Source organism: Notothenia rossii (assembly GCF_949606895.1).
Source record: "Notothenia rossii genome assembly, chromosome: 1".
Lineage (NCBI taxonomy): Eukaryota > Metazoa > Chordata > Actinopteri > Perciformes > Nototheniidae > Notothenia > Notothenia rossii.
Genome location: NC_136912.1, coordinates 4567691 through 4639779, shown reverse-complemented (window position 1 = coordinate 4639779; position 72089 = coordinate 4567691). Strand labels below are relative to the sequence as shown.

Here is a 72089-nt window from a genome sequence, read left to right as displayed (position 1 = left end):
TGTGTTTCAGACGGTCTTCTAACAATGGTTATACGTCCTACATGAGCTATTTGTAGCAGATCTTTTCCCAATTTCTTGCACATCTTCTAACTTCAAGCTCAAGGAGTAAAAACTAAACTGTGTGAACTCGTCTCCTTCCTCCCTGTCCGTCAGGTTCATCTACATGTTGGGGAAGGACACCTGGGTGGAGCGCTGGCCGACGCCTGCCGAGTGCACCAGCCGTCCTGAACTGCAAGCTAAATGCAAGAGCCTCCATGATACTGCAGAGGAACTGTCTGTCAACGCCTGCAGGCTGTAGAGCTGTGTGAGAGGCAGCTGCGTACCTTTAACTGTACACATGAAGATGCAAAGATCATTTTAGGGCTAAAGCCTGTATCATAAAAGTAAAGACTAAATAGGACTAGCTGCCACAAATGAATAAAACATCACCAAACAGCTTCATTATTAAAGCTTTTATTCAGTGGTTTATTTTACAAAATAAATGAGTATGCCTAACATAACAAGAACCAAAATAAAACGTACTGTTGACAAAGGTTTTATAAGTACAACATGATATAGCAAAACACATTGGTCTGTATACTCTTTATTTCAAATTGAAATGGTCTCATGTTTTACAAGTTAATAAGTTAGTTAAATTGTTATATTTTTTGGTCAAATGGAAAGTAAAAACTATTGTGGTGTCTCTAATTCCCTCTGAATAATGACATGTAGAGTCGTATCTATCTACTCCGTGCTTAAACGCCAATCCAGAGATCAACAAATAAAAGGTTTCAAAAGTGTGTCCTTGATCTGTACATTTCATTAAATAGGCCATTTAATATAAATTATGTTTACAATAAAAGGCACTACATAAGCTACATAGTCATTAGAGCCAATGCTCAAACACAACAACAAGCTAAAGTCATATGTTTGTCTCAGAAATAAACATATCTCATTCATAATGAATCTCTTGTAAAGCTTTTAAGCACATTAAGCACCAGCACCTCTTTTAATCTGCTCTAATTGTTTGGCTGGCAGGCTCTTTTGTAATTGGTCAACTGCTTAGAGATGTCCCGCCCCTTAGCATATCATGTACAATGTGTTGAAGCGCTAGCCGATCGAAGAGTGTTCCATAGGGATGTCACTATTTTCTGGAATTATTTACATGCACACAAACCATAGATCACACTACAGTGAAGGGAAAACCCAATAGGGTCCCTTTAATAAAAATGATTGGCTGTAGATTCCTACTGTGTCCTGGTTTTGTTGAGTGTGCTGTACAATGCAGTTGAGTCCTCTGTGGCAGACATCTGACTTCTGTTTTTCAAAGAGAAACATTTATTCAGGAGTTTTGTAGATTAGATATTGTACAAATGGCCAAACAGTGGTTGTAAAACAAATACAATCACATCAGGCAAATGCAACATTGAACATGTGTTGATTTTATTCCAAGTAATTTCAACGTTAAACTCAGGGTAATGTTCCTGTTACGGCCCGTCCACACTACAGCTTCAAAAAAAGCTTGGAGCTGGGCGTGGAGTTTGGGGATTTTATTCGAGCACCGCGACCATCAACCAATCACATGAATGTCCCGCCCCCGGCATACAAAGCAAAAAACCCTGGGGATTTTATGCGAGCAATATATATATATATATATATATATATATATATATAAACTCTCCAAACAGGTGAAAACCTACCAGTTTCACCCACTGTCTCTGCCACCTCCCTCCATGCCTGGTTCCTCCGGTTTGTATCCCGGTAAATAGTTCTGGCCGTAAAGAACCGGGTGATTAGCTACCGTAATTTTTCGTTTGGAGTATGAGGAAATGACCTGCGGTCTGGCGCTCCCAGCTTGCACGCGGTTTGATTGGCTAGCGCTTGAACTGTCAGATTTGCATAAACGGGATTTGATTGGCTGACGCCGGTTGCGGAGACGACGTAGACGGACCGCTATGCTACCCACAATTCAGTTCGGCGAAAAGCGAGGCAACGTGACGTCACCCCATTCAAACGCGTTGGAAACCGTTTTTGAAGCTGTCGAAGCTGTAGTGTGGACGGGCCGTTAGAGTATCTACTCACCTCGGGGCAGCGCTGTTAAATTGGACCTCAGTGTACACAACACTATCCTCGATGTTGGAGGAGAGAGGATCTGCCTGGTTTTTGGAGAATTGGACATTGCCATAGAGAAGCTCCTCCTGAGGACTCTGAAGGGCAGATATTGCATAGACAAGATTACCTAAAGGTGTTTGGGTCTGTGTTGCGAGGGAATATGTGAAGGTTAAGAATACCCAATGTTCCCTCAAACAATCTTGAACTTTACTTGAAGCTCTGTCTTGGAGTGGCAGTAGCTCAGTGTGTAGGCCTGGGAACGGAACAATTGCTGATCCAAATCCCGATTGGAGCAAAACAACTTTTAATGCATCTTTTAAGACATAAAGAGCTTTTGCGTAGCCCAGCAATAAGATAAGATAAGATAAGACTTTATTTATCCCGAAGGAAATTGTTGTGCCAGAGCCACAACAATACAACAAACACAGCAGCATAACAGCAAAACTGTACACTAAAAGTGCAGTAAAAAGAGCAATCAAACATCTACAGGAAACATAATTAATGCAGATATTACCAGTAGTCAGTAGTGCAAAAAAATATATATATATCTGAACTGAACTGTTGAAACCTTTTTTGCTTTTGTTGATTATTATTCCTTCTCACCTGTTTGCTGTTGTCCGGTGGCTCTCCGGGCTCAGATGACGGCTTGGCAGCTTTCTTCTTCCTGGTTAGAAGCATAACACATTGAAGTTTTCGCAATGTGCTAAACTCATTAATGAAGACAATATTTTTCATGGATCTTGGTAGAGATGTCCCGATCCGATCACGTGATCGGGGATCGGAGCCGATCACGTGATTTTCAAAAGATCGGAATCGGGAGAAAAAAAATCGGGGATCGGGATTTAAAAAAAAAAATTTAAATACTTTTTTTTAAATTTTGTATTCAATGTTACAAAACAAAAATGACCATGTTCAAGTCTTAAAGTAATCCTGAGGCCTTAGTTTTGGTTTCAAATTACAGAACATCATGTATGTGTTGCTTCTTTGGGGCTTGTTTTCATAGACCTGGTTGCTTATTTCTCTCAAATCTGGCAACAGAGTGGGCAGGGCGCAGTGTCTAATTGTAGCAGTAAGCTAACGAGTACTGAAAGCTTTATTTTGTTTTGATTCAATGCTGAAAGAAAGAAGCTATATCCATGTTGGATAGAATATCAAATTTAAATAAGAAAAAATAACCTTAACGGACAACTTGAATGCTTTTTTTTCTCTAAATGCATTGCATAAAGATCGGATCGGGAAAAATCGGTATCGGCAAATTGTCAAACTCAAATGATCGGAATCGGATCGGGAGCAAAAAAAGGTGATCGGGACATCCCTAGATCTTGGGCATTATCCTTTCCTAATAACACCATGCAGTCAAATATCCAAGATAATTGCTGACTTCTGGAAAGCAATACATTATACAAACACACAAGTTTGAACTATTTCACGCTGTTCCTGACTGGGGCACCTGTTATCATAAAAGAAACTAGGACTCATTTTTACTTTTCAAGACCAAACTCCTTTCTGTTTTCACATTCCCACACATTTAACCCTCCATCTTGCGGTATTACATTACATTTCACTTGTTTGATGCTTTTATCCAAAGCGACTTACATACTCTCAATACTGTGGAAAATCCCCACGACATGTTGACTGTAGTGGGAGTTGACCCTAACTAATCTTTAGGAGGATATGACGATCACATTTCTGAAAATTCAGTCCGATAGTGAGTTTGAAGAAGAGGAAGAGATTGAGATGAGAGATAACTTTACAGTGTTGTCCCAATTTACATATTTTATTGCCCAATATTATAAAAAATATCCAGCCTATCGTGTTTCACTCAACATTACCTTAATGAAAGTGGACTGCTTACCTAGTCAATAAAAAGATAGAGAGGAGGATGACTGCCAGGACAACAGCAGTGGTGATTCCAGCAGCTCTAGATGTACATGCTCCTATGATAAGACGAAAAAACCCAAAAAGCCTTTATTAAAGCTTTTATGAATATAATATGAAAGAAAAACCTAGATCTTACCATTCAATACATTTTCAAAAAATATTGATCATGATCAGAAACAGAGCTCAGAAAAACCTTTTTTGTTTGTGTATTTTCAATACATTCAAAAGATTCAAAACAGACCTGACGTGCGTGTGAATTATTTTGAAATGATAAATAAAAAATCATATTAAATGTGTCAGTCAAAGTTGCAGTCGGACACAATATACAAAACAAGTGAAGAGGTTAGTTGGCTTTCCAAGTTTACTCCAACAAGACCCAGACAAAGTTAATTGTCAGTATCCTGTTCTTATAATTTTGTTTCCTGTTTTATTTTGAAATGTATTCTCTCCTTCTGTTTTGTCTTAGTGTTTGCTCGCCTGTGTAATTGTCTGTCCCGCCCTGATTCTTTCCAGGTATGTGATCTTCTTGCTACTCTTGTGTTTTTTTCCTGCAATCTCTAGCTTTGTCTTGTCAGTGTGATTAGTCCTGTGTATAGGCATTGTATTTTCCTTGGACCTTGAAATACCTTTGCTTATCTTAGAGTAGATGTGGTCCGCGCATTGGCACGTGAAATGTCCGGGCATTAGAAGGTGTTTTACGGTCTTTGCCGCATATTAGTTTGGTGCGTGTGAAGTGAATGAAACCTACCTGTTCCAACACTCAGATGAAAGGTGGAGTTACTACGTCCTAACTTGTTCTGGGCTCCACAGGAATAACTCCCACTGTGTTCAGCTCTGAAGTCAGTGATGTTGAAGATCTGTCCTGAAGCTTTTGGAGAGTCTTCATCCTCCTTGTACCAGGTGTAGTTAGCTGCTGGGTTAGCATCACTGCTACAGGTCAGAGTCACTGAACTGCCCTCCTCTATCTCAGCAGAGGGACTCACTGACACAGAGGGGAGCTTTGGAGCATCTGGAGGACGATATTAGGAGATCGTTCATTTGTTTGTTATTAATAACAAACAAATGTCCCAGACTCTATCTCCACAATGGCACAAAGCAACCAACAAATCCCTACTTATAAATAAAGTGTTAGCATCAGAGAATTGCTGTTGTTTATTACTCACACAGAACATCTACAAATAGAGACGTAGAGTTGATCTCTCCATATTGATTCCTAGACTTGCAGTAGTAGATCCCGCTTTCCTCAGAGCTGATGGAGGTGACATGATAACTTCCTTCTGCTCCCTGAAACAGTGTTTGGTTCTCCTTGTACCAGGTGTAGTTAGCTGCTGGGTTAGCATCACTGCTACAGGTCAGAGTCACTGAACTGCCCTCCTCTATCTCAGCAGAGGGACTCGCTGACACAGAGGGAGGCTTTGTACCATCTAGAGGAGATTAGTTTGCACGATTAATGAACAGATTGCACCCAGCTCATCAGGAAAACATCTCCATAAAGGTTCTCAAAATGAGCAGAATGTGAAATGGAAGTAAGTATGAGAACCCAGAAAGACCCTTTTCAAGTGATTAAAACATGACAATTACAAACTGTATTTCCTCACATTTCACATCAACAGAGATCATTTCAGATGTCCGTTTCCCCAGCTCGTTCTCAGCTGTACAGTTATACTCTCCGGAGTCAGAAACCTGGATGGAGTTGAAGACAAGCTTTCGTTCTTTAGTGAGTGGATGACGTTTCTGATTTCCATCGTTCTTGTACCAGGTGTAGTTAGCTGCTGGGTTAGCATCACTGCTACAGGTCAGAGTCACTGAACTGCCCCCCATGATTTCATCAGAAGGACTCACTGACACAACGGGAATATTTAGAGCATCTAGAGCAAAAATCAACAATTCTGTGAGGCAAATGTCAGGTGCAATGTGCGTAGAAGTTGATGTTAATTACACCGTGGAGCGAACTCACATAGCAAAGGAGAGCTGTAATTCTCGTGTCCTTTCAAAGCACAAGAGATGATGTCTCCAGGATAAAACTGGTCTTTATATAAAGGTCTGTCCTCTTTGATGATTTTATCGTTGTTCTTGAACCAGACGTAGGAAACACCAGCTGGACTGCAGCCGCTGTGACACTTCAGCTCTGCATAGGTGTAAGACTGGTGGACTGTTGATGTGATCACCTGCACCTGCAGAGCTGGATATATGTTTAACATTAAACATCAAATGTGATAACCTTTAAGGTTGTAAGTGACAAACTTTCAGACATCAGAAATAACAAATATAAATCTAGTCTTATGATATATACCACAAACAGAACTGGTTATGAAGGTTAGCTAGGAGAATCATTCAAACGGTTGTTATGGTTTAATATAAACTTTAGTTGTAAGCATTTCTTTATACTACTTTGCCAAGTGTTCACATTAAATCTTGAGGAGCTCTGGTATGAGCCAATCATGAGAACTTTTGTTTTGCAAACATTCTTTATTTTACAAATGTTATAATAAGTAAATGAACAAGCTTGTGACTATTTCACTGTAGATAGCATGCTTTAAGTATATTTAGATGTTAATACATTGAATAGCTATTTGCTAACCAAATAGCTATGCTAATAGCTTTCTTACTTTTATTCAAGAAACAAATGGATGTTACCTGTAACAGAAATTTTTACAATGTGGTGTTACTATTTTGTCTTAAATACTGTACATAACTGGATTATTCTTCCTCTGATTAATTGAGATAATTTTCCTAATAATCTACAGTGAGCTCTTATTTCAAATACACACTTAGCCAAAGCATTGTTATTAAAGCCTGGTAACCCAAAGGCTATCTTTATGTTCAATTGCATATTTACACAACATTTGTTGACATTTAACACTAGAACCGCCAACGGATACATTTTACCCGCAGCTCTTTTTTGACTGTATGTAACTTTTTTTCAATAAAATATTAAAGTCTCCCAGTTCGTGACTTTTCCTGAAAGTGTGTTATGTAGCACCCTCTGTTGTTAAACATTGTCAATATGAAGTCAGATTGAAAAAATGGCCACATTTCTTTCCCTTTATGCCTATATCTGCCAGCAGGTAATTTAACAATAAAAAGAAAATATATATATATATTAAAAATAGTAAAATAAAATGTACCTCATAGAAAATGCAGCGTAAACATGACGTGTTGCTATAGCAACGCCTTTTGTCTACCGCGGTTCCTTATATATATATATTTATAGAGAGAGAGAGAGAGAGAGAGAGAGATAGATGGATAGATATATAGATAGAAAGATAGATATATATTTTGAGAGAGAGCAGTGGCGAGCTGTCAGGGCCCTCTAGGCCAGTGGTTCCCAACCTTTTTTCCAAAGAGCCCCCCCAAATGACTCCTGTTGGAAGTTGCGCCCCCTCCACACACACACACACACACAAGGGGGGGGGGGTTAATTAAAGTTTAAAAGTCTGCTATAGCTATAGCAACTCCAACAATTGGCCTAGCAACAGCTTAGCAACCCCATAGTTTTGTTATGAAAATGTATCTATATATATTTATACACATTCTCGCGAGATCTATCAGGGGTCGTTGTAAGTTAAAGTGCAAACTGTTACTTGGCCAATGTTGTTATAATTCTCAGTATGTGTACACAGATCGAAAATGGAAAGATTTCTCACAAGTCAGCGTAAACGACCGCGATCTCCAACGGAGCCGGTCCAACCCTGTGTGTGTGTGTGTGTGTGTGTGTGTGTGTGTGTGTGTGTGTGTGTGTGTGTGTGTGTGTGTGTGTGTGTGTGTGTGTGTGTGTGTGTGTGTGTGTGTGTGTGTGTGTGTGTGTGTGTGTGTGTGTGTGTGTGTGTGTGTGTGTGTGTGTGTGTGTGTGTGTGTGTGTGTGTGTTTCTGTCTGTCTGTCTGTCTGTCTGTCTGTCTGTCTGTCGTGTGGTGATGAGGTTAAATGCCACAGCATGCCAGTTGAAACAGTGAACGATCGCTATTGTGTGCTTACGCTCAGGGTGTAATGGTATTATACAAAAATATTGTAGGAGCACAGAAACAGTGTTCAAATTCTGCTTTTACAAACTTATTTTGGTTGTGCTTACCTTGCAAAGTAATGTTATAAGTGTCAAAGGAATGTTTTAATGTAAATATCAATGATAATATTGTAGCGTGTCCAAGTTAATAGTTATTTCAGTTATCAGATGATGTGCACAGTTTAATACTTTTGTAAAGTTATTTAGAAAATGTTGTTGGCGGGAGTTAGCGAGAGGCCCCCTCTTCCAGGTGTACGTGTGCGTTTTCCGGTGTGTGTGTGTGTGGAGGGAGTACGAGACGGTAGGAGTTGTGTTCGAGTGTGGGGAAAAGTCATAATGAGTGTTATACTAATGATTGGTTCTGTAAGGCGTGGCTGTGGCCGTCAATACCAGAAAATAAAGAGAACATTTTTGACATTGAAGGCTCGTGATCTGTGATCTTGAATAGCGGTGAACGCTACAATATGAACAGGCTCGTGCTTGGCCCACTGGTATTGTTTGTTTATTTATTTTGAAAATCAATGTCCATGATCTTGGATGACTGAGCTCGCGTTGAGGACGTAATGCAGGTGTGCAGGTTGTCACTACCCGATCTGCCGACATTGCCCTATCTGCAGTGCGCATGTGCGAGATGGTCCGCCATATTGGAGAACTCTGTACGGCAACCCAAGTAGGACACTTGACACAGTGGCTTTTGGCAAAGCAAAAAAAGAAAACTCGAGAGAGATGAGTTATTGTTATTACAACGTGACTTCACTGTTATTTAACAACTCTTTTTATTGGGTTATTTGGGTTAAGTACATTGTCAGAATAAGTTAGAAATGGATTTAACTTCTGTTAGACAGCTATATGCCATACATTTTTGCATACATTCACAGTAAATATTTATTCAGTATGATAGCTGTCTAACAGAAGTTAAATCAATTTCTCACTTATTCTGACAATGTACTTAACCCCAAATAAAAGAACCCAATACAAAGAGTTAATAATAGTGAAGTCACTGTGTCAAGTGTCCTACTTGGGTTGCCGTACGGAGTTGTCCAATATGGCGGACCATCTCGCACATGTGCACTGCAAATAGGGCAGGGCGGCAGATCGGGCAGTGACACAGGTTACGTGCCAGTTGAATACAGATGGACACTTGGAATGAGAGAAGTAGTCTGCGTCGTCTGTTTATGTAGACAATTATATGTCCAGAGAACAGAACATTACATATATATCAATAGATAGTTATAGATAGATAGAGAGAGACAGAGAGATTTGTACCTAAACAAAACACAAGTCTAAGTAACACCAAGCGTTTAAATCAGCACTGGTAGCGATATTTTATACTTCATGCTATCTGCACAAACGATACCATATGAAAAGCTGAGAGTCCACATATTCTATTGGTAGGCTATAAGTTTCATCCCTGTGTGATCAAAACTCACTGTTCTACATGATAAATAAAAGAACATTGTACCTTGAAAATCAATAGCAGGTAGATTTAACCTGTTGGCGGTTTTAGGTATACAGCGACTTCTGGCGGTTCTAGTGTTAAAACCATGGTAAAAGGCAATAGCTATAAAACCCTACAACCAAATTCTTAAGAAAGTGGTACAAAAGTTGTAGTTATTTTAATGAAGCTTCTGCTGTGAACATCAGTGTGTTGATCAGTACCTGTAACAGTCAGACTTGTTCCAGGTAAATCACTCCCCCATTCAAAGCTTGATATTTTGAATTTGAAGCGATACTGGGCTGAATCTGAGTCTCCCAGGTCAGAGATCCTCAGAGTGGAGTGTCCTCTCTCTGTTTTAAGGATCTGAACACGACCGGCATACTGGGAGTCTTCACTAAGGTCCTCAGGTTGAGAGGGATTCTGTCCCTGATGACTACGCTCAGGTCTGAACCAGAACTTAGAATTAACATATACTTTATAACTGTTGTACGTGCAGGAAATGTCCACTGAGGATCCTTTGGGGGCACAGATGCTTCTCTCAGTGTAAATTACTCTGTTACAGGTTTGATCTCTGACACCTGAAAAACAAAACAATTAAAAATGTTCTTCGTGAATTTGTTTTGGCAAAAAAAACGTTCGTTTAGGGCACATTCAAACAATGGCAAACAGAACTGTGTGCACAATTTTTTTAAATAAACATGCTGTAATCACTGTAAAGCCGACTGAGGTGATTTTGAGATTGTTGATATTGGGTTATATACTGTACAAATATTTGGTTGGTTGTTTCAGAATAAAGTAACATTTAAATGTGTCATAAAAAGTATGTCACATAGAAGTCAATCAAATCATGTTACAATATTCCATAGAAAACCTCATAAAAAGTCACAGTACAGTTTGCCATAAAAAACGATTCTCCTGAACTTTCTCCTGAGTCTCAGCTATTTCTGATGAACAGCTACTACTGAATTAAAAGCTTTGAAGGTAAAGTGCAATAACCTACAAGCTCCACCAGAGGGCCAGAGGGAAACACTCACACACTGGAAGCGAGGGGAAATCCTCATGTCCTCGCACAGCGCAGGAGTAGCTGGATGCAAAACCATAGTAGACTGAACATGAAGAGAATGGTTTATTTGCCATTTTCAGCCCATTCGCATACCAGATGTAGGAAGAACCATGTGGTAGGCGACAACTGGTGTAACACTGGAGCTTAGACAATTCATATGAATTCACCTGCACCTTCACCTTCAGATCAGGATCTTGAGGATACAAAAAGTGTTTGTTATTTATCAAATACCCAAATCAAGGTTACAAAGTCTAAAATCAGACAAACCTTAATGAATAGAGAGTTGTAAATGACAATCTACATTATAACAGCTACCTTCCACATTAACTACTGGTATGCTGTATATAACATCAGTGAGTGTTGATCAGTACCTGTGACAGTCAGAGTTGTTCCAGGTAAATCACTCCCCCATTCAAAGCTTGGTGTTTTGAATTTGAAGAGATACTGAGCTGAATCTGAGTCTCTCAGGTCAGGGATCCTCAGAGTGGAGTGTCCTCTCTCTGTCTCAAGGATCTGAACACGACCTGCATACTGGGAGTCTTCACGAAGGTCCTCAGGTTGAGAGGGATTCTGCCACTGATGACTACGCTCAGGACTGAACCAGAATCCATCAATGATAGATTCATAACTGCTGTACATGCAGGAAATGTCCACTGATGATCCTTTGAAGGCACAGATGCTCCTGTCAGTGTGAATCACTCTGTTGCAGTTTTGACCTTCAACACCTGAAAGATAAAATATTTGTTAAACTGAGCTGATACAACTCACTCTCTCACAGCTGTAATACAGAGCAGGTTGTTGAGTTACTTAAAGCAGAAGTGATCCTGGAGAGCGAGGGGCCAAAAATAAAAACCTAATATAAAAAGGGGAAGTGGGTTTATTGATATTCAAAGTACTTGCAATCATTGTGCAATGGCGTTCTGTTAGTGAAAGACTTTGGAGTAAACTCACACTGTGAAGGAGACGGGAAATCCTCATGTCCTTTAAGAGCGCAGGAAAAGCTGTCAGCTGAATATAAATTGACTAAAAAAGAAGAAGAGGTTTCTGCCCGAACTTTCTGTCCGTTCTTGTACCAGATGTAGGAAGGACCATGAGGTAAAAGACATCTGCTGTGACACTGAAGCTCTGCTTTGGAAATACTCTGGTGGATCATTGTTGCCATGACCTTGACCAGTAGATCTGGATCTGAGAAGGAAACAAAAAGTTAAATAATGATGATTTATATTCATATAAATACCCCAAAGCATTCACAGCATCTACAATGGGTGTTTGTTTCACCCCATGGTTCATTAGATAGTATCTATTGAATACAATAGAGACATTATCAACCAAAAACATACACACACACACACACACACACACACACACACACACACACACACACACACACACACACACACACACACACACACACACACACACACACACACACACACACACACACACACACACACACACACACACACACACACACACACACACACACACACACACACACAGCAGGATTAGGTTGGAAAACTTATATTGCAGGAAATATCACACCAAGTTATTTATCAAACATTCACAGCACAGTACACATTTCACATTTATATACAAACAAGTTACCTGTGACAGACAAAGTGACTCCAGGTGAACCACTATATTTTCCTCCAGCTTGGTTTGTTTCGATCATGAACCTGTACTCAGCTGAGTCGCTCTCTGTCAGGTTTCTGATTCTCAGAGTGCATCTGTTGTATTCACAGAGATCTTCTACACGACCTGCATACTCTGAGACTGTGAACAGATCTACAGGTTCACCATCTTTCTTCTGAGTGAACCAGAAGGTTTTCTGTAGTGTGTTTTCATGGCCATATATTCTGGGTGGGTATGTGTAGCTGCATCTTATTTCCACTGTTGATCCTTTCACTGCACAGATCTCAGTAGAAGAGTAAGTCACTCCCCAGCCACGTTGACCCTGAACCCCTGAAACACAGAGCACATCAGAAACTAATTCAATGCTTAGTTAATATCAGTAAATTAGACAAAGTGGATCAAATTACTGATGTGATTTTGGGCAATGGAAACATAGACAAGCTTAAAATGACCCAACTATCAGCAGCCATTATCAACAACACTTCCTGATAATGCGTCTTTCTAACTATGCCTAAACTAGAATATAGAATACAAGTTTGTATTATATTTGATCCGTTTTGGGTACATGGGAATTTAATTGAATTGATGTATTTAAAACAAGGGACAGTGTACATTAATCAACATATTAAAAACATGTACTGTAAAAGTACTCAAATTAGCCAAAAGGCTAGTTTTCATCGATAGTCCCTTTGCCAGATGGTGATAGACATCCTAAAAGCAATAATAAAAATACCACAACATTGTTATACCATTGTACATATGTACAATATATGACATCACTGAATACAGATAAGAGCAAGTCATGATAATATATATAACATTTACAATACACACTCATACACACACCTACACCCACACATCAGTGCTGACACTGTTGGTTTTCAATGCGCCACTTTTTGAATAGTCAACAAACTGTATAAAACGTGCATTTTGTGTCAAACCATTTATAGAAACACATAAAGAGCATACCAACATATAGAGACACACTGTCAAAGGACCTGAAATGATATACAAGTACAACAGCCGATTGAAAATAAAATAAACAACTATCTATGTATAATATATATCTCTTTGAAGTGCTTTGAATAAGTATGGTAAAGGTTGTAAAATGTTAATGTGGATATACATTACCTGGCATACAGAGAAGGAAGACAAAAAATCCACTCGCTGTTAAAATCATAGCGGCTCCTCTCGTCTCCGTGTGGCTATGAAATAAAGAAGATTGACAAGAAAAAAGTTCTACATAAACTTAAAGGAAGTTCTCTTGAGCCTTAACGTCCTTCTTTGAGCTTGAGAGTGAAAAGGAGACTGAAAGCAGGTTCAAAATACCCCTTCCTTCCTCTTTACATTATTTAAATACACAGCTTGTTTGCAAAAGGGGTGTTGTGGCCAAACAAAACCTTTCTAAAGACCACCTCTCTTAGTTCTCATGTCTTCCTTTTGAGTAAAAGAAAACTAAACCAATGGTCTGTCAGGTCATCTCAGCAGTGAACAAACTAACTATACTACTATCATTCACAAAGAGACAAGGCAAAGTTTGCAATATTACTTTTCCCATTAAAGAAACTGCATCAACATCACGACACAAAAGATGCATTCTTTTATAATGTCTGCCATAAGTCAATTAGAAAATCTAAAGTAGAAAAGTCCATGAGTCAAAATAATTAAACAGTCTGCACCACAAACTGCAGCTTAACTGAACTACATGTCCCACAATGAGAAGCAGGACTGTGGCTGTGGGTGCAGTTTTGTTTGTCATCCCGTACCCCCATACATGTTTTTCTTTACTGTAATGATATCATAAAAGAAAAGACTAAATAAGACAGCTTCCACAAATTAATAAAACACCAAACAGCTTCATTATTATAGCTTGTATTCAATGGTTTATTTAACAAAACAAATGAGCGCGCCTAACATAACAAGAGCTAAAATATAAAGTATTGTTGACAAAGGTTTTATAAGTACATCATTATATAGCAAAACACATTGGTCTGTATACTCTTCATTTCAAATTGAAAGGTTGTCTCATGTTTTACAAGCTAATAAGTTAATAAGTTAATAAGTTAGTTAAATTGTTATCCTTTTTGGTAAAATGGAAAGTAAAAACTATTTGGGTGTCTCTTATTCCCTCTGAATAATGACATGGAGGGTCGTATCAATCTACTCCGCGCTTCAACACCAATCCAGAGAACAAATAAAAGGTTTAAGAAGTGTGTCCTTGCTTCTGTACATTTAATTAGGCCATTTAATATACATACATTATGTTTACAATAAAAGGCATTAAATAAGCTACATAGTCATTAGAGCCAATGCTCAAACACCACAACAAGCTAAAGTCACATATCTTCTCAGAAAGAAGCCAATAGGAGCCAAGTGTTCCATAAGGATGTCACTATGTTAAGGAAGTAAACAAAGGAGGACAATGGAGAAACTCCCTCTGGAGGGAACATAGGGATGTTAGCCTTTGCAGACCATTTACATGCACACAAACCTATAGAACACACTACAGTGAAGGGAAAACCCAATAGGGTCCCTTTAATACAAATGATTGGCAGTAGATTCCTACTGTGTCCTGGTTTTGTTGATTGTGCTGTACAATGCAGTTGAGTCCTCCGTGGCAGACATCTGACTTCTGTTTTTCAAAGAGAAACATTTATTTAGAAGTTTTGCAGATTATATATTGAACAAATGGCCAAACAGTGGTTGCAAAACACGTAAAATCACATCAGGCAAATGCAAAAGTGAGCAGGTGTTGATTTTATTCCAAGTAATGTCAACGTTAAACTCAGGGTAATGTTCCTGTGAGAGTATCTACTCACCTCGGGGCAGCGCTGTTAAATTTGACCTCAGCGTACACAACACTATCCTCGATGTTGGAGGAGAGAGGATCTGCCTGGTTTTTGGAGAACTGGACATTGGCATAGAGAAGCTCCTCCTGAGGACTCTGAAGGGCAGATATTGCATAGACAAGATTACCTTAAATGGGTAAGGGTCTGTGTTGCAAGGGTATATGTGAAGGTTAACCTGTTAAGTCTGGAGCCTTTCTTTCAGGCCTCAGGTTCGTAAATAACATGCCCAGAACAAATGACTATATCTGTCACACTCCTAAATTCACATAACGGTTGTATTTTTGTAGGTTTGGGTGTTTTTGCTGTTTTCCATGTCATGTTTTCCTCTGGGTTATTGTCTGGTCCTTTTCCCTGTGTTTTTCCTCCTGTCGTTAGTCTCCCTGGTGTGTCTAGTTATCTGATTGTGTTCATCTGTTGCCCTTGTGTTTCTCCTCCCCTGCCCGGCTGTTTCTTGTGATTACCCCTCCCTGTATTTAGTCTTGTCTCTTCCTGTGTTCAGGGTTGGTGCTTCTTTTGTATGTTACCCAGTTCACCGAAGAGTGTTTTGTTTGTCCAAGTTTATTTAAAGTCCTTGAAATAAAGGTATTGTCAAGTGTTATCTGCGTTTGGGTCCTACCTGCTTCACTCTGCGTAACAGAAAGCACCAACCAAGAAATGGACCCAGCGGATTTTCATGAGTTTGAGTTGGATCTGTTCGATCTAGACTTTTCTCTACAATGTTATCATGCGGATTATCAAGTGGAAAGGAACTTCTTCTAGAAAGGACAAAGAGGCTATTCTCAAGAAGGCACGAATGGAGGTGGCCGAAATGCCTTGGTTGAGGAGTTCGTTGCCGGAGTGGTTACAGCTTTTCACAAGTTGTCCTGAGGACTGGTCCGACGCTTCTGACCCTTTCCTCGGATCCGACTACGGTCCTGTTGGAGGTCCACGGAGTCTCCAAAGAGCCTCTAAGAGACGCAGGGCCAGGATTCCAGCCCGTGCTCCAACAGTCATGATCCCGGTGTGGGATTCCCGGCCTGCTAGCCCCAGGCATGCTAGCTCCCTGTCTCCCAATTCCCAACCTGGCACCATACGCCTCGGTGGGTTCCGTCTGAAGTCAACCCATCCTTCTGCCCCAGTTCCTGCTCCTGTCCAGGAGTCGTATGCTGGAACTTGTCTGGCTTATGGAGGTCCACGGAGTCTTCAGGTGGCTGCTAAGAGAAGGAGTCGAAAGGCCAAGCTAGCAGCCCGAGCCCCAAGAGCCATGGCTCCAGCCCCAGTACAGGCCCCAGCAGCCATGGCTCCATGCTCCAGTATCGGCCCACACAGCCATGGTTTCGTGCTCCAGTACCATCCCACACAGCCATGGTCCCGTGTTCCGGGTCCGTGCCCAGCAGCCATGATTCTGGCTACGGAACCGGCCCACACAGCCATGGTTCCGGCCCCAGTTCCGGCCCCAGCAGCCATGGTTCTGGCTCCAGTACCGGCCCCAGTACCCATGGTCCCGACTCCAGTTTCGGCTCCAGGACTGGCTTACCGGCCAACGCCAGCTCCCCGAGTCCTGTCGGAGTACCGGCCAATGCCAGCTCCCCGAGTCCTGTCAGCATACCGGCCGACTCCAGCTCCTCGTCTCCAGTTGGCTGTTATGCCGACGCCAGCTCCCCGAGTCCTGTCGGCGTACCGGCCGACTCCAGCACCTCGTCTCCTGTTGGCTCTCCAGCCGACTCCAGCCCCTCGTGTTCTGTTGGCAAACCAACCGTCTCAAGTCTCCTCTCCAATTCCCTCTCAAGTTTCCTCTCAAGCTACCTCTCTAGTCCCCTCTCGAGTCCCCTCTCGAGTCGCCTTTCAAGACACTTCTCAAGTATCCTCTCAAGACACTTCTCAAGTATCCTCTCGAGTTCCCTCTCAAGTCCCCTCTCAAATCCCCTCTCGAGTCCCCTCTCGAGTCGCCTTTCAAGACACTTCTCAAGTATCCTCTCAAGACACTTCTCAAGTATCCTCTCGAGTTCCCTCTCAAGTCCCCTCTCAAATCCCCTCTCCTGTCTCCTCTCAAGTTCCTACCTGAGTCCCCTCTCAAGTATCCTCTCGAGTTCCCTCTCGAGTCTCCTCTCAAGTCCCCTCTCAAGTCTCCTCTCGAGTTCCCTCTCAAGTATCCTCTCGAGTTCCCTCTCGAGTCTCCTCTCGAGTTCCCTCTCGAGTCCCCTCTCGATTCGATTCTCCTCTCGAGTCCCCTCTCGATTCTCCTCTCGAGTCCCCTCTCGAGTCTCCTCTCGAATTCCCTCTCGAGCCCTCTCTCGAGTTCCCTCTCGAGTTCCCTCTCGAGTCTTTTTTTGAGTCCCCTCTCAAGTCTCCTCTCGAGTCCCCTCTCGAGTCTCTTCTCGAGTCCCCTCTCAAGTCTCCTCTCAAGTCTCCTCTCAAGTTCTTACCTGAGTCCCCTCTCAAGTCACCTCTCAAGTCTCCTCTCGAGTTCCCTCTCAAGTATCCTCCCATGTTCCCTCTCAAGTCCCCTCTCAAGTCTCCTCTCAAGTTCCTACCCGAGTCCCCTCTCAAGTCACCTCTCAAGTCTCCTCTCGAGTTCCCTCTCAAGTATCCTTTCGAGTTCCCTCTCAAGTCTCCTTTCGAGTTCCCTCTCGAGTCTCCTCTCGAGTCCCTTCTCAAGTCGCCTCTCAAGTCTCCATTCAAGTTCCCTCTCAAGTCATCTCTCAAGTCAACTCTCAAGTTCCTTCTCAAGTCTCCTCTCGAGTTCCCTCTCAAGCCCTCTCTCGAGTTCCCTCTCGAGTTCCCTCTCGAGTCCATTCTCAAGTCACCTCTCGAGTTCCCTCTCAAGCCCTCTCTCAAGTCCCCTCTCAAGTCTCCGTTCAAGTTCCCTCTAAAGATCCCACTCAAGTCCACTCTCAATTCACCTCTCGAGTTCCCTCTCAAGCCCTCTCTCAAGTCCCCTCTCAAGTCTCCGTTCAAGTTCCCTCAAATATCCCTCTCAAGTCAACTCTCAAGTCAACTCTCAAGTCACCTCTCAAGTCACCTCTCAAGTCATCTCTCGAGTTCCCTCTCAAGCCCTATCTCTCGAGTCTCCTCTCGAGTCCCTTCTCAAGACTCCTCTCGAGTCTCCGTTCAAGTTCCCTCTCGAGATCCCTCTCAAGTCACCTCTCAAGTCAACTCTCAAATTTCCTCTGGAGTTCCCTCTCAAGCCCTCTCTCGAGTTCTCACTCAAGTCCCTACTCAAGTGCCGTTGGAGGTTCCGCTGGGGGTTCTGCCAACCCCATGTCCTGTGCCGTTGGAGGTTCCGCTGGGGGTCCTGCCAACCCTATGTCCTGTGCCGTTGGAGGTCCTGCAGACTACTCTTCTGCCGGGGGTCCTGCCAACCCCATGTCTTGTCCCGTTGGAGGTCCCGCAGACTGCTCTTCTGCCGGGGGTCCTGCCAACCCCATGTCCTGTGGCGTTGGAGGTCCAGCAGACACTCTTCTGCCGGGGGGCCTGCCAACCCCATGTCCTGTGACGTTGGAGGTCCCACAGACTACTCTTCTGCCGGGGGTCCTGCCAACCCTATGTCCCGTGCCGTTGGAGGTTCCGCCGACTGCTCTCCTGCCGGTCCTGTGTCCTCTTCCGTGGCGGATCTTGCCGACACCGGCTCCTGCCTGGCCTCCGGAACTCTGTCTTGCCCCCGGGCCATCCGCCCGAGACCCCCTCCTTGAACTCTGCCTTGCCCCCGGGCCGTCCGCCCGAGACCCCCTCCTCGAACTCTGCCTTGCCCCCGAGCCGTCCGCCCGAGACCCCCTCCTCGAACTCTGCCTTGCCCCCGGGCCGTCCGCCCGAGTTCCCCACCTTGGTCTCTGCCTTGCTCCCGGGCCGTCCGCCCGAGACCCGTCCTCCAGACCCCTTCCACCCACCCTGCTGGACTTTGTTTTTTGGGACGTCTGGGATCCGTCCCTTGAGGGGGGGGTTATGTCACACTCCTAAGTTCATGTCATGGTTGTAGCTTTGTAGGTTTGGGTGTTTTTGCTGTTTTCCATGTCATGTTTTCCTCCTGGTTTATTGTCTGGTCCTTCTCCCTGTGTTTTTCCTCCTGTCGTTAGTTTCCCTGGTGTGTCTAGTTATCTGATTGTGTTCATCTGTGGCCCTTGTGTTTCTCCTCCCCTGCCCGGCTGTTTCTCGTCTTGTGATTACCCCTCCCTGTATTTAGTCTTGTCTCTTCCTGTGTTCAGGGTTGGTGCTTCTTTTGTATGTGAACCAGTTCACCGAAGGGTGTTTTGTTTGTCCAAGTTTATTTAAAGTCCTTGAACTAAAGGTATCGTCAAGTGTAATCTACGTTTGGGCCCTACCTACTTCACTCTGCGTAACAATATCTTCACTTCTAAAAGGGGTAAATTAATACTTTTTTTTCTCAAAGCAATGATACACCTGTGAGTTGGCTTTAGAACTGTCAGAATCAATATAGGTGTTTTTATTTTAAAGTAAATTCAGATTGAACATAGTAAACAATTTAAATTATATTTTCCATCTAAAAGAAAAACCCATTACTTATAGTGAAAACCACCCTTGAATGATGGGATTATAGACTAAAAGCTTTAGGAATCCAAACTATATCATATAATAACCCTGTATCAAGATTGATGCAACAAAAGTGACATTTGACCTTTTTAGAGGTCAAATGTGGGTGTATTTTTCATATGTCTGGAACCCATTGGTCGACTGATTGACACCACTTTTTAACCGTTAGAGCCAATAGAATCAAGGAGGGGCTCCTAAATCAACCTAAACATTAACAATGAGGAGTGAGAGTGATGTGCACGCAGTTTTCCCAAAACTGAAAGCTCCGTTACACTCTATATGAAAAATAGGTTTATTGCCATAAATGTTATGATGGATTATCAGTAATCATTTCAAAGTGACACAGACAAATTGGATTAACCTTCAGCAGCATAAGAATATGCCTTTTACTGACCTTGAACACAACTTCTGATCAGAAAACAGCTTTTTTTCGCTAAACCTCACCAAATGAAACTTGTTTTGCATCAATCTTGATACAGGGTACTTATATGTTATAGTGTGGATTCCTAAAGCTTTTAGTCTACCATCCCATCATTCAAGGGTGGTTTTCACTATAAGTAATGTTTTTTAAACTATCACTTTTATTTTTTTACTATGTTCAATCTGAATTTACTTTAAGATAAAAAAATTCTATATTGATTCTGACTTTTCTACATCCAACTCACGGTTTTATCATTGCTTTGAGAAAAAAGATCATTAATTTACCCCTTTTTAGAAGTGAAGATATAATCATTTGTTCTGGGAATGTCATTTTCGAGCCTGAGGCCTGAAAAACAGGCTCCGGGCTTAAATGGTTAAGAATACCCAAAGGGTTTGGATCTGTGTTGCGAGGGAATATGTGAAGGTTAAGAATCCCCAATGTTCCCCAAAACAATCTTGAACTTTACTTGAAGCTCTGTCTTCGAGCGGCAGTAGCTCAGTGTGTAGGCCTGGGAAAGGAACAATTGCTGATTCAAGTCCTGATTGGACCAAAAAAAAAATGTAGACTCGTGCCAGTTTACCCTCTGGGACTCTTTTACTTTTAATGCATCTTTTAAGACATAAAGAGCTTTTGTGTATTCCAGCCATAATATAAAATAAGAGAAGACTTTATATATCAAACATCTACAGGAAACATAGAGGGTCACAAGTAATGGAAATATTACCAGTAATCAGTAGTGCAAAAAAAATTATAAAAAATAACTGAACTGTTGAAACCTTATTTGCTTTTGTTGATTATTATTCTTTCTCACCTGTTTGCTGTGTGGCTCTCCAGGCTCAGATGATCGCTTGACAGCTTTCTTCTTCCTGGTTAAAATAATTCAACAATAACGTTTTAGCAATGTGCTAAACTGATTAATGAAAACAATATTTTTTATGTTACTTTTATTGGTCATTAGCCGCTTTCATACCAAGTATTTTGCCGTACTTAGTTCCCAGCACTTAGTTCCCCCATGTAACTAAGAGCAGATCGCGTTCACACCGGAATAAGTTCCCTGAGGGAAGATTACGCAAATGAAGCCGCTGACGTCACTTATTCTTCTTCTGCTTTGGGTTTACTGGCAGGCCGCAAACAACTTCACGGCGTATACTGCCACCTGAAGTCCCCGGCCGGAAGTCCCCGGAGTTGGGGACTTCCGAGTAAATCGCCAGAACGCCGACACCTCCTCATCTCCACCGCTCCCATGTTTTTTTTTGTGTTGCCATAAGTTAGTCTCTCTGCGTTGGAGCGCGGGGCTAATGCTAATGCTAATGCCAGCAAATACAATGGCGGCTTCACAAAACTTTTCATAGTTTTACGGGGTGTGGTTTGCAATTCACCCACCCAATCAGAAATTTGAATTTTTTTCTGGCCAGGAAAGTCCCTGCTCTCTAGCAGGGACTGAAAACGGGGTAAAAGTTCTCATGAACTAAGTTCTCTTTTTGGTGTGAACGCAAAAATCCCAGGAACTATCGGAACTAATGTTTAGATCGCGGAAAAGGTAGGACCCAAAAGCAGACTACAAAAAGAGATAAAAAGGTGTAGAAAACGAAAGCAAGCTTTATTTTAAAAGTTGATGGCAAATAACATGGCATAAAACACAACGGTAGCACAAGGAAGATACATTACCAAAAACCTGACCGTGACTGACATGGAGGGAGACAGGAAAGACAAACAATGGACCGACACAGGGAAAGACAAGACTAAATACAGAGAGGGGAAATCACGGGACGAGAAACAGCAGGGTAAGGGAGGCAGAAACAAAAGGGCAACAGGTGAACACAATGAGACAATCAGACACAGGAGGAAAAAAAGAGACAGGAAGAACAGAACATCAAAACAAAACCCATTACCAGACAGACAACACTAAAACCGTGACATAACACCAAGATCGTGACTGAACCCCCTCCTCTAGGAACGGATGTCAGGGAGCCGGGCACAAGGACGGACCGGGTTCGTGGCCGACTGGACCACTGGCGGAATAGGAACCAGTGTTGTCCGGGCAGGAACCCTGGACGGGACATGGGCTGGTGTCAGTGGGACCCCGGACGGAGCAAGAGCTGGTGTTGGCGGAACCCCCAACAGGACAGGATATGGTGTTGGCAGGACCCTCAGCGGAACCCCCAACGACACAGGACATGGAGTTGGCAGGACCCTCAGCGGAACCCCCAACAACACAGGACATGGAGTTGGCAGGACCCTCAGCGGAACCCCCAACGACACAGGACATGGAGTTGGCAGGACCCTCAGCGGAACCCCCAACAACACAGGACATGGAATTGGCAGGACCCTCAGCGGAACCCCCAACGGCACAGGACATGGAGTTGGCAGGACCCCCAATGAAACAGGTGTCGGCTGGACCCCCAACGGCACAGGACATGGAGTTGGCAGGACCCCCGACAAAACAGGTGTCGGCTGGACCCCTAACGGCACAGGATATAGAGTTGGCAGGACCCCCGACAAAACAGGTGTCGGCGGGACCCCCAACAGGACAGGACATAGGGTTGGGACTTGGGAAGGGACTAGAGAAGGGAAATGAGAAGGGATTTGAGAAGGAACTTGGAAAGGGACTTGAGTAAGGACTTGAGAGGGAACTGGAGAAGGGACTCGAGAAGAGACTCGAGAGGTAACTCGAGAAGAGACTCGAGAGGGGACTTGAGAAGGTACTTGAGAGGGGACTCAAGAGGAGACTCAAGAGGGGACTCAAGAAGGGACTTAAGACAGGACTCGAGAGTGAACTTGAGAGGGGGCTCGAGAGGGAACTTGAGAGGTGACTTGAGAGGGCACTCAAGAAGAGACTCGAGAGGGGACCTGAGAAGGAACTTGATAGGAGACTCGAGAGGAGACTTGAGAGGGAACTTGAGAAAGAACTCGAGAGGAGACTTGAGAGGGGACTCGAGAGGGGACTTGAGACTTGAGTTGGCGGCACCGTCAAGTCGACGGAACCCCCGATGAAGAAGGAGCTTGAGTCGGCCTGTACGCCGACAGGACACAGGGGGCTGGCGTCGGCCGGAGAGCCGACAGGACACGGGGGGCTAGCGTCGGCCGGAGCGTCGGCCGGAGAGCCGACAGGACACGGGGGGCTAGCGTCGGCCGGAGAGCCGACAGGACACGGGGGGCTAGCGCCGGCCGGAGAGCCGACAGGACACGGGGGGCTGGCGTCGGCCAGAGAGCCGACAGGACACGAGGGGCTGGCGTCGACCGGAGAGCCGACAGGACACGGGGGGCTGGCGTCGGCCAGAGAGCCGACAGGACACGGGGGGCTGGCCTCGGCCGGAGAGCCGACAGGACACGAGGGGCTGGCGTCGACCGGAGAGCCAACAGATGACGAGGAGCCGGAGTCGGCCGGTACGTCAACAGGACACGGGGTGCCGAAGAGCCAGTACTGGAACTGAAACCGGAGTCGGGACCATGGCTGCTGGGCCCGGTACTTGAGCCAGAACCATGGCTGGAACTGGAGCCGGAACCATGGCTGCTGGGACCGGAACTGGAGCTGGGATCATGGCTGCTGGGACCGGAACAGAAGCCTGGACCATGGCTGTATGGGCCGGTACTGGAGCAGGGACCATGGCTGCGGGGCACAGAACCAGAACACGGAACCATGGCTGTGTGGGCCGGTACTGGAGCCGGAACCATGGCTGTGTGGGCCGGTACTGGAGCAGGGACCATGGCTGCTGGGCACAGAACCAGAACACGGAACCATGGCTGTGTGGGATGGTACTGGAGCATGGCACCAAAGCTGTGTGGGCCGTCACTGGAGCACGGAACCATGGCTGTGTGGGCCGGTACTGGAGCACGAGCTGGCCTCCTGACCTTGCGTCTTTTAGAGGTTTTTTGGAGGCTCCGTGGTACGGGGAAAAGTACTCCGGTGTGAAAGCGCCTATTATCCTTTCCTAATAACACCACGCAGTCAAATATCCAAGATAATTTCTGACTTCTAGAAAAATTATACAAACACACAAGTTTGAACTATTTCATGGTGTTCCTGACTGTGGGACCTGTTTACATAAATGAAACTCAGACTCATTGTTACATTTCAAGACCAAACTCCTTTCTGCTTTCAGATTCCCATACATTTAACCCTTCATCTTGCGGTAAACATTAAATTACATTTGACCTTTTAGATGCTTTTATCCAATGCAACTTACATACACTCAATACTGTTGACATCTCCACAGGTGCAATTTGGGGTGAAGTGTCCAATAACGATAAGTTGACTGCAGTGGGAGTGGAACCAGCGCTATCCCACTGCGCCACAGCCTCAACTAATGTTTAATAGGATATGACGATCACATTTCTGAAAATTCAGTCTGACAGTGAGTTTGAAGAAGAGGAGGAGATTGAGATGAGATAACTTTACAGTGTTGTCCTAATTTACATATTGTATTGCCCAATATTATCAAAATATCCAGCATACCGTGTTTAGTGCTTTCACTAACCATTACCTTAATGAAAGTGGACTGCTTACCTGATCAATAAAAATATAGAGAGGAGGATGACTGCCAGGAACACAGCAGTGGTGATTCCAGCAGCTCTAGATGTCCTTGCTCCTTTGACAAGACGAAAAACACTGACAGTTAATGAAGCTTTTATGAATATAATATTAAAAGAAAAACCTAGATCTTTCAATTCAATAAATTGTGTTTTCGGACAGTAAAATAATAATAGTTCTTTATCAACATATCATTTTTTAGCGGAATCGGTTTGATCAAGTTGAGGTCTACACTAGTCGAAAATATTGAGCATGATCAGAAACAGACCTCAGAAAAACCTTCTCCATATTTTTCGTGTGTATTTTCTTTTTCAAAAGTCTGATTCAAAAGAAAGCTGAGGTGCGTGTTCATTATTTTGAAATCAAACAAAGTCAAATAAGTCAAAATCGAGATTTAATTTGTCACAGTTGCAGTTGGACACATTATAAAAAACAAGTGAAGAGGTTAGTTGGCTTTCTGAGTTTACTGCAGCAGGACCCAGATATGGTAATTGTCATAATCCTGTTATCATTTTGTTCATTTTCGATTAGTGCATGTAAGTTAATGAAACCTACCAGTCAAGACAATCTGAAGTAAGGTGGAGTTTTGACGTCCTAACTTGTTCTGGGCTCCACAGGAATAACTCCCACTGTGTTCAGCTTTGAAGTCAGTGATGTTGAAGATCTGTCCTGAAGCTTTTGGAGAGTCTTCATTCTCCTTGTACCAGGTGTAGTTAGCTGCTGGGTTAGCATCACTGCTACAGGTCAGAGTCACTGAACTGCCCTCCTCTATCTCAGCAGAGGGACTCACTGACACAGAGGGAAGCTTTGGAGCATCTGGAGGACGATATTAGGAGAGACACGTATTAATAATTACACATGTTGTGAACCAGACCCTACCTCCATAATGGCACAAAGCAACCAATTAATCACTACTTGTAAACACAGTGTTAGCATAAGAGAAGTGCTGTTGTTTATTACTCACACTGGACATCTACAAATAGAGACGTAGAGTTGATCTCTCCATATTGATTCTCAGACTTGCAGTAGTAGATCCCGCTTTCCTCAGAGCTGATGGAGGTGAATTCATAACGTCCTTCTGTTCCCTGAAACACTGTTTGGTTCTCCTTGTACCAGGTGTAGTTAGCTGCTGGGTTAGCATCACTGCTACAGGTCAGAGTCACTGAACTGCCCTCCTCTATCTCAGCAGAGGGACTCACTGACACAGAGGGAAGCTTTGGACCATCTGGAGGAGATTAGTTTGCACGATTAATTAAAAAATTGCATCCAGCTCTCAAATAGAAATACATCTCTCCATTAAGGTTCTCAAAATTAGCAGAATATGAAATTGAAGTAAGTATGAGAACCCAGAAAGACCCTTTTCAAGTGATTAAAATAAGACATTACAAACTTTATTTCCTCACATTTCACATCAACAGAGATCATTTCAGATGTCCGTTTCCCCAGCTCGTTTTCAGCTGTACAGAAATACTGTCCAGAGTTGGAAGCCAGGATGGGGTTGAAGAAAAGCGTTGGTTCTGTAGTGAGAGGAGGAAGTTCCTGATTTCCATCCTTCATGTACCAGGTGTAGTTAGCTGCTGGGCTAGCATCACTGCTACAGGTCAGAGTCACTGAACTGCCCCCCATGATTTCATCAGAAGGACTCACTGACACAACGGGAATATTTAGAGCATCTAGAGCAAAAATCAACAATTCTGTGAGGCAAATGTCAGGTGCAATGTACGTAGAAGTTGATGTTAATTACACCGTGGAGCGAACTCACATAGCAAAGGAGAGCTGTAATTCTCGCGTCCTTTCAAAGCACAAGAGATGATGTCTCCAGGATAAAACTGGTCTCTATATAAAGGTCTTTCCTCTTTGATGATTTTCTCGTTGTTCTTGAACCAGACGTAGGAAACTCCAGCTGGACTGCAGCCGCTGCGACACTTCAGCTCTGCATAGGTGTAAGACTGGTGGACTGTTGATGTGATCACCTGCACCTGCAGAGCTGGATATATGTTTAACATTAAACATCAAATGTGATAACCTTTAAGGTTATAAGTGACATACTTTCAGATATCAGAAATAACAAATATAAATCTAAACTTATGATATAGCACAAACAGAACTGGTAATGAAGGTTAGCTAGGAGAATCATTCAAATTATTTTGTTATGGTTTAATATAAACTTTAGTTGTAAGCATTTCTCTATACTACGTTGCCAAGTGTTCACATTAAATCTTGAGGAGCTCTGGTATGAGGCGTTCAAAATAACAATAATTATCATTATATAATAAATAAATGAACAAGCTTGTTAGTATTTCACTGTATAGCATACTTTAAGTAGATTTTGATGCTAATACTTTGAAAAGCTATTTGCTAAGCTAATAGTTTTTTTTACTTTTATTTAAGTAAAATGTTAATGTTAGCCTACTTGTAAGTTACAGAAAATGTTTACAATGTGTCATTAAAAAATGTTCTTAAATACTGTACATAACTTGATTATTCTTCCTCTGATTAATTTAGATAATTTTTCTAATAATGTACAGAGTGAGCTATTAGGAAAAGTTAAAAATAAAAACTTAGCCAAAGCATTGTTATTAAAGCCTGGTAACCGAAAAGCTATTTCTATGTTAAATTGCGTATCTACAACATTTTTAAAAACGCATTTAAAATCATGATTTAAGCCAATATTTATAAAACCCTTCAACCACCTTATTAAAATAGTGGTACATGGGGTTTATTTTTCTTTTTTTCTTTTTAATGAAACTGCTGCTTCTGCTGTGAATATCAGTGTGTGTTGATCAGTACCTGTGACAGTCAGAGTGGTTCCAGGTAAATCACTCCTCCATTCAAAGCCTGGTGTTTTGAATTTGAAGCGATACTGAGCTGAATCTGAGTCTCTCAGGTCAGAGATCTTCAGAGTGGAGCGTCCTCTCTCTGTGTCAAGGATCTGAACACGACCTTCATACTGGGAGTCTTCACTAAGGTCCTCAGGTTGAGAGGGATTCTTTCCCTGAAGACTACGCTCAGGTCTGAACCAGAACTTAGATTTAACATTGTATTCAAAGCTGCTGTACGTGCAGGAAATGTCCACTGATGATCCTTTGGGGGCACAGATGCTTCTCTCATTGTAAAACACTCTGCTACAGGTTTGACCTCTGACACCTGAAAAACAAAACAATTTCAAATGTTCTTCTTGAATTTGTTTTGGCAAAAAAGCGTTAGTTTAGGGCACATTCAAACAATGGCAAACATAACTGTGTGCACTATTTTTAAAATCGACATGCTGTAATCACTGTAAAGCCACCAGAGGCAATTGTGAGATTGTTGATATTGGGTTATACTGTAAATAATAGTTTTGTTGATTTTTTCACAATAAAGTCATATTTCAATTTTTCATAAAAAGATCATAGTATAGTTTGTCACACAGATGTCAAAGTCAACCCACTCTCTTCAGTCTGCGTATGATTTTGGGAAAAACGAAAATGTCTTTTAAAACTACAATTCCCAGTAGAGATGTGCCATAGTAGAACATGTTGCGAAACTCAATAGCCAGCATGTGTAATTCTGGGGGGGCGTTCGAGTCCAGTTTTGAATAGTCTGCTGTGGTTTCGTTCCATTTCACAGAGCTGTTTGACGCTCGGTGTAACCTTGGCGCACTGCCACTCCAACATCCAATCTCAGAGTTTGAAGATTAATCACAGGGTTTGTCAACGGGACTGTAGTCCCAAACGATAGCTGGGGATTATGGGTAGTGTAGTGTCTTCGGCTATCATAAACTCTGCATTTTTTTTCGGATATCATATCGCATTAACACCATATCCCAACGTGCATTGCGGCTAAAACATCGCGAGCTTCAAGCTGAGGATCTTGGGTAATCAGTTTACCGTCTACGTCTGTTTCCGGTAACTTTATTTACAGCTAATAAGCATGCTAAAAAGCCCAAGATTATATAATTAAACGAGTAAATAAAAACAAGGATAATTGTGTGTTATTGTTGAGTAAATAACAGTGTGTTATTTAGAAAAGAATAACAAATTAGAAGGAAAAAAATATTAAACAAAATACAGATTTCCTTATTCTGAAGCTCTGAGCCCCATTTCTTTTGCTCACAGACGACAAAAAAAGTCCGACATTATACGATTTAAAATAAAAACAATAATTGTGGCTTGATATTGAGTAAGAACATGTTTTTATGAACCACACAGCTTCCGGTCTACCAAGACTCGACGGACAAAACGTGGCGTATCATATGCACTCAAAACTCGGCATCAGATCTCAATGTGAATGGTTAGCGTATCATATGCACGCAAAATAGGAATTCTGCGTATCTATTGCACGCATTTCCAATGTGTAAAGTCATGTCATTTGTAGGCAGACTGAAGAGAGTGGGTTGGTCAAAGTAATCAAATCATGTTACATTTTCCATATAATCTCATAAAAAGCCACAGTGCCATTTGTTATAAAAAAAAATATTTAATAGTAAGTTACGAAAAAAGTCATAGAAAAAGTCAAAGTATAGTATGCAAAAAAGATTGTATGGTCCTTGCAACATCTCTGCAATGTTGATATCAGCAGTATGCTTTTCTCCTGAGTCTCAGCTATTTCGGATGAACAGCTACTACTGAATTAAAAGCTTTGAAGGTAAAGTGCAATAACCTACAAGCTCCACCAGAGGGCCAGAGGGAAACACTCACACACTGGAGGCGAGGGGAAATCCTCATGTCCTCGCACAGCGCAGGAGTAGCTGGATGCAGAACCAAAGTAGTCTGAATATGAAGACAATTGTTTATTTGCAATTTTCAGCCCATTCTTATACCAGATGTAGGAAGAACCATGTGGCAGGCGACAACTGGTGTAACACTGGAGCTCAGACCATGAATATGATTTCCCCCCCTGCACCTTCAGATCTGGATCTTGAGGAGAAAAAAAGTGTTTTTTATTTATCAAATACCCAAATCAAGGGTAAATATAAAAAAAACAGATGAATATCAAATGATTGTTGTAATTATTAAGTTAATTACGACGTGGTACTAAATACCTTTCAACATTTTAAAGGGGTAAGAAAATACATAGAATCATGCACTCATTATCAGTCGTACAATCTTCTATGTTATAAACATGCCACCTTAACTACTGTACCGTGTTGATTTAACATCAGTGAGTGTTGATCAGTACCTGTGACAGTCAGAGTGGTTCCAGGTAAATCACTCCTCCATTCAAAGCGTTGTGTTTTGAATTTGAAGCGATACTGAGCTGAATCTGAGTCTCTCAGGTCAGAGATCCTCAGAGTGGATCGTCTCCATTGTGAAATAAACACAACACGACCTGCATACTGGGAGTCTTCACGAAGGTCCTCAGGTTGAGAGGGATTCTGCCACTGATGATAACGCTCAGGACTGAACCAGAATCCATCAGGGAAAGATCCATAACTGCTGTACGTGCAGGAAATGTCCACTGATGACCCTTTGAAGGCACAGATGCTCCTGTCAGTGTAAATCACTCTGTTGCAGTTTTGACCTTCAACACCTGAAAGATAAAATATTTGTTAAACTGAGCTGATACAACTCACTCTCTCACAGCTGTAATACAGAGCAGGTTGTTGAGTTGCTTAAAGCAGAAGTGATCCTGGAGAGCGAGGGGCCAAAAATAAAAACCTAATATAAAAAGGGGAAGTGGGTTTATTTATATTCAAAGTACTTGCAACCATTGTGCCAAGGCGTTCTGTTAGTGAAAGACTTTGGAGTAAACTCACACTGTGAAGGAGACGGGAAATCCTCATGTCCTTTAAGAGCGCAGGAGTAGCTGTCAGCTGAATATAAATTGACTAAAAAAGAAAATGATTCTGCCCGAATTTTCTGTCCATTCTTGTACCAGATGTAGGAAGGACCATGAGGTAAAAGACATCTGCTGTGACACTGAAGCTTTGCTTTGGAAACACTCTGGTGGATCATTGTTTCCATGACCTTGACCAGTAGATCTGGATCTGAGAAGGAAACAAAACATTTAATAATGATGATTTATATTCATAGAAATACCCCAAAGCATTCACAGTATCTATAATGGGTGTTTGTTTGACCCCATGGTTCATTAGATAGTATCTATTGAATACAATAGAGACATTATCAACCACACAAAAACACACACACACACACACACACACACACACACACACACACACACACACACACACACACACACACACACACACACACACACAGGTTGGACAATTTATATTGCAGGAAATATCACACTAAGTTCTTTATCAAACATTCACAGCACAGTACACATTTAATATTTATATTGAAAAAAGTTACCTGTGACAGACAAAGTGACTCCAGGTGAAGCAGTAAAATGTGTATACTTGTTTGTTGTGAACCTGAACTTGTACTCAGCTGAGTCGCTCTCTGTCAGGTTTCTGATTCTCAGAGTGCATCTGTTGTATTCACAGAGGTCCTCTACACGACCTGTATACTTTGATTCTGTTTTCAGATCTACAAGTTCACCATTTTTCTTCTGAGTGACCCAGAAGGTTTTCTCTACTGTGTTTACATGGTGATTTATTCTGGGTGGGTATGTGTAGCTGCAGTTTATCTCCACTGTTGATCCTTTCACTGCACAGATCTCAGTAGAAGAGTAAGTCCCTCCCCAGCCACGCTGACCCTGAACCACTGAAACACAGAGCACATCAGAAACTAATTCAATGCTTAGTTAACATCAGTAAATTAGACAAAGTGGATCAAATTACTGATGTGATTTTGGGTAATGGAAACATAGACAAGCTTAAAATGACCCAACTATCAGCAGCCATTATCAACAACACTTCCTGATAATGCGTCTTTCTAACTATGCCTAAACTAGAATATAGAATACACGTTTGTATTATATTTGATCCGTTTTGGGTACATGGGAATTGTCAACAAATTGTATAAAACCTGCATTTTGTTCAACAAACCATCTATAGAGAGACATAAAGAGCATACAAACATACAGACACACTGTCAAATGACCTTCAATGATATAACAGTGCAACAGCTGATTGAAAATAAAATAAACAACTATCTATGTATAATATATATCTCTTTGAAGTGCTTTGAATAAGTATGGTAAAGGTTGTAAAATGTTAATGTGGATATACATTACCTGGAATACAGAGAAGGAAGACAACAAATCCACTCGCTGTTAAAATCATAGCGGCTCCTCTCGTCTCCGTGTGGCTATGAAATAAAGAAGATTGACAAGAAAACAGTTCTACATAAACTTAAAGGAAGTTCTCTTGAGCCTTAACGTCCTTCTGTGAGTTTGAGAGTGAAAAGGAGACTGAAAGCAGGTTCAAAATACCCCTTACTTCCTCTTTCTATTATTAAAATGCACAGCTTGTTTTGCAAAAAGGGGTGTTGTGTCCAAACGAAACCTTTCTAAAGACCACCTCTCTTAGTTCTCATGTCTTTCTTTTTTGTAAAAGAAGGCTAAATGAAGTATCTAAACCAATGGTCTGTCAGGTAATCTCAGCAGTGAACAAACTGGGAAAAGTTTGCAATGCTACTTTTCACATCAAAGAAATCTAAAGTAGAAAAGTGCATGAGTCAAAATAGATGAACAGTCTGCACCACAAACTGCAGCTTAACTAAACTCCATGTCCCACAATGAGAAGCAGGACTGTGGCTGTGCTCTCCATCGCCCAGTCTGCCTTTCCTGTGTTCACCTTGTCATGTCTCTTGACAAAAACTGGACGTTCACCAAGTTATATTGTGTTTCCAGTGTTTCTATTTCCAGCTGACACATACAATGATTCAATGCCATGCCATGTAGGTTATGGCATTAATGAACAGAGACCGGACATTGAGAACTGGGAAGTTGATCCAACTCTGGCATTGCCTCATACAGAGTCATTCATCCAAGCCAGGGGTGCCCACACTTTTTCACTTCAGATGAGGAGGTGAGGCCCCCTCATAACTGCATGAACCCGTATGTCACAATACAACTCAGACTGGCTTACCTGTACGTCAATCAAGTGGCAAATGCCATTGTAAGGATGGATGATAGGCTAACTTTAAAAAAAATAAAAAAGCCATGCGATCCACCCACACTACCTTTGCGATCGACCGGTCAACGTATTGGGCACCCCCCTGATCCAAGCAGTAAGATCCAGCTTCACTAAATGTATCATCTGCTATAGTTCTTTTATCCGGTCAATACATCTGTCCTCGTTTCATCTCTTCACTAGTGATGTTACGTATTGCACCGAGGCTTCGGAGCGTGTGTCGAGTAATCCCCGAAGCTTTTTGTGAAGTTTTTATTGAGGCTTGTATCGTTTTGGGCCAGTGACGTCACCGATGACAAACGAAGCCTCGCTGCCTGTCGATACCACGTGACTGCTTCAGGAAGCGATTCAGATCGGTTGAACCCATGTTTGAACCGTTGAACCACAACGCTCATATTACCCATGGATGTATAATAAGAACCATATTACCCCTCCTGTACCCGGGCCCGGTGACACGATGGCATTAAGAGAGCTCAGACCCTCACTTAAGTATAAATAAATAAAATCATAAATAAATGTAGGAATAAAAACATGAATAAATAAATGAATAAATACAGGAATAAATATGATATAGTGTTTTCAGGAAGATTCAGTGTGTGGGCTGTGGCTGAGCTGGAAAGCAGTTGACTCTCGACCGTAGGGTCCCTGGTTCAACGACTCGTCAATACGTCTTTTTTTTAATAAAAGCTACAGCTAAATGAGATAATGCAGTTAATAAATGTAGTTTTTCATATGGTTTAGCCTTTCTCAGGCTGCAACATGGTTCAGTTTACGAATATTATTAAGGAATACAAATCCCTCTTTGCAATGTTTACCAGCCTCCTAGGCTTTTCAATCACAATCATTAAACTGGAATAAAAATAATATAAAAATAATTGTTAACATGAACATGTGATTTTATGTTTAGAGTTATTCTAAGGCTTTACTCATTGGGAACTCGGTATGAGATAGAGCACACTGTTGAGATGTCCAATCTGCCTGTTTTACACACTTTGACCAACAGGGGGTTTGTGTTCAGATGAAGCCCATGATGAAGCCTCATGAGATGAACCCTTTTTCGACCAAATTGGCAAAGCTTTTTTCGACTTTTCATTACTACATCCCTTCATCTTCTCTTCCTGTCTCCCCTCATCACTTCCTATTTCATCCAATGTATACTTTGTCTCATTCTAGGTACCGTCAGTGGGCTCTATCTGCCGAGACTACAGTACCTTCTCATCCTTTTTTCCCTTCTCCCTTTGCATTCATCAGTGCTTAACATCCTACACTGTTATAAATCGTTAGCTGATCTATTAATAATAATAATAATCCTTATATTCATTATGGCGCTTTATCAATGACTCAAAGCACTTTACAAATACACATTACACATACAGATCATACATGTAATGGTCATCTACTGTGGACAATCCCCACAGGAGCAAGTTCAGGTGAAGTGTCTTGCCCAAGGACACAACGGTTTTCAGTGGAGGCGGGAGTGGGTTTTGAACCGGAGTTCCCTCTTGATCTGATCATCAAATGCACAGACCACTGCGCCACTATTCTTTTGGTGTGGTGGTCCTATAGGGAAAAGTCCATTAGTTGATGCTAGTCAATAACCAATAATATGAGATTATGTTTAAGAATGAAGGATTGTATTAAAGTTTCTGCTGAGTTTGCAATATGTATATGATGTTGGTGACGAGTGTGAACTATTTGTATTATATACACGATAAACCTAAAAATGCACATTTGTTCACTCATAATGTTTTTAGACAAAGAACAAAAAGTGAATTTGAATGTGTCAAAAATAATCAGTCATTGATGTTAACATGTTGTCTCAGGGTCCAGAGTCAGTATCTGATGTTTCACTGTCCTCTAGTGGGGGATCTTAAGTGTGACACACTCAGGCTTCATCACTCAGAGAGCTCCCTCCACGGTCTGTTTTAAAGGGGCAGGAAACCTAAACTACAAACATACGGATTTGCTCTCTTACCTCCAGTCGTATCTAAACATGGAGATAGTTTGTGATGAATTTGTTGCAGGCTGTGAGGTCAGTTTTCAAATGTTAAAGCTTCTGTTTAAACGTAAGATGAACACAGCTCTTCTAACTGATCCACCAAAACCAGCTAAAGTTATAGAAACTATTGTTTTAATCAACGTCATCATAAAACTGTGAGTCCACATCTGTGTTACTGGGGTTTGGCTCATCATGCATACTAATGATCTAAAGAGGAAGGAAATCTAGTCTCTTAACAGCCTGATATCCGTCTTCTGCTCATTGCTACAGAGGAAAGGCATCTTTGAACACATGGTTCCTCCTTCACTGTGAGTAGAAACAGTTTATTGATGTAATGATTCTGTATACCTCCTGTGAACATTATTTAATCTGACATGTTTTATAGTCTCACAGAGATGAGAGGAGCAGCTATGAGTCTAACTGCAGCAGCGAGTGGATTAGTTGTCTTCCTGCTCTCTGTGTCAGGTACTGTACATCTACACTTACATTCAACACATGAACAGAGGGGATTCTGGGAAATGTGGGACTCGTAAAACCAGGTCACATGTGGGAATAAGTGGATCGGGGTTGGATGAAATGCAAACTTTCCAGAAATATTCAAAATATGTTTTTTGTTTAGCTTTGATGAAACACTTAGATGTTTCCAAGTTTTAGTAGCTTTTTACATGTAAAGGATATTTGTAAAAATATCTTTCCTGTAACGGTCAACGTCATTTGCTCACAAAAGTAAGTGTGTGCTTATTACTCTCACACGCTTAAAACTGAACATATTGTTCATGCATAACTGTTCCCTCCTCTCCATGTTATAACACTTTGCTATGTTGTGTTTTTAAGATGAACCTGGTTAAAACATTTTTTGTCATTTTCATAAAAATGTTAGTGTTTTAGAGGGATATTTTCTCACAAGTCATTTCATACTGGCACAACTTCTCTTATGTCGCCACACCTCTGCACCAAACCCTTCTAGTTCCTTCTCTACTCTCTGACCTCTGAAAATAGATCAGAGTGGTGTGAAATGCAAACTTGCCAGAAATATTATAAATATTAATTCTGTGTAGATTTGTTTTAAAGTTCGTTTTTAGTGTTACTTGTGATTGGTGGATATTGTGTTGGTCAACGTCATTTGCACTTATCTTAAATATCTTTGTTCAAACAACTTTTACACGCTGTAAACTGAGAATAAGGTTCATTCATGACTGTTCGCTCCTCACCATGGGAACACATTTTGCTTTGTTTTATTTTTAAGATGACCCTGGTTTAAGAATTGCTTTTTGTTTTCAATAAGTTTTAGTGTTTTTAAGGGATATTCTCCCACAAGTCATTACATGCTGTCGATCAACTTCTCTCATGTCGCCATACCTCTGCACCAAACTCTGCAAGTTCACGCTCTGAGTTAAAAGCAGTCTTCTTCTTTTTCTAATCTGTATATCAGAAGCTGCTCACACCACAGTGTTCTGCATTCATTGTTATTTTCACACTTAACTCTGCAGCAACCTGACCACAGAGCGAACAGAGAGGGAACTGGAAAAGGGAAACACACACTACACTTTTCTCATTAATATGATCGCTAATAATTCACTATGAAGACATCTTCCAATCTTTGAGTGCACTGACTATATAACAAAGCTAACACATTGCTTTTTACTTCTACTCTGCCTGGTTTAGTTCAGAAATAACATTAAAAGGGTAATGCAGTATAATTTTCAGCAGTTATAAAGTATGTGAGAAGGAATTAAGATGTGAGTTTAAAATGCTCTTCTGCTCTTTCATAGAAAAAGTGTGTGAAAAGTAAAATGTTTGTTGACGAGTTCATGGCACTTTTCAAACAATTTGTAGACTGTGTACATTAAATAGACACTAGTTCAAACACATTAAAGTGGACCTATCATGCTATATTTGAATAATAGTGTAGGACCATACCTATATAAGGCATATTTATACTTTTTATTTTTCAAAATACCAAACAGATCATGCATTTGAGCCATTCCTCATTTCGCTCAATTGAACACTGTCTTTGCATCATGGGCTGATTCTGTGAGAACAGCACCATCTGGTGGCCTGAAATATGTACTACAGCGTCTCCAGCACTTTCCAACGGCAATGTCCGTTGCTGTCTCCTCCTGATTGGTGGAGTTGGCCCAATAGCCGTAGCGCCACTTCTGTGATGTCATAGAAGTGTTCAAATCTGGATCAGTCTGTATCACATCCGTTGCAGCCCCTTTTTTAGAGATTTGGGTATGGAGGAAAATAGAGAGGGTTATGTTTTCTGACACTTGGTGAGTTCCCTGGAACACCGGGGACACATATTCATGTAGAAAAGACGTACAAAAGTGCATTTTGCATGATAGGTCCCCTCTAAGTAGGAATTATTTATGAGTCAATGATATACTGTATATATCATACAATTATATATTCAACTTAATTTCTAGTTAGATCCTGTAGATGCCTGATGAGTTATTATCAAATAATTGAGAACTTTGAAACTGGTCCGGGAAACATTTACGCACATCATATTGGTCTTAAGGTCCAGTTTGTCTCATTGACTTATTGTTAACCCTAAATCATAATCTGTAATCCTAGTTTCTGATGTGCTCTGTGTTTCAGTGGTTCAGGGTCAGGATGGCTGGGGAGTGACTTACTCTTCTACTGAGATCTGTGCAGTGAAAGGATCGTCAGTGGAAATAAACTGCTCCTACACATACCCATCCATGTGGAAAGGAAGTGATACCACAGTGGAGAAAACGTTCTGGTTTACTCAGAAGAAAAATGGTGAACTTGTAGATCTGGAAACAGCCTCGGAGTATGCAGGTCGTGCAGAGGATCTCTGTGTAAACAACATCTGCACTCTGAGAATCAGAAACCTGACAGAGAGCGACTCAGCTGAGTACATGTTCAGGATCGAAACAAACCTATTCATATATGCCGGTGAACCTGGAGTCCCTTTGTCTGTCAAAGGTAATATTTTAATTAATCTCAAGTATTTTCAAATGTTCCGCATCAAGAATATAATAATATCAATATGTTTGTATGAATGTGTGTTGACAGTTGTGTCTGAAACAGGGGTGTCCAAACAAAATTCAAAAATTCAAAAAGTATAATGAAATATGGCCCACAAATTAAACATCTGCTATTGTTCTTCTTAATATATATATATGTTCAAATATATAGCACAGTATTCATGTGTTAATAATAATTCAATTTTCAAATAAAATCAGTCAATTAAAGTTGATAACATTTTCGAACATATCTTAAGTTCATAAGAAAAAAGCCCAATGACTTATTTACGTAACAACCTTGAAATATACCCTTCAAAATTCTCCTTATTATAATCAATCTGGTGCGTCTGTTTTAAGGAATGAGCTGCCAACACAATACATGAAACCCTATCGGGGAGCTGTGTGTTTTTCCTCATCAATATCAACCATCATTAACCTACATTTGATTGATTTTTCTAACTTTTAACTTATGAGGCAATAAGGGTCATTCCAGAATTGGAGGACAATATAGACACCAACATTTTTGAAAAATGAACCTTTTATTTTATAATTTTTTTTATGTATTTAGGAAAAACAGATAATAAACCATCAAAAAAAGTGATTTGCCCAGCTTGGCATCAAATGTATATTTTCCAATGAAGAATTACCCCTGTTACTCTAATTATAGTAACAGGGTTGAAAATCAATAATAATTTGAGCTTTAACCTCAGGAATTATTGCTAGATGTAGCATGTAATGCTACTTTCAAGGCAATGACAAACTTGGATATCTAATGCAAGAAAGATAACTTTGAAATTAATATGCTTTATTCTGGTAATATCAATAACAGGGTCGAGTGGGTCAGAGTGCCACACTCTTTTACGACTGAAAAGATTGTAAAAATAATAAAAAATAAAAGAGAGGACTTAGTTTTGGTCTACCCATGGCACTAGCACATGGCTTGCTGATGTCACTTCCATTGTGTCATCTGACTTACAGTTTTTTCACTTCCTGTGCCAATCTAAAAAGGTTTGGGTAGTAGGGTTGAACGCATGTTGAGGGACACACCTTCTGTGCAAAATTACTGTTATTTAAAATATGTTTATGATTTAACAAATAGATTTTACCATTACAAGAGACATATATCAATAGAATAATACCAAAAAAAGTACATAAAATCCCTATTTTAAATGTTATATTTGACATGCAAGTTGGTCACCAAGAAGCGGGGACAAGAGAAAAATGCCATTTTAGGGGATGTTCGAGAGCTATTTGATCATTTAAATAATATTTTGAAACCACTTTTTCTACAATTTTATACACATTTTGTCTCAGGACAAGTATGTTTAACACAACAAGTGCATGTTTTAGCCTTTTGGGCATGGATTATTAGATTTTTTATATGGGGGACATGAAATGTCCTCCAATTCTAGTGAGCGGCCCAGCTCTTGGTATATTGTTCTTTATGTGGCCCTCGGTGAAAAAAGTTGGACACCCCTGGTCTAAAATAACATTCCTGTTCCTTCTACTTAAATCCAGGTCTCACGGTGCAGGTGGAAGCCAAATATACTGAGCAGGTAGAGATGAACTGTCAGAACCAGTGTCTTGTACCTGTTAATACTTCCTACATCTGGTACAAGAACGGACAGATCACTCCGGAGTCAATATATTCTACTGGTTTATTCACACTTGGTTCTGCAGACAGATATTCCTGTGCTATTGAAGGATATGAGGACTTCCCCTCTCCTCCAGTGTGTGAGTTTACCAACACACACACTGACATTACAATACCATCACAGTTTCAGACATACCTCTCAGGAGTCTTCTGAATGTTAATATGGACAGTATTTTTTACAGAACACCTAGCTAAACTGTGAGCTGTAAATAGGCCATCTAGTTAGTTAAAACAAAACAATGAAATCGTATACTCACCAAATAGATCACAAAAAAATTGAGTAATGATTAAAGCAATTCAATGATTCAATTGAAATACTAAATCAACACCTGGAAGTCCATTTGGATCAAATTAAATATTTAGCTGAAGATAACAGTGACGTTAGCTTCAGATTAATCTTTGTGTTTTCCAGGTTTCAGGTGCACAATGAATACAAAGACAGTAAAAAAAGCCGCCACCTGCAATGTCATTTGATCAAGATGAAGGCCCACAAGATCATTTAAGGGGGTAAAAGAACAGAAGGGCCTAGTAATAATTAAAGGTAAAAGTTGCCTTCTCATAAACCAGGAAATGTATTCGTATCACCCCCAGTGAAATACATACAGTATATATTTCCATACAGTCTGTTAGTCTGAATGTAATTATATTCATACGCAGATGTTTATTTACAAAACAGAACCAGGAAGTGGGAATGAAAAATAATTGACAGCCTCTCAACTAGAACTGAAGACAGTCAGGACTGTTATAATGTAAAGAGAAGAATGTGTAGAGGCTCAAGGGTCTACATCTAAAATAAATAAATGACATTAAATCATTCGGGATTATACATCCAATAATATCAATTATCTAAACTATTTTCTCCTCCAGACTCTCCAAAGCTTCCCTCTGTGTCAGTGAGTCCCTCTGCTGAGACAGAGGAGGGCAGTTCAGTGACTCTGACCTGTAGCAGTGATGCTAACCCAGCAGCTAGCTACACCTGGTACAAGGAGGATGAAGACTCTCCAAAAGCTTCAGGACAGATCTTCACCATCACTGACTTCAGAGCTGAACACAGTGGGAGTTATTCCTGTGGAGCCCAGAACAAGTTAGGACGTAGTAACTCCACCTTTCATCTGAGTGTTGGAGCAGGTAAGTTCTCTACATTCACCAGACCTGATTCACTTTGTAATATGAAGCAACCCAAGCTTATTCAAAATGTCAGTGTTCAGGGAGGAACCTCCATGGTGTCAGAGGTGGATCACACTGACTATGTGATTCATCAATCTATAGTTAGAAGTATCACATATGTGTTCATGTTTCTAGGGAGTTCAAGAATGATAGTGAATATCATCAGGACGACTCTGGGGGTCTCGATGCTGATTCCTGTGTTTCTCCTGAGTCTGTGGATGAGGTACAGCAATATAAATTCATCAGTTTACCCACCATGCATCATGCATCAAGCTGTAGTTTCAATGTTATGAATTTCATTGTGGTAAAAACTGTATTTGTTGTTGTCCTTAATCCAGGAAGAAGAAAGCTCTGCGCTCCACCACTGAAGCACCTGAACCTGAAGAGATAGAGGTGAGAGAAAGACGCCCTATCGACAAAATGTTCCTGATGTCAAGAGTAGGAATGTGTTCATTAATGCTCGGGAGAGTCTACTCATATTTTAAATAAAACCTGCTCCATAGTGACTGGTAATGCTTTAAACAACATCATCAACTAATCTACTTTGAAACATCATTACAATTATGTTAGGTACAATCTTAAATAATGCGGGTTTCATGAATGAAACCGCCATTTTGTTTTCTTTCCCCATCAGTTGGACTCTGATCCTGAGTATGAGAACGTCTCACACACTGCAGCACAGACAGAAGACACAGAGGAGCAGGGAGACATGGTGTGAAGTCCAGTCAGGGTACCAATACAGGGGTCCAGTTTAAGAGCAATTTAGAATTTAGACATAATAAATAACTTTTGAAAAAATCCTGATCAGCTTCTTGGCTTTCCAGGACCATCTCATTTTACTCCATGCCCACTTTAGATTTAAACACATTTAAATCAACATGAAAACAGAAGCACCCTTCGAGCAACATTTCTCAAGTGTTTCTGTGTTTAATTAAAATAAAAGCCAGCGTCTATATCAAGGAAATTGATCATCGGACAACTTGGAGTAATTTATACACAAAACATCAAGTAAAGGTTTCATTTCATTTCATTTCAATCTTTATTTTGAACAGATTAAAAAAATAACAAATGTGAGAAACAGAATACCGTATTGTTAAAATACAGTATTTATCCACATTCATGATACAAAAAGTCTTCATATTAATAATAATAATTACAAAAACTCACATGTGTCCGAAAGGGAGCAGGAGGAAGCAAATGCTTATTAATTCCCACTCCTTACTTGATCAATGATTGTCCTTTAAATCATTATGCAAGTTATTTACATTTATATTTATACATAAACAATCATTTCTCATCTTCAATCACCTCTCTTCATTCTCATAGTTTTCCCAAAAAAGTGTTTCTGTACATCCTTTAAACTGAATGATGCTTGTGCTTTGTTTGAACTCCTGCTCCAAACCATTCCATAAAGTCACCCCACAGATTGTTATGCTCATACTTCTCAGAGTTGTTCGATGATACCCACCCTCTCTGTCTACGAACAATGTTTTTAATTTCCTAGGAAGTAGATTATGTCTGGCTCTGTACATGATTTGTGCCGTTTTAAATTTAACCAGATCAGTGAACTTCAATATGTGTGACTTCAAAAATAATACTTTAGTGTGTTCAAGATATCCAACATTATTGATAACTCTTAGAGCCCTTTTTTGTAATGTGCATAACGGCTTTGGTTTAAGTCTCAAGTTGCCACTGTGTGTCACCTTAAGGATCAAACGAGACACAGTGAAATAGATTTTAATATAATCTGGGATGTTGCGAGTTGATCCCTTCCTCCCTACTTCCATTCATCTATCCAGCACTTCATCCCTTTATCCTTTCCTCCCTTCTTCCAATATTTCCTTCATCCCTTCCTCCTCACTTTCAGAACTGCATCCCATCATCCCTTTATCCCTTCCTCTCTACATCCCTCCCTCATTTGAACCTTCACCTCTATATCCCTTTAATGCTCCTTCCCATAACTCATTCTTAAACCCAATATCCCTCTTTCCCATGAGCCTTCATCTAAACATCCCTTCATCACTTCCTCCCCTCATCCCTTCGGCCATTCCCCCCCCTACTTCCCTTCACCCCTCCCTCCCTACATAACTTCGACCCTTAATCCCCACATCCATTCATCCCTTCATTCCTTTCTCCCTAAACCCTTCATCAGTTAAACCCTCCCTCTCTAGTTCCATTCATCCTTTCATTTTTACATCCCTTCATCCTCAGTTATTGAAGTAAAGCTTGTTAAAGAGTTTGATGCTGTTGTAATATGTCAATGTTGCTCACAGGTGTGAGCTTGTCGTCTAATATGCTGTGTGTGACCTCCAAAGTGTAATGGATTGCATGTCATGGTTAAAGACTAAAGAGCAGATTATTTATAAAATGTTAAAGTATCTATCAGTGTTGGTCCTGTTCAGTTTCTGATGTTTCACTGTCCTCTAGTGGGGGATCTTAACTGTTGCACATCCAGGCTTCATCACTCAGAGAGCTCCCTCCTTTCTCGTGGAAGTCTCTTTGGGGGCATTTCACCAAAACTATAAAAATATGTATTTCCTATCTCACCTCCAGTGGCATCTAGCCATGCTGATGGTTCATAATGAAGTCTGTTCCATGCTGTGCGGTCTGTTGTCAAATGTTAACGTCTCTGTTAGTAAGACATCTCTGCACACTGCTTTTCTAACTGATCCACTTAAACAAGTCAAAGTCATTTAAAGTATTGTTTTCTAATCAACATCTATCAAACATTGTCTCTCCTACCAGTCCATGTGTGAGTGGTTCATGTTGGCAGGCATGTAAGTTTCCCACGTCTCGAAGTTCTGCATTTCTCAAAATAATTAAGTAACCTGACCACAGAGATAAGAGAGAAGAAACATTACATGTTGCTTTTATCCAAAGCGACTTACATACTCAATACTGTGGACAATCACCACAGGAGCAATTTGGGATGAAGTGTCTTGGGGTTTGAACCTGAGACCACCTGATCCGAACACCAACACTCAACCCACTGCACCACACACCTCCTACAAACCAAAAACAATGAAATGGCATTTTCCATCCTCTCTTATTGTTACGTGCTGCAGTTGGTGCGTGTGTGTGTGTGTCATACTTGCCAACCCTCCCGATTTTCGCGGGAAACACCCGCATTTCTCCCGATTTCGGACAAAATCAGATTTACTCACGACTGTTTCCACTCGGACTTCAATACAGATACACCATTGTTTGGTTTCCATGGTAGCGCGTCTCTTTAGCAGCGCGCGCACCTCAAAGTCTGAGAGGGTGAGGAAGATGAAAACTGAACAAGAATCGACAACTCGACCCTCTGATCACTCCTTTCCTGTAAAATACAGGTCCAGCCCACACATATGCTCCATGGTGCCACAGGCCTTGCCCTTACAACTACAATAAGCATGCAAATGTTAATCTACAGCTCCGGCGATCCACTAGCACCGGAGTCTACAACTGCAGACGCAGCCATCCCCTACTGTAGCGTCACCTTGGATACGAGTCTAAACAGACACACAGGCCATGGCGCTGAAAGGGCGCCCTTTGAGCATCAGATCTGACGACGCTGATTGGCTGAAATTATGTTTCGGCGCCATAGTTTACAGATAGCAACAGTCAGCTTGTTGGTTGCAGCTGCTCTGGCTGAGGGCTCTTTTCTACCGCCCGGACGAGAGAGGGTAATGATACACGCTGCGGCCAGGCAGGAAACATGTGGCTTATCAGTAACTTTAGACATCGTAAAACAATTTTAATCAAGATTTTATTGTAGATTATACATTTTACTGATACCAACTATATAATATTTACCTTGTTCTTTAAAAATAAAAATATTTTTTGGAAATATATTTTTTTATGAATTTTTAATTTTTAATGACAATAAAACATGTGGGAAGAGGGGGGGCGGCGCCCCTAGCGCCCCTATGGACCGGCCGCCACTGTTAATCATGTTCTTCTTCTTATCCTGACTAATTGTCACGGTTTGTGAAACAAGCAGGACCCAAATGCAGATATAAACTGAACTTCCTTTATTTCAAGGCTATGAGATAAATGTACAATGACACAAACAGAACACTCACCGCAGAACTAGTCAGGGAACAAGACGAACCGACCAAGACAGACAGACAACCCAGAACTTAAATACACACCAGACTCAATCACACAACAAGACACAGGTGAGGAGGGAGGAGAAAACACAGGGGCCCAGGTGAACATAATCAGACAATTAGACACACCAGGGAAACTAATGACAAGAGGAAAAACACAGGGGAAAGGACCAGACAATAACCCCAAAGGAAAACAGCAAAAACACCCAAACCTACAAAACTATAAACGTGACATAACATGAGAATCGTGACATAACCCCCCACTCAAGGGACGGATTCCAGACGTCCCAAAAAAACAAAAATACAGCAGGGTGGGTGGAGGGGGTCTGGAGGACGGGTCTCGGGCGGACGGCCCGGGAGCAAGGCAGAGTTCAAAAAAGGGGAATTCGGGCGGACAGCCCGGGGGCAAGGCAGAGTCCGAGGAGGGGTGAAGACCAGACAGCTCCGGTGGCCGGTCAGGAGCCGGTGTCGGCAAGATCCCCCATGGAAGAGGACACAGGACCGGCAGGACCCCCGGCAGGAGAGCAGTCGGCGGAATCCCCAACGAGACAGGACATGGAGTTGGCAGGACCCCCCGCGGAAGAGTAGTCGGCGGGACCTCCAACGGCACAGGACCTGGGGTTGGCAGGACCCCCGGCAGAAGAGCAGTCTGCGGGACCTCCAACGGGACCAGACATGGAGTTGGCAGGACCCCCGGCAGAAGAGTAGTCTGCGGGACCTCCAACGTGACAAGACATGGAGTTGGCAGGACCCCCGGCAGAAGGGCAGTCTGCGGGACCTCCAACGACACTTGAGTGGGTTGGTTCGCCAACAGATCCCGGGGAGCTGGCGTCGGACCGACAGCCAACAGGAGACGAGGTGCTGGAGTCGGCCGGTATGCCGACAAGACACGGGGAGCTGGCGTCGGACGGACAGCCATCAGGACACGGGGAGCTGGCGTCGGACGGACAGCCAACCGGAGACGAGGTACTGGAGTCGGCCGGTATGCTGACAGGACATGGGGAGCTGGCGTCGGACGGACAGCCAACAGGAGACGAGGTGCTGGAGTCGGCCGGTACGCCGACAGGACTAGAGGAGCTGGCGTCGGCCGATGAGTCAGCAGGTGACGAGGAGCCGGAAACATGGCTGTGTGGGCCGGCACTGGAGCCGGAAACATGGCTGTAAGGTCCGGTTCTGGAGCCGGAGACATGGCTGTAAGGTCCGGTTCTGGAGCCGGAAACATGGCTGTAAGGTCCGGCTCTGGAGCCGGAAACATGGCTGTAAGGTCCGGTTCTGGAGCCGGAAACATGGCTGTAAGGTCCGGCTCTGGAGCCGGAAACATGGCTGTGTGGGCCGGTTCTGGACCCGGAAACATGGCTGTAAGGTCCGGTTCTGGAGCCGGAACCATGGCTCTTGGGGCTTGAGCTGCCTGCTTGGCCTTGCGACTCCTCCTCTTAGCAGCCGCCTGAATACTCCGTGGACCTCCATAAGCCAGACGAGTTCCAGAATATGACTCCTGGACAGGAGCAGGAACTGGGGCAGAAGCACGGGCTGACTGCAGACGGAACCCACCGAGGCGTATGGTGCCAGATTGGGAATTGGGAGGCCGGGAGCTAGCATGCCTGGGGCTAGCAGGCCGGGAATCACACACAGGGAGGATCTTTGAAACCCAGCCAGGTAAGAACTTCACCATACCTGGTTTCTCTCTAGCCATCTGGCGCGCCTCCGACAACACAGCCTCCCGCTGCTGAACTCCGGGTGCTCTCTTCCATCGATCTGAGCAGTTAGCCAAAAAAAAGGAAACATTTAATAATTCCGACTCGAACGGATCTGCTGGGCCCATTTCTTGGTCGGTTCGTACTGTCACGGTTTGTGAAACAGGCAGGACCCAAATGCAGATATAAACTGAACTTCCTTTATTTCAAGGCTATGAGATAAATGTACAATGACACAAACAGAACACTCACCGCAGAACTAGTCAGGGAACAAGACGAACCGACCAAGACAGACAGACAACCCAGAACTTAAATACACACCAGACTCAATCACACAACAAGACACAGGTGAGGAGGGAGGAGAAAACACAGAGGCCCAGGTGAACATAATCAGACAATTAGACACACCAGGGAAACTAATGACAAGAGGAAAAACACAGGGGAAAGGACCAGACAATAACCCAAAGGAAAACATGACATGGAAAACAGCAAAAACACCCAAACCCACAAAACTATAAACGTGACATAACATGAGAATCGTGACACTAATATCCTAACAAGTACTCTATAGATTATCATAAAATGGTGTTCATGTATTCATACTTTTAGAGATGTCTTTTGAGTGATTTGTTTTTATGACTTGCAACCTTTGGATGGACTGTCTTTACATTTGGTTCAAATAGTGGCGCTCCAATGATTACTCTTTATTATTTGAAGGATGAGCTTTCATTTGACTACTATTGGATTGAGTGACATGCATCTCCCACAGGATAACATGATATGGTTCAACCTGAATGTTAATATATGCATGATGTTTTCTGATCCTTTTTATTATTCAAATTAATATTCATGAATTAAGTACAAATATACATGTTTGCTCTTGAAAAGCACATTGGGATATTACAGAGGAACATAAGTTAGCTGATGTAGTTGCAGTTCCACACTGCTGCCACTAGGGCGTAGTAAAGAGACGTATTTCATTAATAGAAAACTATTTCCAAGAGCTTGTCAACTATACAGGACTGTCTCAGAAAATTAGAATATTGTGATAAAGTTCTTTATTTTCTGTAATGCAATTAAAAAAACAAAAATGTCATACATTCTGGATTCATTACAAATCAACTGAAATATTGCAAGCCTTTTATTATTTTAATATTGCTGATTATGGCATACAGCTTAAGAAAACTCAAATATCCTATCTCTAAATATTAGAATATCATGAAAAAGTATACTAGTAGGGTGTTCAACGAATCACTTGAATCGTCTAATTAACTCGAAACACCTGCAAGGGTTTCCTGAGCCTTGAAAAACACTCAGCTTGGTTCAGTAAACTAAATCACAAGTATGGGGAAGACTGCTGATCTGACTGCTGTCCAGAGGACCGTCATTGACACCCTCCATCAGGAGGGTAAGACACAAAAAGAAATTTCTCAAAGAGCAAGCTGTTCACAGAGTGCAGTTTCAAAGCACATCCACAAAAAGTCTGTTGGAAGGGGGAAATGTGGCAGGAAACGCTGCACAACCAAGAGAGATGACCGCAGCCTTAACAGCATTGTGAAGAAGAGTCGCTTCCAGAATTTGGGGGAGCTTCAAAGACAGTGGACTGAAGCTGGAGTCCAGGTATCAAAAGTCACTGTTCACAGACGTGTCCGGGAAATGGGCTACAATAGCCGTATTCCCATGGTCAAGCCACTTCTGAACTCAAGACAACGGAAGAGGCGTCTGACTTGGGCTAAGGAAAAGAAGCACTGGACAGTTGCACAGTGGTCCAAAGTCCTCTTTTCAGACGAAAGCAAGTTTTGTATTTCATTTGGAAGTCAAGGCGCCAGAGTCTGGAGAAAGGCTGGAGAGGAGCAAAATCCAAGTTGCTTGAAATCCAGTGTGAAGTTCCCACAGTCAGCGATGGTTTGGGGAGCCATGTCAGCTGCTGGTGTTGGTCCACTGTGTTTCATCAAGCCCAGAGTAAATGCAGCTGTGTACCAAGAGATTTTAGAGCACTACATGCTTCCGTCTGCTGAAAAGCTCTATGGAGATGAGGAATTCATTTTCCAGCATGATCTGGCACCTGCCCACAGTGCCAAAACCACCAGTAACTGGTGTACTGACCATGGCATTACTGTCCTCGATTGGCCTGCAAATTCCCCTGACCTGAACCCCATAGAGAATATGTGGGGTATTGTGAAGAAGAAGCTGAAAGACACCAGACCCAACAATGCTAATGAGCTAAAGGCCGCTATTGAAACATCCTGGGCATCCATAATACCTCAGCAATGCCACAGGCTGATTGCCTCCATGCCACGCCGCATTGATGCAGTAATCCGTGCAAAAGGATTCCCAACCAAGTACTGAGTGCATTAATGGACATTTTCAAATGTTTGATTGTGTTTTGCTGTTATAAATCTTTTTTTTTTACTTGGTCTGAGGAACTATTCTAATTTTTTGAGATAGGATTTTTGAGTTTTCTTAAGCTGTATGCCATAATCAGCAATATTAAAATAATAAAAGGCTTGCAATATTTCAGTTTATTTGTAATGAATCCAGAATGTATGACATTTTTGTTTTTTTAATTGCATTACAGAAAATAAAGAACTTTATCACAATATTCTAATTTTCTGAGACAGTCCTGTAATTCTCTTTTGTGTTTTTACCGACTTTTGTTTTCATATCATTTGTTTTACTTTCTCATGTTCTGTTTTGTATTGATTTACTTTAATAAAAAGGGTGAAATTGCATTTGAACTAATTTCATAAACCGTAAATAATGTCCATAATAATCCTATAACCTATGATTTCAAAAAAGAAGAATTGTATGCGTTTGCTTTAAAAGTTAAACCCATTGAAACAGTGTTTGTCAAGAAACATTAGAACATGAACACAGGAAAGACAGACTGTGACACTGAGTGAAGTGAGTGAGTGAGGGAAGTGTGTGACCACAGCACAGCCACAGTCTTGCTCTTCAAAGACAGAAATACTGATAGCTAAGCTTCAGTTTGTGCTGCATGTTGTAGTTTGGTTTGAGTTCATTTTAATACTAAAACTAAACAGCCATAATTATTATCATCCTGTTCAGTAAATCTGCCTTATGGTTCACAGGTTCCTTCACTACACCTGCAGACTGTGTGACGTCCTCAGTCCTCATAGAGATGAACTGTTATTCTCTTTTTAATTTGAATGCTATTGTCTAGATTCAGTGGTATAGGAAGAACCTCCCTTTAAGTTTTTATTTCCTGAAACAACATTACTTTCCTGTGTAGTGGGTTTTACTGGGGTTTTGCTCATCATGCATATTTATAGTCTAAACAGGAAGTAAATGTGGTTATTAACCTGCCTGATATCCGTCATCTGCTCATTGCTAAAGAGGAAAGGCATCTTTCAACACATGGTTCCTCCTTCACTGTGAGTAGAAACAGTTTATTGATGTAATGATTCTGTATACCTCCTGTGAACATTATTTAATCTGACATGTTTTATAGTCTCACAGAGATGAGAGGAGCAGCTATGAGTCTAACTGCAGCAGCGAGTGGATTAGTTGTCTTCCTGCTCTCTGTGTCAGGTACTCTACATCTACACTTACACTCATCACATGAACAGAGGGGATTCTGGGAAAATGTGGGACTTGTAAAATCAAGTCACATGTGGGAATAAGTGGGATGGATTTGTGTAAAAGGCAAACCTAGCAGAAACATTTTAAATGTAATTGTGTGTAGAATTTTAAAAACACAAAGACGTTACTAGTTTTATTGATGAATATTCTGAAGATCTAGTTACATTACATTTAGCTGATGCTTTTATCCAAAGCAACTTACAATAAGTCCATTCGACCAAGAAGATACAAACTTGAAGAAAACAGAATCATATAAGTACATCAGGTTTCATAGAGCCAAAACATTTCAAGTACTGAACTGGCTTTGTCTTGTCCTGAACTGCCGCTGTCCTTTGCTCCAATCATCTGCATCAAATATCAGTTTGCTTATCACTTTTACAAGCTTTAAAATGAGAATATAGTGTCTGCATAACTGCTCCATCCTCTCTCTCTGTGAAAACATTTTGCTCTGTTTTTTTCTTAAGACGACTTCAAGAATCTCAAACTCTGTTTTTTTTAAGTTTAAGTGATTTAGAGAAATATTCTTATTCTAAGTCTTAACATATTGACTCAACTCTTATGGATCATACCTCTGCACCAAACCCTTCTAGTTCCTTCTCTCCTCTTTGACCTCAGAGTTATATTCCCACACTCTGAGTTAAAAGCAGTCTTCTTATTTTTCTTATCTGTATATCAGACAGAAGCTGCTCTCATCTCAGTGTTCTGCTATCCATCCATCCATCTTCTCCCGCTTATCCGTGGTCGGGTCTCGGAGGTAGCAGTTCCAGCAGAGAGCCCCAAACTTTATTTTCCCTGGCCACATCAACCAGCTCTGACTGGGGGATCCCAAGGCGCTCCCAGGCCAGCGAAGAGATATAATCCCTCCACCTGGTCCTTGGTCTACCCCTTGGTCTCCTCCCAGCTGGACGTGCCTGGAACACCTTCCTAGGGAGGCGCCCAGGTGGCATCCTAACTAGGTGCCCGAACCACCTCAACTGGCTCCTTTCGACGCGAAGGAGGAGCGGTTCAACTCCGAGTCCCTCCCAGATGACCGAACTTCTCACCTTATCCCTAAGGGAGACACCAGCCACCCTGCGGAGAAAACCCATCTCGGCCGCTTGTACCCGTGATCTCGTTCTTTCGGTCATGACCCATCCTTCATGACCATAGGTGAGGGTAGGAACGAACATGGCCCGGTAGACAGAGAGCTCTGCCTTCTGGCTCACCTCCCTTTTCGTCACAATGGTGCGGTAAAGCGACTGCAGTACCGCTCCCGCTGCTCCGATTCTCCGACCCATCACACGCTCCATTGTTCCCTCACTCGAGAACAAGACCCCGAGATACTTGAACTCCTTCACTTGGGGTAAGGACTCATTCCCTACTTGGAGTGGACAGTCCATCGGTTTCCTGCTGAGAACCATGGCCTCAGATTTGGAGGTGCTGATCCCCGTCCCAGCCGCTTCACACTCGGTTGCGAACCGATCCAGTGAGTGCTGAAGGTCGCAGACCGATGAAGCCATCAGAACCACATCATCTGCAAAAAGCAGTGGTGCAATCCTTAGTCCACCGAACCGCAGACCCCCTCCCCCCACGACTACACCTCGACAATCGGCCTGACCCTCCTTTCGAGTACCTTAGTGTAAACTTTCCCGGGGAGGCTGAGTAGTGTGATGCCTCTGTAGACGTGTCAACCATGACAGTCCCTCAACACCGAGAGCCTTCAGCATTTCTGGGCGGATCTCATCCACCCCCGGGGCTTTGCCACTGTGGAGTTGTTTGACTACCTCAGTGACCTCCCCCCGGGAGATTGGTGTCGATCCCCCGTCATACTCCAGCTCTGCCTCTAACATAGAGGGCGGAGTTGTCGGGTTCAGGAGTTCCTCAAAGTGCTCCTTCCAACGCCCTAACACTCCATCAGTTGAGGTCAACAACGTCCCATCCTTACTGTACACAGCTTGGATGGTTCCCTGCTTCCCCCTCCTGAGGTGTCGGACAGTTCTCCAGAACAAACTTTGGTGCCGCCCGAAAGTCCTTTTCCATGTCTTCTCCGAACTTCTCCCACACCCGCTGCTTTGCCTCGGCCACGGCTGAGGCTGCTGCCCTCCGGGCCTGTCGGTACCTTGCAACTGCCTCGGGAGTCCCCCGGGATAACAAATCCCTGAAGGCCTTCTTCAGTCGGACGGCTTCCCTGACCACCGGTGTCCACCAGGAGGTTCGAGGGTTACCGCCCCTTGAGGCACCTAGGACCTTGAGACCACAGCTCCCCGCCGCGGCTTCGGCAATAGAGGCTTTGAACACCGACCAATCTGGTTCAATGTCCCCAACCTCCACAGGAATGCCCGAAAAGCTCCGCCGGAGGTGTGAGTTGAAGGCCTCCTGAACTTGGGCCTCCTCCAGACGTTCCCAGTTCACCAGAACTACACGTTTGGGCTTACCAGGTCTATCCAGAGGCTTCCCCCGCCACTCGACCCAACTCACCACCAGATGGTGATCAGTTGACAACTCCGCCCCTCTCTTTACCCGAGTGTCCAAAACATACGGCCTCAGGTCTGATGATACGATAACGAAATCGATCATGGACCTTCTGCCTAGGGTGCTCTGGTACCACGTACACTTATGAGCATCCTTATGTTCGAACATGGTGTTTGTTATGGCCAATCCATGACAAGCACAGAAGTCCAGTAACAAACCACCACTCCGGTTCAGATCAGGGGGGCCGTTCCTCCCAATCACGCCCCTCCAAGTGTTCTGCATTTATTTTAATTGTTCACACTTAACTCAGCAGCAACCTGACTAACTCTGAGTGAACAGAGAGGGAACTGTACAAGAAAAGCACAGATTTGTACAATTAATAATATTCCTAATCTTTTACTGTTCATGCAGGCATCTTAACACATTGTGTTTGGACTGATGGTCTGGTTTAATTTAGCAACAAAGTCATAAATTAGTATTTGCAGCAGTTATCAACTCCCTTAAAATGAATTGACAGGTGACTTAATGTGCTCCCCTTCTCTAGTGTATAACATGTATATATGTTTTACATTTTAGAAACACAACTTCCATAAAAACATGATATAGTTCTCATGATCAGTTCAGCTCTAGTTAGATAGATTCATGTTTATAATAATGTCTGCTGATAATTGGAGATCTTGAAGTTCTTGTTACAAAAACTCCATAAACTCATTTGTAGTTTGATGCACTGTTTGTTATTAACCAATTGTTAATGTAAGTTATTCACTTTGATTATACTTTCTGGTGTGCTCTGTGTTTCAGTGGTCCAGGGTCAGGATGGCTGGGGAGTGACTTGCTCTTCTACTAAGATCTGTGCAGTGAACGGATCATCAGTGGAGATAAACTGCAGCTACACATACCCATCTACATGGAAAGGTGGTGAAAACACAGTACAGAGAACTTTCTGGTTCACTAAACAGAAAGATGGTGAATCTGTAGATCTGACCACAGCCTCAGAGTATGCAGGTCGTGTAGAGGATCTCTGTGAAAACAACATCTGCACTCTGAGAATCAGAAACCTGACAGAGAGCGACTCAGCTGAGTACAAGTTCAGGATCAAAACAAGCAAAGATGCATTCTGGGGTATTCCAGTCAGTTTGTCCGTCACAGGTATCTGAAAATGTCCTTCTGAGATATTTAACATGTTATTTTAATTTCTATATTTAACATATTGATTGATTGATGTTTTTTTTGTGAAATTCCACCTTTATTCAGATCTCCAGCTGCAGGTGAGCAGATCAGGATTGTCTACTCACCTTCAGTGTCTCAGCAGTTGTCCACTTGGTCATACTTCTTACATCTGGTCTAAGAACAGACAGGAAGTGAAGGAAGACACATCTCCTTATGCAGACTTCAGATATGAGTCAGCAGACAGTTATTCCTGTGCTTTAAAGGGATATGAGGACTTCCCCTCTCCTTCAGTGTGTGAGTTTACTCAAAGTCTTCCACTAACATAATAACATTAACATACAGTATAACATATATCATCATTGCACTCATTTATCTATTTACCCACCAGAGGTCACCAGCAGACATGGCAGTGTGCAAAGACACTGAACCAGGGCTCTAGGTTTTCTGTTTGATTTTAAAATAGGTCAAATATAATCTTGCTACGAGGGATGCTACTAGAAAGAAGAATAAACGGGAATTATGAAGGAAACTTCTTTCATGACATAAAGATGAACACTTTCCCTCAAAGTTTTTAGATTTCTGATAAAGGATGGAATCAAGTGAACCGCCCACTCTGTGTTTTATTAACCCTTAGATGCATAAGTGGGTCTTTTTCGACCCGGTGAGGTGGTTTTCATGAAGTATCTTTTTAATTACATTTTATATAATTTCATATTCCAGCTATTCCTCAAACATGTTTTGGAAATCATGACATTCAAATTGAAAATGTAAATGTTATACATTTAAAGAAATTGTAGTTTTTGTATTTCTACCCCAAGCTTCCATAACTGGGTCAAAAATGACCCGCATGCATTTTCTATGGAATTTCGTTTTTTTCAAAATGTAAAAAATCTTTCTAAAATTATAAATAGTGAAAAATTAAATATAAAATATTTCTAATGTGAACCCAAATATAATACTAAATATTATACAAGTGATTTTTCTTAACAAAAATGACAAAAATAGCATAAAAACACATATTATTCTAAAACGGGTCCTTTTTGACCCACTTATGGAAGAGTGTAGGGTCCAGTCACTCGGGCATCTAAGGGTTAAACTATTTCTCATTTAAAATATCTTCCACTGTGGAATTTAAATGTGAAATATGTTCATGTTATCTCCTCCAGATGCTTCAAAACCTCCCTCTGTCTCAGTGAGTCAGCTACAGGAGATGATGAAAATCCATTCATGTTTACAATCGGCTCCCAAATCTATGTCCAGGGTTTTCAAACCAGAAGTAATATAGGAAACTAAATATATGTAAACAAAATAATTGTTGTTTTAAGCTCAAAACCAGTCAAAAACACTTCCATATTTCAGAAGCACCCACACAAATAACTATGTCTCATTTCAATACTCTATTCAACATGATGTATTTGTAATATTTTGTTGATTTATTGTATTTCCTCTAGATACTCCAAAGCCTCCCTCTGTGTCCGTGAGTCCCTCTGAGATAGAGGAGGGCAGTTCAGTGACTCTGACCTGTAGCAGTGATGCTAACCCAGCAGCTAACTACACCTGGTACAAGGAGGATGAAGACTCTCCAAAAGCTTCAGGACAGATCTTCACCATCACTGACTTCAGAGCTGAACACAGTGGGAGTTATTCCTGTGGAGCCCAGAACAAGTTAGGACGTAGTAACTCCACCTTTCATCTGAGTGTTGGAGCAGGTAAGTTTTATGCGTTCATCTTAAACCACACACTTATCAGCTTGTTTGTTTTCAGTCACATTGTCTGGTAGGAGGCTGAAAAGGAGTGCATGTTCAAATGTACCTTTCCGGTTCGGGATAGAGGTTGTTTCCTTTCTTTCGCATAAGGAAATAATTGTCCCGAGGGTCCAGATTCAGTATGGGGTGCAGTCTTTCCCTTTGTACTCAGAGTGAGAGTTGTGTCTGTTTTTTTAAGCTTATGCCGAGTGCAAGTGCCCTCAGGCTGAGAGATATTCCATCGGTATTGAGAAGGAAATAATGAATGGAGTATAATCACCCTTTCATCACAAAACTAACAATCTCATGAATTTATTTGCATTTTTTTCAGCTTCTTGAACATTGGACAAGTCTTTTTCTATTAACATTACTTTTAAAACAAATTATAGTTTTTTTTTTTAGAAATAGTAAGGTTGAAAATAAAGCAGCCTGTCCTCCAAACAAAACGACCATATAGGTCGATTGTTCAGCTGCTTAATACGACCCAGTCACGTTTTAAAGTGGAGCACCTCTAGCGGTCGTGTAAGAAATAACATGCTCCCATCCATCCATCCATCCATCCATCCATCCATCCATCCATCCATCCATCCATCCATCCATCCATCCATCCATCCATCCATCCATCCATCCTCTCCCGCTTATCCGTGGTCGGGTCGCGGAGGTAGCAGTTCCAGCAGAGAGCCCCAAACTTTATTTTCCCTGGCCACATCAACCAGCTCTGAATGGGGGATCCCAAGGCGCTCCCAGGCCAGCGAAGAGATATAATCCCTCCACCTGGTCCTAGGTCTACCCCTCGGTCTCCTCCCAGCTGGACGTGCCCGGAACACCTCACCAGGGAGGCGCCCAGGTGGCATCATAACTAGGTGCCCGAACCACCTCAACTGGCTCCTTTCGACGCGAAGGAGGAGCGGTTCAACTCCGAGTCCCTCCCGGATGACCGAACTTCTCACCTTATCCCTAAGGGAGACACCAGCCACCCTGCGGATAAAACCCATCTCGGCCGCTTGAACCTGCGATGTACAACATGCTCCCGTTGATTGCAAACGCTACGGAGGGTTGTTTCTTCACAAATAACCTTCTCTGGAAAATCCTAAATTGTGGAATAGTTTGGCCATTAAAATGCTTTTTTATTAGATTTCTAGCGAGAAGTGTATATTGTACTTTTGTAATCTACGTCCAGTGGATGTGTAGGATCTATAGTTTGATAGATATTACGAAGAAGATTTGAGGTCTCGCCAGGATAACGTGTAGAGGCGGCAGCTTCAATGTAAAGTTAGCGTCAACCCTCGCGGGGTGAAAACAGTATTTCCGGTCTCGAAGTTTTCAAAATAAAACCGGAAGTATTCCCCTCACTGTCAAATTATTACACAGTGATATCTGCATTACTCATCCACTAAAAAACATCAGTTTATCCTTCTTAATTACACAATATTGATTGGTTTAAATTGTGTACAATGCTTTTGTGTTCTTAACCTTCGATTCGGAGAAACAAATAGTTTTTTGGGAGTTTAGACACTACAGAGTTTCTGAAGACACTACACTACCCAGAATCCCCAGCTATCGTTTGGGACTACAACATCCGCCTTGCTTTACAAACCCCGTGATTAGTCCTCAAGCTCTGTGATTGGATTTTGGAGTGGCAGTGCGCAAGGTTACGCCGAGCTTCAAACAGCTCTTTAAAATGGAATGGAACGACGGCAGACTTTCCAAAACTGGAATTAATCAATCAATCAATCAATCAATCAATCAATCAATCAATCAATCAATCAATCAATAGGATACGGCTGTAATAGGCCTAAGGCCTTTTAGTCGCTCACAAATAAATAAGTAGATCACTGATTCTTAATTTACTATGGATGCTGGCAACAGTCACATAGTCCAAAGTGAAGGTGCGTTTGACCAGTAATGGTCGAGGCAGGACGGAATTGGACGGGTCCAGTTTTTTTATATATATTTTCCGATTTCATATTGCATAAACAACATATCCCGATGTGCATTGCGGCTAAAACATCCAGGATTATGGGTGTAGTTCGATGTTTTAGCCTATCAAAACCTCTGAAAAAAGAAAGGTGTCTCTCAGAATCGAAAGAGAAAAACCTATGGGAAAAACACAAAAGCATTGGACACAATTTAAACCAATAAATGTCGTATAATTAACAAGGATAAACTGATGTTTTTTAGTGGATGAGTACTGCAGATATCACTGTTAAATCATTTGATCATTGGTTTTATTATGAAAACTTTGAAACCGAAAATACTGTTTTCAACCCGTAACTTTACATGGAGGCTGCCGCATACCTCAAATCATCTTCGTAATATCTATCAAACTATAGATCCTACATATCGACTGGACGTGGATTCTAAAAGTATAATATACACTTCTCGCTAGAAATCTAATAAAAAAGCATTTTAATGGCCAAACTATCCTACAATTTAGGATTTTACAGAGAGGGTTATTTGTGAATATACGACCCTCCGGAGCGTTTACATTCAACGGGAGCACTAGAGGTCGAACATTTTAAAACGTGATTAAAGTTTGTATTAAGCGCTTGAACAATCGACCTATTTGGTCGTTTGAGTTGGAGGACTTTGCAGACAAGTCTTACACCCCCTGTAATACTCCAAAGTGCCCCTAGGGGTCCTTGTATCCATATTAGGGAAACACAGCTGTATTAACTGTCTGTTCTCTGTTGATCTCTGTTTCTCAGGATCACAGAAGCTACTCTCTTTTGTATCAATCCCTGTTGTTCTCCTGGCTGTCATTTCTCTCTCTGTCTTCCTGTGGATCAGGTGAGCAGATCTGATCATCTTAATCATTGTTTGTTAAATCATTAAAAGTCTGTTTGTCTGGTGTCAACATGTGATCTTCTGTTTCTTCATAAACTCTCCTAACCAGAAGAAAGAGGGCTTCTAGAGACTCGTCTGAGCCTGAAGAGAGAGCGGACAACAGGGAAGAGGTGAGAATAGATACTTGTGTAATTAATTTAGTACAAAATAAAACATATCACTCTCATTTTATAATGAGGAATATTTCATGGTCTTTAAGTTCTTATAGAAAACTGATCTGACATAGAAGGACCTCTTGCTGCTCTTTTTACATCCTTCTATAAAAAGTTAATTTCTATCACAATCTCTTTGATTCTCCTCTTAGACGTGAGTACTTTTCAAGTTCATCCAGAAGTTTTCCTATCTTTTATCCTTTAATCTTTTCTGTCATAAAGCATCAAGTCGATGAAGCAGGGATATGTTCCCATCATTACCATAGCTGCTGTTGCTTTGGCCTTTTCTGTCCTGGGTCCATTCCTCTGGAAATGAAATACATATTAATATAAAAATGTGTACCTGAAAGTGTTTTCCTCCCTGCAGTGTGTACCTGATCAGCCGGAGCAGCAGGAGGACCTTCAGTATGCCAGCGTTCACTTCTCCGACAACCGGGAAGACCCTATTTACTCCAACATGAGAGCAGCTCAGCCCCTCAGACACACGGAGCAACAGGATGTCCCGGAGTACGCTGCCGTCAAGTTCAGCAGTGCTGCCCCGAGGTGAGCAGATCCTCACACAGGAACATTATTCATACATCGTTTAATTCCTTTTGCATTATTATTACCACTAAGAAATACATCATTGATCTCTCAGGACCAGAGGTCAGGACTCTGGAGAGGATCCAGCTGCATTGTACAGCACGGTCAACTAATCCAGATAAACACAGCAGGCGTTGACTTTGAAGGATGATACTTCAGTTTTTTTACAATCACATTTCTATTCACACAGGGTGATGTGGATTTTTTTTAAAACATGTCTCAGGGCGGACCTCTCCAAGAATGATGCGATGAGTTTTCAGCCTAGTTTTTATTAATCTGAATGGCTCAAATGTAAAGATGTTGTTAAGTATTTCACAGCTTAATGTACTGAATTGTAAGTATTTCTAGTTTAACATCATTTTTGCCACAAATAAATTACAAAATGTAGAGATGTTGCAACAAGAGATCTGATCCCTAACTGCTGGCTTGTTGGAAAATGTGCATATTACTAAAGAGTTATAATTTACTGATGAAAAACCAATTTTCATTGTTTTGTACATTTATGAACTTTATTCAAATACTATTTGTTTACAATGTTCTTCTTCTTGTCTACATTGAAATATCAACCACTAATTGTTTATGTTATTTTTTATCCATTACAAAATAAATGTTTTTTAAAGCACGTTGGGATATTGGAGAGGAACATGCGTTTGCTGATGTTGGTGCAGTTTCATTCTGCTGCCACTAGGTGTCAGTAAAGAGCCGTATTTCACTGATGGAAAACCATTACCAAGAGCCTGTACAGTACATTTATCTTTGGTGTGTGTACGGCCTTAATGTTCACACATTCTTATTCTGCCATCTTTTTATGTAAATATAAAAGTTCTATTATCACCAATTAAAAAGTTAATTTCTTTGTTACTCTTTAAGTTCATAACCATCACAACTTGTTGCATTCGTCTCTTTTGCTTTGTTGTTACACCTGTTATTCTGACCCTAGTCTTTTGCTCTGTACTTCATGTGTTTACCTTTCTCTCCTTCTGTTCTGTTCTGGTTTGAGTTCATCAATAAAGGTTGAAATTGCCGTAACTCTTGTCCACACTAATGATAGCATGTTGAGATGTGACTTTCTGTACACATTATGAAACTGTCCAGGCAGCTTCATAATAATATCAAGTGATGTTCATTTGCATTAGTAGTTTGTTTAATTTGCATTGTTGAGATTTATTCACAGAACATGGTTTTAGATCTTGAAGTTTGGCTGCTTTTATAATAAAGGAAGAAATTAGGATGTGTGTTCTCTTGTCAGTGAGGAGAGGTGCTCTGTTTACCACAAACTGGTCTCCTGAACTCCCTTTCTTTTAATGATGAAGGGTTTTCTTGTGGACATCAATCAACTTCTTTGTTATGTTGTCACTGAAGCCACACGGAGACGAGAGGAGCAGCTGTGAGTTTAACAGAGAGTGGATTTGTTGTCTTCCTTCTCTCTGCCAGGTAATGCACATCCACATCTCTTTTTAATCCACATTATATTTAGCTTTTCTAAAAGCTTTGACACTTTACATAAATATTCCATACAAGTATACAGCAAACATACACAGGCATATATTAGAGACAACAGAAAGAAGTCAGATTGGCAGGTGGTTAGTCAGCGGACGACCAGACCCAGGAACAAAGACTGAACTGGCTTTTTCAAGTGTCAAAGGTATGATCCTCTTCTGGATCTTTTACATATGGACAGTATTCTGTAACTTGACTTCACGTGTTGTCAGGCACAGCCAACAATAAATACAGATCATAATACAGAGCACTTCTATGGAAACTCACTGCACCATCCATTCCTACCTCCCTTTATCCTCTCGTGCATCCATTTGTCTTAATCCAGGTATTCTTGCTCATATTCTGATTTGGCAGAAACACACCTGAGTAGAAATGGTTAAACTCATAACATGTTAATGTGGCGGCACGTGGTAGTGTTTGTTTGAAATCCTATTTAAGATCTACATTTAACCAAAAGCCAGACAACGCCACCTTGGGAATTTCACCCAAGGAAATAATTATTCAAAGCACCAATAAGGCTCTCAGGTTCCTAATACTGAGGGGCAGGTGAGGTGGTTCCAATTCATCACATGTTTAATATCAAGTATTAAATATCATTAAAAAACACAGTAAGATCATCATACACACTGGAAATACAGGGGGACATCTTAATTAAGGGATGCTGAGGCTGACCAGTGGATGGAGGTGACGAGGGGTGAGAGGGATCCCAACAAAGTAAATTACCCGTGATCACTAAACATTCACACACACGAAGGAACACCAACATCAAGGGGAGCCAACACACCGTTGGCTCTCAGCAACTAAAGAGAGGCCAACAAAACACATTACTGGGGCAAACAGTCAAAACAAATTAATACACAAACCAACACATAAGATCAGTATAAAGACAATAAGAAATCAATAATACTAAGAAATATAACTAATATCGACTAAAATAAACAAAACAAGTTTAGAACAGGGTAGAAAACAACTAAACAAAAGAAAATTAACCCAACAATCTACTTAATATTGAAATAAATATAAAAAACCAGCTTAACTCAACAGGGTCAATTAAACAACTAATCATAAACAGAAATTAATCGAACAGTCCACTATAAAAATGTTTAAAATGTGGTCATGTAGTGTAATGCACAGTGACACAAAGAGGCAATACAGACGATGCAGGCCAAGAGCAACACCCGCCAGGCAGCAGTGTATCGCTGAAGCACAGACGTTGAGGCTAAACAGCCGTCTTTCTGTATTAGGCTTCCAGCGCAGGTGATGTTACGATAATAATACTACATTCATAATATTCAGGAAGGATGAGACAAGAAAAAAGCGTACCTACTGATCAGGCTAAGTTAAGACACACAGCAGGAGAGCTTTGTTCAACAGCGGCAGCAGACATGGGCTGCAGGATCCCTGCAAGGGTCTACAACCAGCAATAAACATTTAGTATGTATGCTACTTGTCATGCTAAGCATACAACAAACGGCGGCCACCGCCGCAAACTCACCGGTGCCAGCGGAGAAAGCAAGTAAACGGAACCCGGAAGTTGCATTCGTGCCAAAGAGCAAGAGGGAGCAAGAGCGACACTGACACTGACCCCTCTTTAGAAAGGTTGCCCAGTGTTGATAGGGCTGAACAGTTTATCCTGCTACATTCGGACATTCCTGCTGATTCAGTTTCTGATGTTTCACTGTCCTCTACTGGGGGATCTTAAGTGAGGCACATTCAGGCTTCATCACTCAGAGAGCTCCCTCCACTGTCTGCTTTAAAGGGTCAGTTCACCCAAACTACTAAAGTACTGATGTCCTCTCTTACCTCCTGAACATGCAAATCATTCATAATAAAGTTTGCTGCATGCTGTGAGGTTGTTTTTCAAATATTAAAGTGTTTTAATAAATGTAAACATTGGACATATGTTTACAGTTAACTCAACTGATCTATCTAAACATCCAAAGTCATTGAAAATGTGTTTTTCGTATCATTAAACACTGTGTGTCCAAAACCTACCAGTCCACTTGATTATGTGTGTGATGTGTGTGTTCATGTTGGGTTCACACTAACAGGGATGTGAGTTTCTCACGTCTCAGAGTTCTGCATTTCTCTGAAACAGAAGCAACCTGACCGCAGAGAAGAAACAAACCAAGAGAAATTAAATGGCATTTTCCATTCTCTCTCATAATTAATTTGGTTCTCTTCATCCTGTTCAGTCAAACTGCCTCATGGGTTCACAGGTTAATGCATTCCTGTTCCTTCACACCTGCAGACTGTGTCGCGTCCTCAGTGCTCAGAGAGATTAACTGTTTCACCCTGATCATTTTAAATCCTTTCTAATGCTTCTTTCAGGAGTCAGTGTAGGTAGCTAAACGGGTCTTTAACCAGAGTTTATTTAGTTTAAGAAAAGTGTATTGTTTGTTAAACAACCAAACTTTACTGAGTAGTGGGTGTTACTGGGGTTTGGCTCATCATGCATATTAATCGTCTAAAGAGGAAGTAAATCTAGTCTCTTAACAGCCTGATATCCATCTTCTGCTCATTGCTTCAGAGGAAAGGCATCTTTGAACACATGGTTCCTCCTTCACTGTGAGTAGAAACAGTTTATTGATGTAATGATTCTGTATACCTCCTGTGAACATTATTTAATCTGACATGTTTTATAGTCTCACAGAGATGAGAGGAGCAGCTATGAGTCTAACTGCAGCAGCGAGTGGATTAGTTGTCTTCCTGCTCTCTGTGTCAGGTACTGTACATCTACACTTACATTCATCACATGAACAGAGGGGATTCTGGGAAAATGTGGGACTTGTTGAATCAGGTCATTTGTAGAAATAAGTGGATCAGGGTTGGATGAAATGCAAACTTTCCAGAAATATTCAAAATGTATGTTTTACATTACATGTTAGACACTTTTATCCAAAGCGACTTAGATACTCAATACTGTGGGGAATCCCCACAGGAGCGATTTGGAGTGAAGTGTGCCAGGGACACAACGACATGCTGACTGCAGTGGGGTTTGAACCTGTGACCCCCTGATCCCAACACCTACAGACAACCCACTGCACCACACGCCTCCCCTCCTCCTCTTTATAGCTTTGTTGAAACACTTAGATGTTACCAAGTTTTTACTTGTTAAAAAGATCTTTCCTGTGTTGGTCAACGTCATTTGCAAACTGAGAATATTGTTCCCTCCTCACGCTGTGAAAACCTTTGCTTTGTTTTATTTCTAAGATTATAAAAAAATGTCGTTTTTTATTAATCTTTAGTGTTTGAGGGATATTTTTCTCACAAAGTCATTTCATACTGTCTGAACTTCTCTCATGTCGCCATACCTCAGCAGCAACCTGACCACAGAGCGAACAGAGAGGAAACTGTTCAGAGAATCTCACACTATTCTAATTAATGTGATCGCTAATCATTCACTGTTCATTTATATGAAGGCATTTTCCAATCTTCCTTTGCCCTGACTGTCAAACTGAGCATAGCCTTTTTGTGTAGACTTCTGTTCTACCTGGTTTGATTAAGAAACAAAGTCAAAGAGTATCATTGGTTTCAAAGTGCCTAAGAAGGAATTCACATGTGTTTTTCTGCTCTATCCCAGTAAAGTTTGTAAAATGTTTATTTTACATTCTTTGTTGAAAGTACTGATCAGGCAATTTCTCAACATTTTATAGATTGAATGTGATTCTAGTTTCTGATGTGCTCTGTGTTTCAGTGGTTCAGGGTCAGGATGGCTGGAGAGTGACTCCTTCAGTGTGTGAGTTTACTCAAAGTCTTCCACTAACATAATAACATTAACATACAGTATAACATATATCATCATTGCACTCATTTATCTATTTACCCACCAGAGGTCGCCAGCAGACATGGCAGTGTCCAAAGACACTGAACCAGGGCTCTAGGTTTTCTGTTTGATTTAAAAATAGATCAAATATAATCTTGCTACGAGGGATGCTACTAGAAAGAAGAATAAAGGAGAATTATGAAGAAAACGTCTTCCATGATATAAAGATAAACACTTTCCCTCAAAGTGTTTAGATTTCTGATAAAGGATGGAATCAAGTGAACCACCCACTCTGTGTTTTATTAAACTATTGTTCATTAAAATATCTTCCACTGTGGAATTAAATGTGAAATGTGTTCATGTTATCTCCTCCAGATGCTCCAAAGCTTTAAAAATGTGTTGCATTGTGTTTGTGAAAATCGTTTCCTGCTTTGTGTCTCTGGACATTTACAAGTTGCCATTATATCTACCCTTTAATGTTAATAACTTTAAACACTTCTCCTCCAGACTCTCCAAAGCTCCCCTCTGTGTCAGTGAGTCCCTCTGGTGAGATAGAGGAGGGCAGTTCAGTGACTCTGACCTGTAGCAGTGATGCTAACCCAGCAGCTACATACACCTGGTACAAGGAGAATGGAAATCGTAACGTTCCTCTTCTCAGTGAACGACCAACGCTTGTCTCCAGATCCATCCAGTCCTCTGACTCTGGACAGTATTTCTGTACAGCTGAGAACAAGCTGGGGAGGAGCACATCTGAAAACATCCGTATTGACGTGAAATGTGAGTAAGACAGTTTATCTAAAGATAACAAGCTTATATCTGTCTAGTTGTTTCTAGAGAAGATGTTACTTATCATCACTACTTTCTTCAGCTCAGCTTGCTTTACATTACATGGGATCCAGGGAACAAGTGGGTAACGAAAAGTGAACTGGCAGTATCTTCTAATCACATTTTATAGAGTTGCTAATGATGACATCATTGAGAAACGACTGTTCAATAGTTTTATATTTAACTAATATTTACTGGTATTAACTTTACAAGGCTATCTCTAAATCCTTAAATTCCATGACTCCGGAGTATTAATAGTTTTGATTAAGTGATACACTAAACGGCATTTAACCAATGACAAATCATTACTTTATTATGACTAATAACAATTAATAAATACACGTGAACAGTTATTTACAGAACATATTAATTCATTAACATAATACAACTTCAATTATATTCACCTTTTGGACAAAGATTCAATCCGACAAACATGCATTTTGTCAAATAATGTTCTAAGTCCAAAATGCAGCTACAGTTCATTCAGCGTTCAATAATGTAGATACTCTTTGAGCTAATCTAGTGAGCAACACATTCTAAATATTTACTGTTCACACTTCTCCTCCAGATCCTCCAAAGCTCCCCTCTGTGTCAGTGAGTCCCTCTGCTGAGATAGAGGAGGGCAGTTCAGTGACTCTGACCTGTAGCAGTGATGCTAACCCAGCAGCTAACTACACCTGGTACAAGAAGAATGGAAATCGTAACGTTCCTCTTCTCAGTGAAGGACCACGTCTTGTCTTCAGCTCCATCCCGTCCTCTGACTCTGGACAGTATTACTGTAGAGCTGAGAACAAGCTGGGGGCGAACACATCTAAAGACATATTTGTTGATGTGAAATGTGAGTGAAACATTGTTTTAAAGCTTTAATCTGTCCTTCCTTTGCTGGAGAATATTTATATGATCTTTACTACTTTCTTCAGCTCTATAGCTTCACATTCACAGTCTGTTGTAATGCTCTTAATAGCTTAAGGTGATTTTAAGATACTTAAAATGTTTTTTTAAAGGATATTTATGACAATAATTACCTAAAAATATATCGATTAATCCAAATTGATCCATTAATCCAAAATGCATCATCTGAGAAAGCCATGTTAACATTTAAAACATACTATTGTGAATGACCCGGGTCTCTCTGAATCTCCAGATGCTCCAAAGCTCCCCTCTGTGTCAGTGAGACCCTCTGCTGAGAGAGAGGAGGGCAGTTCAGTGACTCTGACCTGTAGCAGTGATGCTAACCCAGCAGCTAGCTACACCTGGTGGAAAGATCGAAATGCAAGTCTTTCTTCTGTCAATGAAGGACCACGTCTTGTCCTCAGCTCCATCCAGTTCTCTGACTCTGGACAGTATTACTGCAGAGCTGAGAATCTGCTGGGGAGTAGAAGATCTGAATCCATCTCTATTGATGTGACATGTGAGTAAAACCCAGATGATTTAAAAAGCATCAACCAATCAGAACTTTGTTCACAGTCTGCTGCTGTAGGTCAATGAGATGGAGAGCAGCGACAGGGTATTCAAACCAGCAGTAATACAGAAAACTAAATATATACACAACAACATTTTCTTTTTTAGCTCTATACCTGTCAGCTGGGAAAACACTGAATGTACTCTTCTAATATCAGAGTAGCACATGATAACAAGGCCCTGCTTAGCGGTGTGTGTAACCGGATGTTTGATAGAAGAGCGTCAGGACACACTGTTTTAGGAATATGATGAGACAACGATTACCATGACGATTCAGTCTCTATGGAGATAGACACAATGACTGTCATGTTTATTGCTTACGTGGGTTTTAGCTAATCTGAACTAAGGCCAGGATACTGCTTTATATTCCTCCATCTTGTGACTGTAACACTCTCTTGTCTATAAGCATGTCAGAGACACTATTCAGGGAACTATCTGTGACATGCAGCTCTGTGTGTGAGGAATACTTCCATTCTTCCAAGGATAATGAATACATGTACCCTGATATTGAAGACCAAGCCGGTGACGAGTGATATTTTTCTAACACTCTCAAAATACACTTCCAAATTCCAGATGCTCCCCTATCTCTCATTTCTATTCAACATGATGTATTTTTAATCATTTCTGTTGATTTATTGTATTTCTTTCAGACTCTCCAAAGCTTCCCTCTGTGTCAGTGAGTCCCTCTGCTGAGATAGAGGAGGGCAGTTCAGTGACTCTGACCTGTAGCAGTGATGCTAACCCAGCAGCTAACTACACCTGGTACAAGGAGGATGAAGACTCTCCAAAAGCTTCAGGACAGATCTTCAACATCACTGACTTCAGAGCTGAACACAGTGGGAGTTATTCCTGTGGAGCCCAGAACAAGTTAGGACGTAGTCACTCCACCTTTCATCTGAGTGTTGTAGCAGGTAAGTTCTCTACATTCACCAGACCTGATTCACTTTGTAATATGAAGCAACCCAAGCTTATTCAACATGTCAGTGTTCAGGGAGGAACCTCCATGGTGTCAGAGGTGGATCACACTGACTATGTGATTCATCAATCTATAGTTAGAAATATCACATATGTGTTCATGTTTCTAGGGAGTTCAACAATGATGGTGAATATCATCGGGACAATTCTGGGGGTCTTGATTCTGATTCCTGTGCTTCTCCGGAGTCTGTGGACGAGGTACAGCAATATAAATTCCTCAGTTTAAACATCCTTCTTTCGTGTTTTAGTTTACTGTTATGAAATAGAATCTGGATTTGTTGTTGCCCTTAATCCAGGAAGAAGAAAGCTCTGCGCTCCAACACTGAAGCACCTGAACCTGAAGAGATAGAGGTGAGAGAGAGCGGACCTATTGACAACATTTCCCCTTCCTCAAAGCTATACTGTGGCTCATAGATGCAATGTGAAGAGAACTTGTGTTTAAACCAACCCGGTATCACGGCAAGACGTGAACATGTTACGATTTACCATGCTGGGAGACGTGAAGATGTCACAATTTCGTCCCTTCAAACGTGACAGTTACATGGTATAATTAACCCATGTTTACCAGTGGAGAAATACCCGGAAATGCCAAGCAAATGCTACCCCGACGGTCGGTTGTTATTGTCAATATTAATATAATAATGATTTATTTTTTAATGGTCACACTCGATTACGCCGATTTTCTTGTTTCCCCACCTGGTCGACACCTCTTTTAGCAGAAACAAAGGCTACATTAATGTATTAAATCGATGTTAATCCAGGTGGATGTGGAATTAACGGACGTGACGTTGTGCGATTGCGTTGTCAGGCAACAGCTTCGGTTCATTTTAATTTACAAACTCTTCAACTACAACCAAAGTTATATTTAAAAACATGTTAGAAGGCCTCACGAAATACTTTAATGTAAATTAAAATTGAAATGTGAAGGAATATGTGTATAACAAAATACATCTGCCATAAACGATACCGGAAACAGATGTAAGCAAGATCCTCAGCTCGATGATTTGGATGGTTTAGCCGCAATGCACGCTGGGAAATGGTGTTTATTCGATGTGAAATCCTAAAACATTTTTAAAAAATAAAATAATACTTTATTCCGAGTGTGCTTGATTTTCTCTTTGAAAGTCATCACATAAGGGCATTGTAATACACGGTTCGGCTGCATTAAATATTACATATCTGCCGTAGTTCTCTATTTATAGAGCCCTGATTAGAAAACTTGTAGACAAACAGGAAGAACTGCCGCCAAAACTGAAAACGTGACGTGGATCCTAAATATATAAACAATTAAACAACATCTTACATTTCTTTTCACACACTACGTCTCCTCGCAGTATCAATACTAATTCGGCTGACTTTTATATTTGATCCAATTGGTAGATAGGCTGTATTTACACCATAACGGTGCACAGCTGATAGAAAGGGGCACCTGGTGGTTAAAGCATGTTATTGAATTGTATTATTTTATTATTAGATATTAATAGAATCCTTGCTTTAAAGACAACTTCCTGAGTTGAAACCAGCAACACATTTAGTCAAGAAATAATTGGCATCAACTTTAAAATATGAAAAATGTTTTATAAAATCTTAAAGTATATGCAGGTTTCATGAACGAGGGTCTAATTTTGTCTTCTCTCTCTTCATCAGTTGGACTCTGATCCTGAGTATCAGAACGACTCACACACTGCAGCACAGACAGAAGACACAGAGGAGCAGGGAGACATGGTGTGAAGTCCACTCAGGTTAGAGCCTCCTGCATCAGATCAAACAGGCCCACTCCACATTTAGAGTCACAGTTCCAGCTGTAACTTTACACAAAGTCTCTGTGATTTTCCTCAGATGCTCACCTGATGGAAACAAAGAAGAAGGACGTTGAAATGTCCCTGTGGAGAGCGAGGCTGTGCAGGATGTGTGCAAAGTGGAAATATTCACCTTCAACTCTTAAAGCTTGTATAGTCAGTTTTCAGCAGCAGCAGCAGATAGGAGTCAGCAGCTTGTAGGTTTAGAGAATGAGCTGCTGGCAGCTTGAAGTGAATCATGTCGAGGTGTCAAACATGATTTATCGTTAAGACCAGCCGATGGTCAGGTGCTCTATATTACTGCTTCAATTATGTGTACATGCTTATTTGTTATATGCAGAGTTGTTGATATTACAAAAGTCTCGTCAAATTGTTTTTTTTAATTGCACATAATAAATAGCTTTTAAAAATCCTCATCAGTGTCTTGGTTAATAACTGCCCTGGCTGACAGAGCCAATTAAGTCTATTTAAAACAGAGAGCCTAAACACATCACATTTCACTCCATGTACAGTTTAGATTTTCACAAAATGAGACATAAGCTCACTAGAAGAAGACCTTGTTTGATGTTACAGTGTAAGATTCAAATCAGAATGAATCAACAGCCAGCTCTTCAACAAGTGAAGGACCATCGGACGAGTGTTTGGAAAATATCAAGTTTAAAAATCTCTAGATTTCAGATTTTCTGTTTAACTCTTCATTAATTTGCGTTATATAATGTTTAATTATAAGCTAGCAATACAACAAAATCAAATAAGTGCTGCTTTTGTAGATCTCCCATATACAGTATGTCATTATTTTTATTTTTTGTATTACTTTTGAATTTTATTCATTTAGATAGCTTTACTCATACCATTTTAAAATATCTATCGGTGTCTGATGTTAGAAAGATGTGGTCTCATGGTCCTGATTCAGTTTCTGATGTTTCACTGTCCTCTAGTGGGGGATCTTAAGTATGACACATTCAGGCTTCATCACTCAGAGAGCTCCCTCCACTGTCTGCTTTAAAGGCTCAGGAAACCTAAACTACAAACACATGTGTTTCCTCTCTTACCTCCAGTGGTATCTAAACATGCAGATAGTAAGTGATTCATTTAGCTGCTTGCTGTGAGTTCAGTTTTATTTTAATTTGAAAGTTTCTGTCAAACTTAAGACACCTCTGCACACTGCTTTTCTAACTGATCCACCTAAACAAGCCAAAGTAATTTAAACTATTGTGTATTAATCAACATCATATCAAACATTGTCTGTCCTTCCAGTCCATGTGAGAGTGGTTCATGAGAGGCATGTACGTTTCCCACGTCTCCAAGTTCTGCATTTCTATGCAAGCAAATGCAACCTGACCACAGAGATAAGAAATACCAAGAACAAAGATGTGTCATTTTCCATTCTCTCTTATAATTAATACAGTTCTCTTCATCCTGTTCAGTAAAACTGCCTCATGGTTCACAGGTTAATGCCTTCCTGTTCCTTCACTACACCTGCAGACTGTGTGACTTCCTCAGTGCTCAGAGAGATGAACTTTTATTCTGTTCTTAATTTAAAGTGGACTTATCATGCTATATTTGAATAACATAGTGTAGGACCATACCTATATAAGGCATATTTATACTTTTTATTTTTCAAAATACCAAACAGATCATGCATTTTAACCATTCCTCATTTCGCTCAATTTAACAATGTCTTTGCATCATGGGCTGATTCTGTGAGAACAGCACCATCTGGTGGCCTGAAATATGTACTACAGCGTCTCCAGCGCTTTCAAACGGCAATGTCCGTTGCTGTCTCCTCCTGATTGGTGGAGTTGGCCCAATAGCCGTAGCGCCACTTCTGTGACGTCATAGAAGTGTTCAAATCTAGATCAGTCTGTATCAGATCCGTTGCAGCCCCTTTTTAAGAGATTTGGGTATGGAGGAAAATAGAGAGGGTTGTGTTTTCTGACTCTTGGTGAGTTCCCTGGAACACCGGGGACACATGTTCATGTAGAAAAGACGTACAAAAGTGCATTTTGCATGATAGGTCACCTTTAAATGCTCTTTTCTGGTGTCAGTGTTATATCGGCAGTGAAACAAATTTCTTTTAACGTGTATACTTTTTTAAAACAACAAAACTTTGTTGTGTAGTGGGTGTTACTGGGGTTTGGCTCATCATGCATATTAATCGTCTAAAGAGGAAGGAAATCTAGTCTCTTAACAGCCTGATTTCCGTCTTCTGCTCATTGCTACAGAAAGGCATCTTTCAACACATGGTTCCTCCTTCACTGTGAGTAGAAACAGTTTATTGATGTAATGATTCTGTATACCTCCTGTGAACATTATTTAATCTGACATGTTTTATAGTCTCACAGAGATGAGAGGAGCAGCTATGAGTCTAACTGCAGCAGCGAGTGGATTAGTTGTCTTCCTTCTCTCTGTGTCAGGTACTGTACATCTACACTTACATTCAACACATGAACAGAGGGGATTCTGGGTAAATGTGGGACTTGTTAAATCAGGTAATTTGTAGAAATAAGTGGATCGGGGTTGGATGAAATGCAAACTTTCCAGAAATATTCCAAATGTATGTTTTGTGTAGCTTTGATGAAACACTTAGATGTTACCAAGTTTTTACTTGTAATGGACATTCGTAAAAATACATTTCCTGTGTTGGTCAACGTCATTTGCTCTTATCATTTGCATAAAGTAACTGTGTGCCCAGAACATTTGTAAACTGAGGATAGTGTTCCCTCCTCACCCTCAAACCTTTGCTTAGTTTTATTTCTAAGATGACCATGGTTAATCGTTTTTTATTAATCTTTAATGTTTTCGAGGGACATTTTTCTCACAAGTCGTTACTGTCTCAACTTCTCTCATGTCGCCATACCTCTGCAGCAACCTGACCACAGAGAGGAAACTGTTCAGAGAATCTCACACTATTCTAATTAATGTGATCACTAATCATTCACTGTTCATTTATAAGAAGGCATTTTCCAATCTTCCTTTGCCCTGACTGTAAAACTGAGCATACACTTTTTGCGTAGACTTCTGTTCTACCTGGTTTGATTAAGAAACAAAGTCAAAGAGTATCATTGGTTTCAAAGTGCCTAAGAAGGAATTCACATGTGTTTTTCTGCTCTATCCCAGTAAAGTTTGTAAAATGTTTATTTTTACATTCT

The 72089-nt window shown here is 41.3% G+C and overlaps 4 protein-coding genes across 7 annotated transcripts in view; 3 read left to right on the top strand and 1 right to left on the bottom strand.

The window, feature by feature from the left end:
- Positions 1-779, top strand: part of LOC307040784 (venom factor-like) — a 40741-nt gene extending 39962 nt beyond the window's left edge. For both annotated transcript variants that reach the window (XM_079683897.1, XM_079683898.1), the window contains one exon: positions 154-779. In XM_079683897.1, coding sequence (XP_079540023.1) covers positions 154-298 — 145 coding nt within the window. In that variant the 3' untranslated portion in view covers positions 299-779. The remainder of the gene's footprint in view (positions 1-153) is intronic.
- LOC307040811 (B-cell receptor CD22-like) lies at positions 438-31717 on the bottom strand. Of its 3 annotated transcripts, XM_079683939.1 has the most exons (14): positions 31560-31717; positions 30734-31087; positions 30172-30402; positions 29595-29945; positions 29114-29332; positions 27225-27581; positions 26197-26421; positions 25838-26107; positions 25399-25659; positions 24990-25250; positions 24411-24492; positions 20715-20769; positions 14926-15050; positions 13967-14738 (listed from the first exon to the last, which is right to left on the bottom strand). In XM_079683939.1, exons 1-14 carry the CDS (start codon positions 31606-31608, stop codon positions 14669-14671), a joined length of 2910 nt encoding a protein of 969 aa, XP_079540065.1. In that variant the 5' UTR covers positions 31609-31717; the 3' UTR covers positions 13967-14668. The 3 variants fall into 3 exon arrangements, with proteins under 3 accessions (XP_079540067.1, XP_079540066.1, XP_079540065.1); XM_079683941.1 differs by lacking the exons at positions 13967-14738; positions 14926-15050; positions 20715-20769; ... (9 more) ...; positions 30734-31087; positions 31560-31717 and adding exons at positions 438-1296; positions 2062-2186; positions 2695-2755; ... (7 more) ...; positions 10846-11199; positions 11426-11687; XM_079683940.1 differs by lacking the exons at positions 13967-14738; positions 14926-15050; positions 20715-20769; positions 24411-24492; positions 24990-25250 and adding an exon at positions 4094-4981.
- Positions 31718-36869: 5152 nt separating this feature from the next.
- Positions 36870-69563, top strand: LOC307045237 (B-cell receptor CD22-like). Its single transcript, XM_079690761.1, has 10 exons — positions 36870-37414; positions 38974-39189; positions 64385-64654; positions 65271-65540; positions 65847-66113; positions 66814-67074; positions 67249-67336; positions 67435-67489; positions 68786-68880; positions 68978-69563. The coding sequence occupies exons 1-9, from the start codon at positions 37168-37170 to the stop codon at positions 68867-68869; spliced, it is 1758 nt and encodes a 585-aa protein (XP_079546887.1). The 5' UTR covers positions 36870-37167; the 3' UTR covers positions 68870-68880; positions 68978-69563.
- On the top strand, positions 39272-42625 carry LOC307044823 (limbic system-associated membrane protein-like; the record flags this gene model as incomplete). The annotated part of the gene is made up of 5 exons (XM_079690214.1): positions 39272-39278; positions 39977-40237; positions 40412-40499; positions 40615-40669; positions 40911-42625. The coding sequence occupies 5 exons, from the start codon at positions 39272-39274 to the stop codon at positions 40992-40994; spliced, it is 495 nt and encodes a 164-aa protein (XP_079546340.1). The 3' UTR covers positions 40995-42625.
- Positions 69564-72089: the final 2526 nt, after the last annotated feature.

Bases quoted from the DNA above. Each gene is read 5' to 3' on its own strand.
- LOC307040811 (XM_079683939.1), bottom strand. From the start codon at position 31,608: ATGATTTTAACAGCGAGTGGATTTGTTGTCTTCCTTCTCTGTATTCCA. The intron at 31,088-31,559 runs GTAATGTATATC...TCTGTGTTTCAG, and splicing joins CTTCCTTCTCTGTATTCCAG to TGGTTCAGGGTCAGCGTGGC. The intron at 26,422-27,224 runs GTACTGATCAAC...ACATATATCCAG, and splicing joins AACCACTCTGACTGTCACAG to CTCTGCAGGTGCAGGTGATC.
- LOC307045237 (XM_079690761.1), top strand. From the start codon at position 37,168: ATGTGGAAAGGAAGTGATACCACAGTGGAGAAAACGTTCTGGTTTACT. The intron at 37,415-38,973 runs GTAATATTTTAA...ACTTAAATCCAG, and splicing joins AGTCCCTTTGTCTGTCAAAG to GTCTCACGGTGCAGGTGGAA. The intron at 67,075-67,248 runs GTAAGTTCTCTA...TCATGTTTCTAG, and splicing joins TCATCTGAGTGTTGTAGCAG to GGAGTTCAACAATGATGGTG.